Source organism: Entelurus aequoreus, linkage group LG10 (genome assembly GCF_033978785.1).
Source record: "Entelurus aequoreus isolate RoL-2023_Sb linkage group LG10, RoL_Eaeq_v1.1, whole genome shotgun sequence".
In the NCBI taxonomy this organism is placed as follows: domain Eukaryota; kingdom Metazoa; phylum Chordata; class Actinopteri; order Syngnathiformes; family Syngnathidae; genus Entelurus; species Entelurus aequoreus.
Window position 1 is genome coordinate 35,677,438 of NC_084740.1, and position 72,089 is coordinate 35,749,526.

The following is a 72,089-nucleotide window of genomic DNA, read 5'->3' on the forward strand; positions in this document are numbered from 1 at the left end:
CACTGCGCGCCCAGACAGGTGCGCAGTACTCAGCAGTTGAGTAGACCAGGGCAAGTGCTGCTGTTCGCAGAGTTCTTGCCCCGGCACCCCAACCGGACCCGACCAACCGTCTCAGCAGTGAGACGCGGGTGTTGAGTTTCTTGCGTGTTGCCAAGAGGTGTTTACGGAAAGTGAGCGACCTGTCCAGGGTGACCCCAAGGTATTTAGGGTCAGGGCGAGGGTCTTCAGGTGTAGGACGAGGCCGGCATAGGGTAAGGGAAGCCCCATCCGGCTTCCGCACCTCGAACCTGATCTCACGATCCGCTTCCCAATTGTATAGGTGGAAAGCTTGTGTCACCGTCTTGGATTCGCTGAGCTTCAATCTCCAGTTATGGAGGTAAGCCACTAAAGTCTCCATGTCCTGGCTTAGAGTTCCCTCCAAGGCCTGCCAGTCCCTGTCGGAGTGCAGCAGCGCGAGATCGTCTGCGTATGCGAACCTCCGTGAGACTGTGGCAGGCAGGTCGTATGTATAGATGTTATACAGGAGGGGAGCCAGGACAGATCCCTGGGGGACGCCATTTTTCAGGCGCCGCAACCTGCTTTTATCTCCGTTACTGGTGGTGAGAGTAAAGCTGCGGTTCCAGACAAGCTCCATGATCATTTTGACCATGTGCCTGTCTGGAAGCAGGCGGAGAAGTTTGCAGGTGAGGCCGCGGTGCCAGACTGTGTCATAGGCAGCAGTCAGGTCTATGAAGACGGCACCGGCCTTCTTTTTCGCCTCAAAGCAGTCCTCGATGTCCTGGGTAAGGAGGGCGACCTGATCCACCGTGGACTTCCCACGTCGAAAACCCGCCTGCTCCCGGGGGAGGTGGGGGTCTATGATGGGCTCGACACGGGCGTGAATCAGGCGCTCGAGGACTTTAAAGGGGACGCAGAGCAACGAGATTGGTCTGTAGCTCGTTACGTCATCCTTTGGCTTGTTCGGCTTGGGGATAGCGACAACAGTGGCCCTTCTCCAAATCCTGGGGATCCGGAGTTGGCGCAGGCAAGAAGACAGGAAAACTCTCAGCCAGGACTTCATTGCAGGGGCAGCGTGGAGCACGAGTTCTGGGCAGATGTTGTCAGGCCCAGCAGACTTGCCTGGTTTGGTATACTGGAGGGCAGCTGTGAACTCCTCCGGTGAAAACTCACCGGAGATGTTACACTCGCTAGATGTTGTTGTCCTCCAGAGGTCTGCAGTTTCCTGGCGCACCGCCCGGGAAAAATCTCGATTTATCCCGGTATATGCCCCGTTTTTCACAACCTGTGCTGCAATAGCATTTGCGGTAACGGGGCATGTTCGGGGTGCGCGCTCAGACCTACCAGTCAAGTTGTATGAACGCGATACGGCTAGTGTGCGAGAAGTCGATGGAGTGGACTGCCTCTTTCCAGCGCTGGTGCCTCTTCCTTCCAAGAGTGGAAAGAAGGGCAGTGGCTGAATTGTTAGCCTCCGGGCCATAGGGAGCCCGGAGGAAGGCGCTGTAGAGGGTCTCGCACTCGCCATCCCAGCATGGTTTGTAGTTCTTACGCCGGCCGCGTGGGATGGCTTTTTTGGCCGCAGATGTTAGTGCCCTACAGAAGTCCTGGTATGCCTCGTCCACGTTGGGTGTGTCTGGTGGTGGGAGACACCGTGTGGACTTGTTGGTATGGAGGCGATAGAGTTTCCAATTGGCCTTCCGGAAGTTCCATCGCTTCATCGGTCCGCTCGGAACTGTTGTCACGAGGTCGGGCACCGATATCAGCGACGGTCGGTGTTGCGACCTGGGGAACATTCCTAGAACACGTCTGTCGGGGAGCTGGGTGTCCACACCGACACTCACGAAAGCCAGGTCAGGGTTCGTGTCAGTGTTATGCCGAGCGGAGTGAAAGCTGGCTGGGCCCTTCGGGTTGTAGAGAAGGTTGAGCGAGTTGCGCTCTGCCCAGTCAGAAAGAGTTTCCCCGCTCGGTGAGGTGGTACTGTATCCCCACCGTGTATGCCGGCAGTTGAAATCACCAGCATATACACACGGTGGTTCAAGCACTGGCAGTGACACTGGCGTGAGTTGTGAGGGTGGTGGTTTGTAGACGTTGACAATTTTGATGTCGCCAACGTCCACTCGCAGCCACTCGATCTCGGAGTTGTCCGGTGATCGATCGGCGAGGGTCCAGCTCAGATCGTTGTGGACAAACGTGGCAAGGCCATGCTTCTTGCTCAGGATTGACCCAGCTAGCGTGAAGTTGGTGATCGCTAGCTTGTCCGCTGTTGGGCGGTGGGTTTCCTGAAGGAGGATGACCATGGCTTGGGTGGTGTGGGCCATGTGCTCGATGACGGATGTTTTGGCATCTGTGAGCCCTTCAACGTTCAGTTGCAGTATTCTTGGTTGGAGACCGGCAGCAGTATTGCTACCAGATCTCCGCCCAGACTGTCCCTGGACGCCAGAACGGGAGGGTACCCGAGTTGAAAGTTTTTTGTTTCGCCGCGTTGCCATGGAGTAGAGCAGCGCGGTTACTTGCAGGGATCATGGCGTGAACGTAAACTTTCTCGACCCCCGATAAACTCATAATTTTCGATAATCGAAAAGGAAACTTTTATTTTTGCTATTTTTTTTTTTTTAAGAATTACGGAGCTCACAAATTCGATTCGCATCCAAATGGAAAGTTTTTTTTATTCTGATTCTAAAAATCGAGTCATAATTTTTTAGACTTGATATTACAAAAGTAACTCTTTTTGGCCCAAAATAACTCTTTTTGGCCCAATTTAAATGTTGTTGTTTTTTTTAAATTATTATTAGGGTGCCCATAAAAATCGATTCACATCCAAATGGAAATTTGTATTTATTTCGATTCTAAATCGAGTCATAATTTTCGAGAATGGATTTTACGGAAAAAGTTTTTTATTAAATTTTTTTTTTTTTAAGATAGGGTGCTGACAAAAATCAGAATAAATATACATTTTAATTTGTATTCATTCTGATTTCAAATGAAGTCATACATTTTGAGAATCGATTTTTAAAAAGCCATTATTTTTGCTAAATGTTAATTGTTTTTTTAACAATAACACAAAGCTGCCATGCAGGCTGTTTTTTTTCTTTAAAACTGTCATTGCCCAAAAAATAATAATGAATCAAAATCAATGTTGTTATGCATTATTGACATATTGAATGTTACACTTTAAAATGTTTTTGGGGAAAATATTGCATATTTTGTGTTTGCTTTAAAAACACTACGTTTTATTTGACAAAAAGTGCATAAAATTAACAAACAAAAAAACCTTTAAAAAATGTAAAGATGTATAATCGACAGATAGATCTGAAGTTGATCTACATATTTAAGTGTTGAATAATAATAATAATGTATGACCTACTTTTAACATTTTTATGAGTGGGGCCCTTTGAATCCCTGAAAATGTGTTGATTTTTGTTTTTGCCTTAAAAACAGGATTTTCTTTAACAAAATGGCATCAAACATAAAATCAATCAAATCAATATATTGTGTTGGTTTTGAGAAAGTTTGGACAACCCGTAATTTAAACATTTCATCATTTCGTTGCTTCGGCCAAGAAAAGTTGTGTGTACATATTATTTACTTAATATTTGTTGTTGTTTTCTCAATAAAACTTGATGAAAGTGTACTTTTTGACCACATTCAGCCATAAAAATAACCGCGATATGACATTTTCATATCCTTGTTTTCAATAAGACGGTCTTGATGAGATGTTGGAGTCCATGTCAAAAATGTCATTTCAAATATAAACTATGACTTCTGCAAAACTTTCAGACACTTTAATGCCCCACGCCTCTAGAAAACCTGTTATCTCTTCTTTGACCCCCAACAAATATACTTTACAGCCGCCCCTCGTTCATCGCTGTAAATTGGTTCCGAACATGAGTGCGGTGAATGCATTTCGACGAGGTAGGAAACTTTAATAGTGATTAAAATATTTTCATAGCTAGAACATAAAATCATATTATAACCTTCTGAATCCCTTTTTCGACATTATTAGAGCCCTCTAAACATAAAAATGACACCCTTTATTTACCTTTACGCTCTTTTACTCCAATATTGTAACGCTGCCTGAGGCTGAGCCAATCAGTGGCCACGATACTGAACAGGTTGTCCTAATCCAGTGGCCAATACTACTGTAGTATTGATATTTTTCGTTCATTTAGGCTTTTTTTTTTTGCTTGAAAATGCTTGATTTAGGACCGAAAAACTGTAAAATAGGTTATGAAAAAAAAAAAATACCCACAAAAAATCGCGATGGGGCGAGGACCAAATGTAACGGTAGAATTATTCTCAAATTGAGCAAAAAATATATATTTTTTCGAGTACAAAATCCTACTGAAAACAGTATTTTTTATGTGGCACACACATCATAGAATTTTGTTGTGAAATATTTAGGGATTCTGATTGATCAGTATCAGCCAATTCCTGTGAAAAAGTATTCGATCCGCCAATGCTGTATCACGTAAAAGATAGAAACCCATCTCCTATGGTTAATACTTTATTTATTTAATACTTTATTTATTTCATTACATTGTGGAGACGCTCCACTAAACAAATAATCATTATTTCCATTGCAGCAAATAAACTGCATTTCTTACAAGTAGCATTATCACTGGAGGATGAGACTAAACATGTTACACACTGACTAAGAAAAAGTAGAAGCAGACAAGAAGGCGTACCAATCGCTAAGCTAGCTTGAAACAACACAAGGAATAACTCAAATATTAACACTGAATTAGTAATCTTACTCTTGATTTTAATCGTATTCAATAATTATATCCAACATACACGCAGTTTCACAGAATAAACCTTGTCCAATGATATGAAACGTGTGTTAATCACAAAGATTATTATCAAGGCTTAGGTCAGGCTGATTACAAAAATCAATACTCATCACATATACTGCAAAATAATTATGCAGTGCTAAAATAAATACATTACAACTCATTAATGATAAATATGTTTCTTAAATAAACTGTCAATAAAATTTAAGTGCCAATGAAAATACAAGCTTTATCACATTAGTCATATTTTTTGCGCTTAAGAAGTTTCTCTATGACTTCCAGACTTCTTCTGTTTGTTTGAGATTGTCATTACTGCCACAAGTGGTGGACAAGTGTATTACAACTGGGTACGCTCGCGGCCCAACAATGGTTAAGAAACACTGGTGTGCCGTGATCGATGTTAGAGTGATTTAATTTGGACATATTTGTTCATGTTTATATATTTTTATGTGTGTATAAATGTATCTATGCATAAGAGTACGTAGAGATGGGGGTGTTGTTATTTTTATTATAGTTGTCCCATTACTTGTCATTTTTTTTCCTCTTCACCTATTTTTTTAAATAATTATTGTTAATTTCTTTAAGGAAAACAAGGAGAAACATTAAAGGAAAATATATTGTATCATTTCATGAAACCATTGCAATAAAGTAATAGAAAATGGTAGTATCAAAATATATTTGATACTAGAGTAATTGGACTGATATTTTTCATTTTTGCAAAACCATTTTTTTTCTACCTATTTGTTAATGTTTACATATTTTCAAGGCACAAAATTATTTACATGAGTTTTGTTTAGTTAGACTTAGAGAATAATACAAATAATGTAATTTAAATATCGTGTCGCCGTCCTGTTTTATCCCCCTGATTTGAAGTGTGATTGGAATGTACTGTTTGGGATCGATATCGGCCAATCTCACTCATGGAGGATCCGTATCGGCACATAAAACCGGATCGGAACCCCCTCCTAGGAATATTTGGATCGTGTTGGGAGCTGATTGGTGGCTGCTGGCAGACGCTCAGAGGAGACAAAACCAAAACCAACAGAATTCTTCCCCCCGTCTTTGTTGACTCGGGGTCAGGCCGGGGTCGGGAGCCGAGGCGGCGGTGTGGTCTCTCAGCGCGAGCACGCCGCCGACGGCCGGCACCGAGGTGCCCTTTGAGGCTCTCAGTGTGGGGCAGCCATGTTTAGTCTGCGAGCGCCGTCGCACACCGCGTCCATTTGTTTCGACAAGACGCCACCAGCTGCTTATCCGACCAATTAGACCGCGTTGGCGGCCATCTAAATATTAACCCTCTATCTTCATTTTTATGGACGAGTGTTTGCTTCCAAATTTGTGGGAACACTTTGGGGAAAGCCTCTCTGTTCCCGGGAAGTCTCGGAAAAAATATTTTGGGGTGAATAAGTTATCGTCTTCTTCGTCTGTTTGTTGTATCGATACCAAAATGTATTCCGATACTTTTTAAAATAAAGGGGATAATTATTGGCTTTATTTTAACAAAAAATCTAATTATACATTTAACAAGTACCACCATAATGACCAACATTTAAAATACAGTAGCGTAGTATGCTTAAGTATTCGTTAAAAACAAGGCAGATGTTTTATTTAACAAGGATATTTAATATGTTGTCCATTGTAACATCACATACAGTTTGAACAGTAACACTTTGTTTGAATATTTGATTATTGATTCTTTGGCGTACCACCAGTGGTCCACGTACCACAGTTTGAGAATCTCTGAACTAGACAATGTCCCTTTTTTCGGGTTACAAAGGCTCCTATTTCGTCTGCCCACGTATGCAGTAACATATTGTTATTTCCTATTCCATTATTTTGTCAAAAATATGAGGGACAAACGGTAGAAAATGGAAAAAAAATGGGCCCTCCAAGTACCACCATAATGACCAACATTTAAAATATAGTGGCATAGTATGCTTAAGTATTCATTAAAAACATGGCAGATGTTTTATTGAACAAGGATATTTAATATTTTGACCATTGTAACATCACACACTGTTTTAACAGTAACACTGTGTTTGAATATTTGATTATTGATTCTTTGGCGTACCACTAGTGGTCCACGTACCACAGTTTGAGAATCTCTGAACTAGACAATGTCCCTTTTTTCGGGTTACAAAGGCTCCTAATTTGCCTGCCCACGTATGCAGTAACATATTGTTATTTCCTATTCTATTATTTTGTCAAAATTATGAGGGAAAAACGGTAGAAAATTTAAAAAATTGGGCCCTCCATACCACCATAATGACCAACATTTAAAATATAGTGGCATAGTATGCTTAAGTATTCATTAAAAACAAGGCAGATGTTTTATTTAACAAGGATATTTAATATGTTGACCATTGTAACATCACACACAGTTTGAACAGTAACACTGTGTTTGAATATTTGATTATTGATTCTTTGGCGTACCACTAGTGGTCCACGTACCACAGTTTGAGAATCTCTGAACTAGACAATGTCTCTTTTTTCGGGTTACAAAGGCTCCTAATTTGCCTGCCCACGTATGCAATAACATATTGTTATTTCCTATTCTATTATTTTGTCAAAAATATGAGGGACAAATGGTAGAAAATTTTAAAAAATGGGCCCTCCAAGTACCACCATAATGACCAACATTTAAAATATAGTAGCATAGTAGGCTTAAGTATTCATTAAAAACACGGCAGATGTTTTATTTAACAAGGATATTTAATATTTTGACCATTTTAACATCAACACAGTTTGAACAGTAACACTGTGTTTGAATATTTGATTATTGATTCTTTGGCATACCACTAGTGGTCCACGTACCACAGTTTGAGAATCTCTGAACTAGACAATGTCTCTTTTTTCGGGTTACAAAGGCTCCAAATTTGCCTGCCCACGTATGCAGTAACATATTGTTATTTCCTATTCTATTATTTTGTCAAAAATAAGACGGACAAACGGTAGAACATTTTTAAAAAATGGGCCCTCCAAGTACCTCCATAATGACCAACATTTAAAATATAGTAGCATAGAATGCTTAAGTATTCATTAAAAACAAGGCAGATGTTTTATTTAACAAGGATATTTAATATTTTGACCATTGTAACATCACACACAGTTTGAACAGTAACACTGTGTTTGAATATTTGATTATTGATTCTTTGGCGTACCACTAGTGGTCCACGTACCACAGTTTGAGAATCTCTGAACTAGACAATGTCCCTTTTTTTCGGGTTACAAAGGCTCCTAATTTGCCTGCCCACGTATGCAGTAACATATTGTTATTTCCTATTCTATTATTTTGTCAAAATTATGAGGGACAATAGGTAGAAAATGGAAAAAAATGGGCCCTCCAAGTTCCACCACAATGACCAACATTTAAAATATAGTAGCATAGTAGGCTTAAGTATTCATTAAAAACAAGGTAGATGTTTTATTGAACAAAGATATTTAATATTTTGGCCACTGTAACATCACACACAGTTTGAACAGTAACACTGTGTTTGAAAATTTGATTATTGATTCTTTGGTGTACCACTAGTGGTCCACGTACCACAGTTTGAGAATCTCTGAACTAGACAATGTCTCTTTTTTCGGGTTACAAAGGCTCCTAATTTGTCTGCCCACGTATGCAGTAACATATTGTTATTTCCTATTCTATTATTTTGTCAAAAATATGAGGGACAAACGGTAGAAATTTTTTAAAAAATGGGCCCTCCATGTACCACCATAATGACCAACATTTAAAATACAGTAGCATAGTATGCTTAAGTATTCATTAAAAACAAGGCAGATGTTTTATTTAACAAGGGTATTTAATATTTTGACCATTGTAACATCACACACAGTTTGAACAGTAACACTGTGTTTGAATATTTGATTATTGATTCTTTGGCGTACCACTAGTGGTCCGCGTACCACAGTTTGAGAATCTCTGAACTAGACAATGTCCCTTTTTTCGGGTTACAAAGGCTCCTAATTTGTCTGCCCACGTATGCAGTAACATATTGTTATTTCCTATTCTATTATTTTGTCAAAATTATGAGGGACAATAGGTAGAAAATGGAAAAAAAATGGGCCCTCCAAGTTCCACCACAATGACCAACATTTAAAATATAGTAGCATAGTAGGCTTAAGTATTCATTAAAAACAAGGTAGATGTTTTATTGAACAAGGATATTTAATATTTTGGCCACTGTAACATCACACACAGTTTGAACAGTAACACTGTGTTTGAATATTTGATTATTGATTCTTTGGCGTACCACTAGTGGTCCACGTACCACAGTTTGAGAATCTCTGAACTAGACAATGTCTCTTTTTTCGGGTTACAAAGGCTCCTAATTTGTCTGCCCACGTATGCAGTAACATATTGTTATTTCCTATTCTATTATTTTGTCAAAAATATGAGGGACAAACGGTAGAAAATTTTAAAAAATGGGCCCTCCAAGTACCACCATAATGACCAACATTTAAAATATAGTAGCATAGTAGGCTTAAGTATTCATTAAAAACACGGCAGATGTTTTATTTAACAAAGATATTTAATATTTTGACCATTATAACATCACACACAGTTTGAACAGTAACACTGTGTTTGAATATTTGATTATTGATTCTTTGGCGTACCACTAGTGGTCCACGTACCACAGTTGGAAAATCTCTGAACTAGACAATGTCACTTTTTTCGGGTTACAAAGGCTCCTAATTTGTCTGCCCACGTATGCAGTAACATATTGTTATTTCCTATTCTATTATTTTGTCAAAAATATGAGGGACAAACGGTAGAATTTTTTTTTAAAATGGGCCCTCCAAGTACCACCATAATGACCAACATTTAAAATACAGTAGCATAGTATGCTTAAGTATTCATTAAAAACAAGGCAGATGTTTTATTTAACAAGGATATTTAATATTTTGACCATTGTAGCAGCACACACAGTTTGAACAGTAACACTGTGTTTGAATATTTGATTATTGATTCTTTGGCGTACCACTAGTGGTCCACGTACCACAGTTTGAGAATCTCTGAACTAGACAATGTCTCTTTTTTCTGGTTACAAAGGCTCCTAATTTGCAGTAACATATTGTTATTTCCTATTCTATTATGACGGACAAACGGTAGAAAATGGAAAAAAATGGGCCCTCCAAGTTCCACCATAATGACCAACAGTTAAAATATAGTAGCATAGTATGCTTAAGTATTCATTTAAAAACATTATTTCCTATTCTATTATTTTGTCAATATTATGAGGGACAAACGGTAGAAAATGTATTATTAATCTACTTGTGCATTTACTGTTAATATCTGCTTACTTTATTTTGTAATGTGTTCTGTTCAAATCTAATAATCACTTATTCTTTTGTTTGATACTTTGCATACGTTTTGGTTGATACCACTAATTTTGATGTCAGTCCAATACCAAGTAGTTACAGGGTCATACATTGGTCATAACTCATTTCATGAGTTTACAAACAATAAAAAAAAAAAGACAAAATATTTTGGGATAATAAAAAATATCAATGTAGCATCGACTAGATACAACTTTTGTACTTGGTATCGTTACAGTCGATATTTGTTTACATTCTAGAGCACTAGCTTGCTGTTAGCGTTAGCTATTGTATCCTTCTACGGTGTGTAGCGAAGCATGTTGAGCGTATTTGTCGCCATGGAGGCGAAGATTAGTGACTTAGAAGTAGCTAAAACACTGCGGCGGGGCGTTAGCCGCTAGCTAGCCATGCTTTAAAAGCTTTATCATTAGTTTTGAAGCCAAAATGCGTCCATTCCCCCTTCCTTTGTCTCCACACTGCTTCCGCTTGTAAGTGCTGCGTGTGTGTATATTCACTCACATGCGCCTCTGCTCTTATTACCAGCAATGTCACCGCCATCATGAGCGTTAATAAAAAATAAAAAAGTACCGGTATTTTTCAAAGGCAGTATAGCACCTTTTTTACTTTGTGATATACTGCGGCAGGACTAACTCATTTTAGCTCAGGGGCCACATGGAGGAAAATCTGTGCAACACGCGGGCCGGACTATTAAAATCATGGCATTAAGAATAAAAAATAAAGACAACTTCAGATTGTTTTCTTTGTCTTACTTACAAAAAAAATACAACAAACCCATTCTGAAAATATTAAAATAAAAGTATAGACAAAAATACCGGCAGCGGTAAAGTTTAGATCCATGAAGGAAAGAAGAAAGTGAATGTAGAGATGTCCGATAATGGCTTTTTTGCCGATATTCCGATATTGTCCAACTCCTAATTACCGATTCCGATATCAACCGATACCGATATATACAGTCGTGGAATTAACACATTATTATGTCTAATTTTGTTGTGATGCCCCGCTGGATGCATTAAACAATGTAACAAGGTTTTCCAAAATAAATCAACTCAAGTTCTGGAAAAAAAAAATGCCAACATGGCACTGCCATATTTATTATTGAAGTCACAAAGTACATTATTTTTTTTAACATGCTTCAAAACAGAAGCTTGGAATTTGGGACATGCTCTCCCTGAGAGAGCATGAGGAGGTTGAGGGGGGGGGGTGTATATTGTAGCGTCCCGGAAGAGTTAGTGCTGCAAGGGGTTCTGGGTATTTGTTCTGTTGTGTTTATGTTGTGTTACGGTGCGGATGTTCTCCCGAAATGTGTTTGTCATTCTTGTTTGGTGTGGGTTCACAGTGTGGCGCATATTTGTAACAGTGTTAAAGTTGTTTATACGGTCACCCTCAGTGTGACCTGTATGGCTGTTGACCAAGTATGCCTTGCATTCACTTGTGCGTGTGAAAAGCCGTAGATATTATGTGACTGGGCCGGCACGCAAAGGCAGTGCCTTTAAGGTTTATTGGCACTCTGTTCTTCTCCCTACGTCCGTGTACACAGCGGAGTTTTAAAAAGTCATACATTTTACTTTTTTGAAACCGATACCGATAATTTCCGATTTTACATTTTAAAGCATTTATCGGCCGATAATATCGGCAGTCCGATATTATCGGACATCTCTATACATATGCATAAACATTTGTTTTCTTTTGTATTATTTTGTGTAATGAATTAAGTAACATTTATGACAACCTTTTTCCAAAACACAATATATAACGTGAGATATAACAGGATCATGCATACATTTATCATTTGTTTTCAAAACTGTTACAAAAAAGTGGGACCCCAAAAATTTACTCTGGGACCACATTTTTATGACGTGAGGGGACCCATTTAGAAATTTCCTAGCGCCAACACTGATGGAGTATTGGTGCGTGCAAAACAGCTGCAGGCGGCTGTGGCCTGCGGGCCGGTTCTAATACTCATCACATGTCATCCCGGGGGACGGCATAGCGAAGTTGGGAGAGTGGCCGTGTCAGCAATCTGAAGGTTACTGGTTCAATCCCCACCTTCTACCATCCTAGTCACGTCCGTTGTGTCCTTGAGCAAGACACTTCACCCTTGCTCCTGATGGGTCGTGGTTATGACCTTGCATGGCAGCTCCCGCCATCAGTGTGTGAGTGAGTGGGTGAATGTGGAAATAGTGTCAAAGCGCTTTGAGTTATTTAAAAAAAAGGTAGAAAAGCGCTATACAAGTATAACCCATTTATCCCGGGGGCCAAACTTTTTCCACTGAGGGCCACACACGGAAAAATTTAAGCATACGGGGGCCATTTTGATATTTTTCATTTTCAAACCATAACAAAATATATAGATTTTTTTTTTTTAACCTTTAGGGCTCCCGGGGACCAATCAAGGGTCTCAGTCATTAAAATATTAAAAAATAAGCCAAATTATTATTATTATTTTTTACAGTATATCTCTATATCAACTTCAGGTTGATATCAAGTAAAAAAAAACAACAGGTTTTATGCCTTTTCTGTCAAACACAACTTTGTTTTTAATAGTAAAACTGAAATATGCAGTATTTAGTAATTAGAGCCCTAAAAGATCAATAATGCAGGACACCATTGATTTTAATTATTTCATATTTTTGAGTAATCACAGTGAAAAGTTAAATAAAATCCCACTAAATATATTATGGATCCAAAAGGTCTCCCACTCATAAAGTGATACATTTTTATTAGTTTTTTTTTAAAAACTTTTCACACTTATATTACAAGATCAACTTCAGATATATCTGTCGATTTTACGTTTGAACTATTATTTTGTTTGTTTTATGCTCTTTTGTCAAATAAAACTTTGATGTTTTTATATGGCAACCACACAATATATGCAATATGTTTTCCACATAAAACATTTTAAAGTGACATTTTTTAAGTAATAATTCATTGTAACATAGATTTTTTTTTTTTTTTTTTTTCTCGAGCAATGGCAAAAAAAATAAAAATAAACAAAGACAAAAGAAAAAAAACAGCCCGCATGGCAGCTTTGTGTCTTCATTGCAACTTTTTCTCGTTAGATTTCACCTCATTCCACTGTTTTAAAATGTTTTTTTTAAATTTTTGCAATACTATCAATTTTGCAATTATAGATTTTTTGTCTTTTTTTTTTTTTTTTTCTCGAGCAATGGCAAAAAAAATAAAAATAAACAGAGACAAAAGGAAAAAAACAGCCTGCATGGCAGCTTTGTGTCTTCATTGCAACTTTTTCTCATTAGATTTCCCCTCATTCCACTGTTTTAAAATGTTTTTTTTTAATTTTTGCAATACTATCAATTTTGCAATTTTTGCAGAATGTGTGGGGGGGCCGGTAAACGATTAGCTGCGGGCCGCAAATGGCCCCCGGGCCGCACTTTGGACACCTCTGCCATAGATCATTCATTCACGGGCCTTGACTTTGACACCCCTGCTTTAAAGCTTAATCGTTAGTTTTGAAGCCAAAATGCTTCCATTCCCCCTTCCTTTGTCTCCACACTGTTTCCGCTTGTAAGTGCTGCGTGTGTGTGTGTGTGTGTGTGTGTGTGTGTGTGTGTGTGTGTGTGTGTGTGTGTGTGTGTGTGTGTGTGTGTGTGTGTGTGTGTGTGTGTGTGTGTGTGTGTGTGTGTGTGTGTTGACTCACATGCGCCTCGGCTCTTATTACCAGCAATGTCACCGCCATCATTTGGAAAAAATACAAAATAAATAAAAAAGTACCGGTGTTTTTCAAAAGTAGTATTGCACCTTTTTGACTTTGTGATGTACTGCACAGGAAGCACAACATGCAGCATTTCCCCCTTTTTGAACCTTTTTATTAGGAAAAGTCAAAGACGTAATCACATTGAAACCAACAAACAATATATCGGAAGGACACGCTGCGTTGTTTTTTTTTTTCTTGTTTTTTGTTTTTTTGGAAGTTTGAAAAGCGACCTAATAAACAAGACCCTCCTCTTCTGTCATGTGACCTGCAAGTCTTTATCGTCCCTCAGTTCATGGACAACTGATGGCGTTGGACAGAAGAAGGCACGTTCGGACCGCCTTGCGACACCTTTTGAGAGACCTCCGACGCTCTTTTTTTTTGTAACACCCGCACACTATCGGCCCACCGGTGGGAGCGCCATAGTGCAAAGTACCGTACGTAAATCTCCCCATAGTGCATCTCTCCTCTCGGCTTTATAGTAACGCGCTTGGTCCCGTGCAAAGCATTCACCTGTCCAGGTAACAACACGGCCGGTCTTTGGGGGTGGGGAGAACGCCCCCCCCCCCCCCCTCCCCCCCCCAAAGTGTGAGGTTGTAACATGAATGAAGCGGAAACTCTGGTGAAACTTGTAACTTGTCCACAAAGCAGAATATATGATATATTAAAATTTATTCCCTTTATAAATAAATGCAAATAAACCCCCCCAGGCCCCCCCTTTACACTCCCCCTCTAACCCCCCTCTAACCTCCCCCCCTCCTCCACGCGCGCACTCACATTGCTGCTATTTACATTTTGTACAAAGTCCATCTTCTTCATGGTCGTCAGGCTTGTGTGTGCGTGGTGTAACCAGAGAGTCTCCATGGGAAAAGAAAAACCTTCTTTGGTCCATCCAACATGGCGGCCGGTCTCTTCGCCGGACAGGAAGTCCATTAGGAGGCGTTGAGGACCGAGCGGCTGTACAGAGTCTGGTAGTAGGCACCGGAGTCCATGGCTGCTGGGCCGGGGCTGTCGTAGATCTGCTTGGCGGCCACGGGCGACCCGGCGGCGTAGTTGTTGTACGCCATCACCTGGTCCTGGTAGGACTTGAGGTCCATCTTCTGCTCGTTGGACATGAGGTTGGTGATGGAGAAGGGGTGGTTGAAGTTGTAGTGCGGGTCCAGGGACTTGAGGGCGTCGCTCTGCAGGTCCATGTGCTGGTGCATGGCGCCGGGCAGGAGGTGGGTGCCGCCCGCCAAGGACTGGGAGTGGAAGACGGGGTTCATGGCGGCGGTGGCGGAGAGGGACAAGGAGGACGGGGGGATGGAGGAGGAGGAGGTGGACGGTGGCTGGGACAGAGGCGGGCTGTGGAGGTGGGTGGAGAGCGGGGGACAGTCCAGTGGAACCAGCGAGTTCCTGGAAAGCGGCTGGTCGTCGGAAGAACCCGGGTGGGAGCTGTCCGAGTGGGCGGAGTCCGCTTCCTCCGAGCCCCCCGTGGGGCTTCTGTCCTCCAACATGGCGTCGCCGCCGTGGACCCCTTTGCCGCCGTCCTTGCTGGCCTTCTTGGCCATCCTGTCTTCGATCTTGAAGCGCTTCTGGCGCCGCAGGTAGCAGCCGTTCTCGAACATGTTCCCGGACTGCGGGTGCAGGGTCCAGTAGGAACCCTTGCCCGGCTTGTCGGGCGAGCGGGCCACCTTGACGAAGCAGTCGTTGAAGGACAGCGAGTGGCGGATGGAGTTCTGCCAGCGCTGCTGGTTCTCACGGTAGTACGGGAACAGGTCCATGATCCACTGGTAGATCTCATTGAGGGTGAGCATCTTGCTGCCGCTCTGCTGGATGGCCATGGTGATGAGCGAGATGTACGAGTACGGCGGCTTGGCGTGGGTCAGCGAGCGCCGGTACGGCTTCGGCGGGATCTCCTTGGGCCCCGCCCGGCTCAGGGAGGCGCCCGACGAGTATCCCAGCTGGCCCATGGACTGGCCGTGCATGTTCTGGTAGTGGGACAGCGAGCCCAGGGAGCCCGCAGTGGCCGGGCCCAGCTGGGTGAGCGAGCCTGAGCTGAGGGAGGGCGCCACCGGGGAGAGCGGCATGTGAGCCACCCCGGAGCCCATGGAGGCCAGCGGCGAGGTGCTGAGGCCCGAGCCGGGGTACGCCATGTTCATGCCCGCCGGGCCGGAGCCAGCCGGGTTGAGGTTGATGTAACTGTTGATGGTGCCCATGGGGCCCACAGAACCCAGAGCCGAGTTCATGCTGCTGGGAGAGGAATACATCTGCAACACACAAACACACACACACACGATAACTTTGACAAGAACACACACTATTACACACACAACCACTTTAGAAATAACACACTTTTACTTCATCAATAACACACTTTAACTTTAATAATAACACTCTTCAATTGTAATAACACACTTTAACTTCATTAAAAACACACTTTTATTGTTGTAATAACACACTTTAACTTGAATATTAACACATTTGAACTTTAATAGTAACAAACTTTAACTTTAATAACACACTTTAACTTCGTTAATAACACACTTTAACTTTAAAAACACACTTTCATCCATCCATCTATTTTCTACCGCTTATTCCCTTCGGGGTCGCGGGGGGCGCTGGAGCCTATTTCAGCTACAATCGGGCGGAAGGCGGTGTACACCCTGGACAAGTCGCCATCTCATCGCAGGGCCAACACAGATAGACAGACAACATTCACACTCACATTCACACACTAGGGCCAATTTAGTTTCAATAATAAAACACTTTAACTGTATTGGTAACAAACTTTAACTTTATTAGTAACAAACTTTAACTTTAATAACACATTTTAACTTCATTAATAACACACTTTAACTTCCATCCATCCATCCATTTTCCTACCGCTTGCCCCTTATAAAACACTTTAACTTTAATAATAACGCACCAACTTTAATAGTAACAAACTTCAATTTGAATAACACATTTCAACTCCAGAGGGGCAGCACGGTGGCAGAGGGGTTAGTGCGTCTGCCTCACAATACGAAGGTCCTGAGTAGTCGTGAGTTCAATCCCGGGCTCGGGATCTTTCTGTGTGGAGTTTGCATGTTCTCCTCGTGACTGCGTGGGTTCCCTCCGGGTACTCCGGCTTCCTCCCACCTCCAAAGACATGCACCTGGGGATAGGTTGATTGGCAACACTAAATTGGCTTTCGTGTGTGAATGTGAGTGTGAATGTTGTCTGTCTATCTGTGTTGGCCCTGCGATGAGATGGCGACTTGTCCAGGGTGTACCCCGCCTTCCGCCCGATTGTAGCTGAGATAGGCTCCAGTGCCCCCCGCGACCCCGAAGGGAATAAGCGGTAGAAAATGGACGGATGGATGGATTTCAACTCCATTAATAACACACTTTCATTGTTATAATAACACACTTTAACTTTAATATTAACACATTTTAACTTTAATAGTAACAAACTTTAACTTTAATAACACACTTTAACGTCATTAATAACACCAGGCCTGTCCAAAGTGCGGCCCGGGGGCCATTTGCGGCCCGTAGCTTGGTTTTTATTGGCCCGCGACACATTCTATAGACAAACTAAACAGGTCCCAAATTAGAAGAAAAAACTATGAAAAATTGAACGGACCAAATCCCCCAAAAATGGGACCTGAAAACCTGAGCGTCTTACTGTATGAGGTCGTTGATGATTTCCGTGTGTCCTGTCAAGATGAAAAAGTGTACACATTTCTTGGGAGACATGATATGTTTTTGATTTTAAGCCCTCAAGAGCGTTTCAGTTGACCATATAATAGCTATATTAGTAAATACAAGCTTACTTTCGAGCACAGTTAACATAAATACAAATAAAATCATTATTAAAATAATCATTCATTATTTTATTGCTATAATACAAAGCTAAGATGTAGAAGTTGTTTTTAAATGTCAGCATATGTTCACCTGCATTGTTTTGGTTGGAGTATTTTTCATATGCAAAATGTATAAAAGTGGCCCTCGCATACTTAATTTTTTCTCTATGTGGCCCTTGCAGGAAAATGTTTGGACACCTCTGAATAACACAATTTAACTTTAAAAACACACTTTCATTTTAATAATAAAACACTTTAACTGTATTGATAACAAACTTTAACTTTATTAGTAACAAACTTTAACTTTAATAACACATTTTAACCACTGGGGTGAGTTTTCCTTGCCCGTATGTGGGCTCTGTACCGAGGATGTCGTTGTGGCTTGTACAGCCCTTTGAGACACTTGTGATTTAGGGCTATATAAATAAACATTGATTGATTGATTGATTAACTTCATTAATAACACACATTAACTTCCATCCATCGATCCATTTTTCTACCGCTTGTCCCTTATAAAACACTTTAACTTTAATAATGACCCACCAACTTTAATAGCAACAAACTTCAATTTTAATAACACATTTTAACTCCATTAATAACACACTTTCATTTTAATAGTAACACATGTTAATATTAGCAAACTTTAACTTCAATAACACTTTTTAAATTCATTAATAACACACTTTGAATTTATTAATAGCAAACTTTAACTTCAATAACACACTTTAACTTTAATAATAACAAACTTTAACTTTAATAACACATTTTAAATTCATTAATAACACACTTTAATTTTAATAATAACAAACTTTAACTTTAATAACACATTTTAAATTCATTAATAACACACTTTGACTTTATTGATAACAAACTTTAACTTCAATAACACACTTTAACTTTAATAATAACAAACTTTAACTTTAATAACACATTTTAAATTCATGAATAACACACGTTGACTTTATTGATAGCAAACTTTAACTTCAATAACACACTTTAACTTTAATAATAACAAACTTTAACTTTAATAACACATTTTAAATTCATTAATAACACACTTTGACTTTATTAATAGCAAGCTTTAACTTCAATAACACACTTTAACTTGAATAATAACAAACTTTAACTTTAATAACACATTTTAACTTAATTAATACCACACTTTGCACTTTAACAATAACAAACTTGAACTCCAATAACACACTTTGACTTTAATAATAACACACTTAAACTTTAACAACACACTCTAACTTCATTAATAACACACTTTAGCTCCTTTACTTTTAATAAGACACATTTTGCGTGAACACACTCTAGCTTCTTTAGTAACACACTTAAACCTTCATAACCACACACTTTAATAATACCACACTTTCACCTAAAACTTTTTTTTTTTTTTTTTTTTTTTTAAACCTTCCCATTCATTCGCAGCAGCAACAAGTTGTTCTCCTGAGGTGCGCGGCGGTGCAAAAAGTGCGTGTCGGCGTGAAAGGAGGCTTCTGACTGACTTCTTATCAATGCACAATGAAGCTCTCAGTGCACGCGGATTTCACACTCACACGTGAACGTGGAAATGCGTAAAAAAAAAAAGAAGAAAAAAAGAAGCGCGTCACAGTCCTCGCTGGCCTCTCCGTGGAAAAACAACCAGCACTGAAAAAAAAAAATCTCCCCAAAAAACGTATTTAAACTGCACCGTGGGAATATTAAAACACGACGCCTAATTCCCCGAGGTGACGTGGAGGTGTGGATTATTGCCACGCGTTAATTGCATCAGATGCCTCATCAAACTGATCAAATTAACTGGAATTCAATTAGCAAGTGTCCTCACATTGAGCCCTTAATTCTGGGAATTCGTTCTTTTCAAGCAGCTGCAAAATTTGAATTATTTTATTTTTTGCATGATAAAACTTATTTTGTTGTTGTTGTTTTGTTATTCCTGAGAATAATAATAGCATATGGTCCACTTGGGCCTTTTGCTCTTGCATGAGGCCCTCTTCTGAACACGCATTTATCTAAATGACAAAGGGACAAGCGGTAGGAACATGGATGGATGGATGGATGGATGGATGGACAAACATATAAATTGTACTAATTCGTATTTATGCTTTGCTTATTATTATTTTTTTACAATATTTACAATTGTTTTGGTTTTTTTAGTGTTAAGTCCACATTTAAACAACCAATTAAAAGTGACTTAAAGAGGATTCAAACCAGAGGTGTCCAAACATTTTCCTGCAAGGGCCACATAGAGAAAAATGTAAGTATGCGAGGGCCACTTTTATACATTTTGCATATGAAAAATACTCCAACCCAAACAATGCAGGTGAACATATGCTGACATTTAAAAACAACTTCTACATCTTAGCTTTGTGTTATAGATAACAAAGCAATAAAATAATGAATGATTTTATTTGTATTTATGTTAACTGTGCTCGAAAGCAAGCTTGTATTTACTAATATTGCTATTATATGGTCAACTGAAACGCTCTTGAGGGCTTTAAAACAATCAAAAACATATCATGATATTTGTACACTTTTTCATCTTGACAGGACACACGGAAATCATCAACGACCTCATACAGTAAGACGCTCAGGTTTTCGGGTCCCATTTTTGGGGGATTTGGTCCGTTTAATTTTTCATAGTTTTTTCTTCTAATTTGGGACCTGTTTAAGTTTGTCTATAGAATGTGTGACGGGCCAATAAAAACCAAGCTGCGGGCCACAAATGGCCCACGGGCCGCACTTTGGACACCCCTGATTTAAACAATTATAAACAAAAATACATATTAATATTAGTTTGATGTAAACATGTAGGAATATTTAAGTTATTATTTTGTATTACCTCGCTGGCTTCGCTGTAGAAAGTATTCCACTCAGGTAGGTCGTGGGCTTCCATCTTCACAGAGTTCAACATCCCCAACAAATCACTTAAAAAAGTTAATTATCTACGCACTATACTTTCAAATATGAGATAATTCTTCTTAAAAAAATAAAATAAAAAAAAAGTTTTAAATCCTCTGGTAAAAAAAAAAGTTGGTCCTGAGTTGTGGAAAAAGTCACGCAATCTCAGTCCTCCATGTTTTCCAGAACCCGCTGGTTCTGACCGGACGATACGGTGCTGGAGGCTGCTGTGTGCCGGCATAGGACGCTCCGTGACAGGCGGGAAGAGAGAGCGTGGAGCCCGCAGACGGACGTCCTCTTATAAGGTAACCGGCGCAGGAGCTGCCCCGCCTCCGCTGCCGAACATTTGAATAGGATGAAGGCGCTCAGGAAGGTCCTGCAGAAAGGCCGATGTGGCCCCCTGGTGTGCTGTTTATTGGCCCGGCGGCGGCTGGCCCCCCCACCCTCAAACTTCAAAATAATTGTATTTACTTTTTTTGGGACTTTTAAATTATGTCTGCCTCTTGAAAAAAACTAAGATAACTATATTAATAATAAAAATAAAAAAAAGTGTTTATGGCCGGGGCCGCGAGAATGGCGCGTTTTTGTACACCCCCCAAAAATTGCGCATTTACCTGATAAAATGAAGACAAAAATATTTACTCGCACTCGGACTTTAATGCCTTTTTCTTTTTTTTTTAAATATAATATAATATTTTTTGCAGTTTTTTTGCACTTGAAAGCTCCTGCAGGTGCGCCGCCGGAATACACAAGACGGAGTGAGGCGTGTGCATGTCAATGGCGGCCCTAATGGCGGCTCAATGGTCATGTAATGACGCGCAGGCGGGAGGTCGTCGGGATTAAATCGTCACGAAATGACCACAAAAACAGGAAGGCGCGTGCGTGTGAGGGGAGGGAGGTCGCGGGGTTACGCGCACTGTGAGGAGGGCGGGATCACCTCTGTGTGTTTGTGATGATGCAATTAGGGGGGCAGGTAATCCACTTAGTGACGTCACGGCACCTGGATCATGCCACCCTGTGATTAAAAAGTGGATAATCATTAATAACTGCCAAGCGTTCATAAAGAGGGTGTGGTCCACTCCCTGGACACTTGATTAGGCACACCGTGTAATCAGATGCCATATAAAAAATACATAACTTTGCAAAAAAAAAATAATGATCATGTTCATGCATACTGCCTGTATTTATTTAATTGTTGCTTTATTTTGAAATTCGCCACACAACTAAACTAATGTTATGACAACAATATGTTTTTGTTTGATTGCCACATTATAGAGATATTTTTTTTCTAAAAAAGGGGAAAAATTAGGGATGTCCGATAATGGTTTTTTTGCCGATATCCGATATTCCGATATTGTCCAACTCTTAATTACCGATACCGATATCAACCGATACCGATATATACAGTCGTGGAATTAACACATTATTATGCCTAATTTGGACAACCAGGTATGGTGAAGATTAGAGATGTCCGATAATATAATATAATATAATATAATATAATATAATAATATAATAAAATGTAATATCGGAGATTATCGGTATCGTTTTTTTTATTATCGGTATCAGGGTTTTTTTTATTATTATTTTTAATTTTTTTATTAAATCAACATAAAAAACACAAGATACACTTACAATTAGTGCACCAACCCAAAAAAAACTCCCTCCCCCATTCACACTCATTCACACAAAAGGGTTGTTTCTTTCTGTTATTAATATTCTGGTTCCTACATTATATATCAATATATATCAATACAGTCTGCAAGGGATACAGTCCGTAAGCACACATGATTGTGCGTGCTGCTGGTCCACTAATAGTACTAACCTTTAACAGTTAATTTTACTCATTCATTACTAGTTTCTATGTAACTGTTTGTATATTGTTTTACTTTCTTTTTTATTCAAGAATTTTTTTTAAATTTATTTATTTTATTTAATTTTATTATTTTTTTTAAAAAAGGACCTTATCTTCACCATACCTGGTTGTCCAAATTAGGCATAATAATGTGTTAATTCCACGACTGTATGTATAGCGGTATCGGTTGATATCGGTATCGGTTGATATCGGTATCGGTAATTAAGAGTTGGACAATATCGGAATATCGGATATCGGCAAAAAGCCATTATCGGACATCCCTAGTGAAGATAAGGTCTTTTTTTTTTTTTTTAATTAATAAAATAAAATAAATAAATTAAAAACATTTTCTTGAATAAAAAAGAAAGTAAAACAATATAAAAACAGTTACATAGAAACTAGTAATTAATGAAAATGAGTAAAATTAACTGTTAAAGGTTAGTACTATTAGTGGACCAGCAGCACGCACAATCATGTGTGCTTACGGACTGTATTCCTTGCAGACTGTATTCATATATATTGATATATAATGTAGGAACCAGAATATTAATAACAGAAAGAAACAACCCTTTTGTGTGAATGAGTGTGAATGGGGGAGGGAGGTTTTTTGGGTTGGTGCACTAATTGTAAGTGTATCTTGTGCTTTTTATGTTGATTTACTTAAAAAAAACACACAAAAAAACCCCCGATACCATAATAAAAAACAAACGATACCGATAATTTCCGATATTACATTTTTAAAGCATTTATCGGCCGATAATATCGGCAGGCCGATATTATCGGACATCTCTAGGAAAAATAGAACAAAACAAGACCATATAAAGAGAAAACGCTGTAATAGCGATATATAATAACTAACAACACAAAGGACTGTACATGTATCCTTTTTACAAAATTACAATAATATATAAACATGCTCTTAAAATGTGCGTTCCTTGGTGAAAAAAGTTTTGACCACCCATAAAGTAAAATATAATATCGTCCCTGACCTTATAACAATACTTTCAGGTAATAATGTAACACTTCCAGTATTATTAAATACACGTGAGAATTATTATATTTTTTACACAATGAATTGTGTATGTAATAAAGTGAACACTTTTTTCTTATATTACAGGTCAAACAAGATGACTTATGATTAAAAGTGGATAGTCATTAATATCAGTCAATCATTCAAAAGGAGGGCATGATCCACTTCCTTGACACTTGATAAGGCACACCGTCATTATAAAAATATTTACCTTGCGATAATTTTTTTTTGTTGTTGCTTTATTTTGACATTTGCCATTCAAGTAAGCTAATATTACGACAATAAACCAGGGGAATTTGTGTATGTTTTTTGATTCATTGGCACATTATGAAAATAATATTTAAAAAAGGGATAGAGAAAAAAAAAAAAAAGAGAGAATATACAGAGAGAATGCTGTAATATTGAATTTTTTTCTTTGAATACATGTAACTTTTATCACAATGTATAAAAATGCTATCAAAATTGTACGTTTTGGCACCCCTGCTATAAAGTAAAATATAAAATCCTCCCTGACCTTATAACAATACTTTCAGGTGAGATTATAATACTACCAGTATTGTTAAATACAATTGGGAGCTATTATCCTTTTTATTGTATATTATTAAATTTAGTATGTATTAAAAAGTGAACACTTTTTCTTATATAACAAGTCAAACGAGATGATTTATGATTAAAAGTATATAGTCATTAATATCTGCAATTCATTCACAAGGAGGGCATGATCCACTTCCTGGACACTTGATTAGGCACACCATCGATATAAAAACCTATACCTTTACAAAAAAAAAAATAATGATCCTGTTTATCTACACTGCTTTTTTTAATGCTGTATTTTGAAATGTGCCACACAATTGAAGTAATGTTATGTCAATAATCCAGGGGAATTTGCGTTTTTTTGTTTGTTTTATTGGCACATTATAGGAATAAAATTTAAAAAATAAGGGAAAAATTGAGCAAAAAAGGACAGTATAAAGATACAGCGCTGTAACAGCGATACTGGTAATGACTAATAACACAAAAGGTGTGTCTTTGAATACAAATACACTTTTATCATTCTTACAAAATATATAAAACACTATTAAAAAGGTGCGTCCTTGATTGGTGAAAAAAGTTTTAACAGCCCATGAAGTAAAATATAAACCTGACCTTAATGCTTAGTGGGGAACTATTATATTGTGCATGTAATGAAGTCAACACTTGTTCTTACATTACAAGTCGAACGAGATGACTTTGGGACGCAGTGACGTCACCGACTGGCTGTGTGGTTCTGACCTGCTCCTTTAATACGCATCTTGTTTTGTGGAGTGCTGCAGCCTCCCCAGCTGGCCTCCCTGTGGGACCTTTTTTTTTTTTTTTGAATGCCAATGAGCCGGCATCGTCCATTAACACCTCTATAATTGGCTCAACAATGGCTGTAATGACTTGACACTAATGGAGGAAGCCACACATCCACCACCCCCCATTTTTTCCCCTCCAAATTAAAGTATTTACATCACTTTGCTCGCCAGGATTTCTCACCTGGCTGCAGCAACACCATCCACATCTTTAGTTTTAGGACAATTATCTACATGTGCAGCACCACTGCGCCCTCGTGTGGACAAATGCTTTTTCCCCCGTGTTTGCTTAATTAAGTCAGGCTCTAATCCGCACTTATAGTTTTTTTTTTACCAGTCTAGGAAATCTTTGCAGAACTGAATTGTTCCTCTTTGAGTGAAGTAGTCATTCTAAGGAACAAAAAGGAAGCAGGAGACGTGACAAGAGTATTCATCGTGTTTATTCCTGCTTGGCTGTTTGTACATGAAAGCTGCGGTCAAGAAACACAAAACAGGTTTGTCATCGCCACGGCGACACTTCTGCACAAGGCACTTGTGTTACACGGTGTTTGAAAGCACTTCCTGACGACTACAGAGTGGAACCTAGCAGATATAGAGTGATATAGATTCTGTACACAGATGGGCTTTAGCTTTGGTTGGTCTGTGAGGACATTCTTCTTCGTGATCGTGACTCGCTGCTCCTAAAACGACTTTCTTTACGAACAAAACAACAACAAAAAGGTTAGGAAACGACGCACATTCATTTCAATTAGAGCTTCTAAATGTTGCATAACATGACTGACCATTGCACGTGAACAAACCTGGTAGAAAACTACATTCACCCGGCCGCTCACGTGTGTGTGTGTGTGTGTCTTTAAAGTGTACATTTTATGGTCATTTTACGCTGCTATTCACCAAATAGTGTGTGTGGAGGTCCAATAGATGTCGGCGCTGGTTCTGGTGTGTCTGAACTAAGTGTGTCAAAGAGTGGGCCGGCCTGCCTTTGTCCAAGGTTGCCACGGAAACCGCCATCACGTCTCCCTCTCTTTCTTGACGGTGACGTCGCCGCCCTGGGCGCCGGCTCCGTTGGCGGCGCCGGGCCCGGATCCCGGGGGGGCCGCCGGCGGGGCCCCTGCTGCGCCCGCCCCGAGAATGGTGGACACCTCCCCCTGCATGAAGGCCCAGGGCGGGCTGTTGGCTGAATTGTCCAACGGACAGCGCTCGCCGCTGGGACAGTAGACCTCGCCATTGCCCCGGCGGCTCTGAATGTACACTCTGGTGCACGGGAAGCAGAACCTGCATAAGGACAACACTCAGGATCATCAATTTGTTTTAAAAAAAAAAAATGGTACAATGCACTCTTGTAATTCATACCCCTCAAGTACTGTACATTTTAGAGCATTGACTCTCAAACCTGGGGATAGGTTGATTGGCAACACTAAATTGGCCCTAGTGTGTGAATGTGAGTGTGAATGTTGTCTGTCTATCTGTGATGGCCCTGCGATGAGGTGGCGACTTGTCCAGGGTGTACCCCGCCTTCCGCCCGATTGTAGCTGAGATAGGCTCCAGCGCCCCCCGAGACCCCAAAGGGAATAAGCGGTAGAAAATGGATGGGATGGACTCTCAAACTCTAGTGGTCATTAAATATTCACTTAATCAAAATATTCAAACAGTGTTACTGTTCAAACTGAGTATGTAACAGTGGCTAAAAATATTACATATACTTGTCTTAGGCCTACTACGCTACTGTATTCTAGTGTTGGCCATTATGGAATATGTGAGGTGGTACTTGGTGAAAAAAGTTTGAGAACTGATGCACAAACCTGTGTCCTGGCACAGATGGACATTGGACAAAGTGTGTGTCCTCTAGCCTCTCATGACACAGCGTGCAGGACAGAGTGGTTCCAGTCAGGCTGCTGTTGGCCGGAGTGGAACCCAGCTCTGAGGCGCCACTGTGGGGTAGAGCTGCGGCAGTGGGGGCGGCCTCTGACGAGCTGCTGGACGCCAGAGGCTCTCCTCCGGACCTGGCGGCGAGGGGGCGTGGCTGCCTCGCCGGAGACGAAGCAGGCTTGGGGCTCGTCTGGCTCATCCCCCCGGCCATGGAGGACGACGAAGCCGGGAGGCCGGCGCTCTTGCTACCGGAGACCGAGCCGGCGTGACCTAGCGGCTTGGGCTGGGAGGAGCTCAGCTCCCGCTCCAGCTCCGGTGTGATGAAGGGGGCCATACCCATGCCGATGCCCAACTGTCTGCGGTTCATCTCAGCCAGCACCGGTGCCGGGAAGATCATCGGGCTGCTCATGGGGGCGGTCCTGGCGGTCAGACCCGCTGGCATGCCCGCCAGTAGCCCGTGTGGGATCCCTGCGATGCTTTGAGTCACTAAGTTCGGGGGAATCGCCGCTCCTATCATCGGTCTCCGATTTCCGCTTGGACTCTGACGGTTCACCTCTTGGGGCGGCTGGCCGTCACGGTGCAGCCCGTTGGGCGGCACGCGAGCAGCCGAAACGGTGTTTTCTCCTCGGCTGCCCCGCTCAAAGCGCTCGCCGTGCAGCCTTCCGCCGTCCGTAGCCGCCTCTCCCCGGCCCGACGAGGCGTGCTTGTTGGGAGAAGGACCGGGCGAGCGGACATTGCCGTCCTGCATCCCGTGTGTCCGTTTCAGCTGCCGGGCGCTAGCTATGAGGAACTCGATCTGATTAGCGCCCTCGTAGTTGACGCAGCCGCGGCACACCACCTCGCTGAAGTCCCACACCACCGTCCAGGGCATCTTGGGCAGGTCGCACAGGTAGCACCATTGGCGCCTGGAGGCGGAGGAAGGCGACGACATGATGGACGACTAGCCGGCTAGCTAGCGAGCACACGTTGGCTAACTTCACCTAATTATCTCGAACAAGTGTCTTTCTCATTTAACTCCCTCTAATATGTTTTATAACCACAATAGACATATTCTCGATACCAATGCCTCGATATTTGAACGATTATTTCTTCTGTTTCTCGTTTGTTTACCCTCATCGGCCTGCTCTTCACGGCTGTCAACCGCTCTCGAGGAGAACGCTGGAGCGTTACGTAACCCGGAGAGGTGCATTGTGGGTGATGCAGTTTCTTTATAACGGACTCCAACACCCACCGCCGTTTATTGGACTACTAACATGGCTGACACCGGAAGTGAGGCAATCTAAGCGCGTAGGCGATCGTGCTGTGCACACATGTGCGTGTTCTCCAACAAAACCGCACGTCCCTGCTCTAAAAGTGAACAGTTACAGCATTTGGCGATAGTTTGACTACAAAATAAAAATGCTCAGAGACGTGTCAGCCTCATCGAGTGAAGATGAATCTGACACATCGACAGAGGAAGTCCTGTTACCGCAAAAGGAGCTCGGTAAGTTAGCTAGAGACACTTATTGTCCTAAAGTAGGTAGCATAGCACCTAACTAGGAATTGTAATGATAACACTTAAATGTATTTATTGTTATGTTTTACAGAGACGAGGACGAGCAGGTACCAATGTCCTAATGACTTCGTGTCATTCAGACACAAAGCCTGCAGCAACACGCTAACAGACAGACTGGAGAAGAGCAAGAGTGAACTGTGGCTCATTAAAGCTCCTGCCAGCTTTAACCCAGACTGGTAATGCACACATTTAATAGTCTTTATTCCCAAAAACTACATTTGGCAACATGTTCGCCAACTGTGGCCACCAAAAAAGCTCTCCTAACTAAAGCAAGTCATTTGAACATGTTTGAGTGTCATGAAAGTGTAAAAATAAGTGAAGCAATGACAAATTACTGTATTCAAGAGTCTGTTAGTTGAACAGTGGAAAGTATGTTTCACAACCCACCAAATATCTGGCCACCCCTTTATTACTAAAAATTGACAAAATAACGACTGCTTTTCTCAACATGTCGTGTTTGTTGACATGTATTGTAAGTAGGGATCAGGGATGATGCTCGAAACCGATTTTGTTCGATAAAAAAAGAACCGAGTCCTCGGACTCTAATCCCTTTTTGAGAACCGGTACCCGTTATCGAGACCACTATAGTAAAGAAAAAGAGTTGGGCTTTATTCGAATCCCGTCCCGACAAGAAATGCCCCGTGTGACATCACAAGAAATGACGTCACGTAGCTCAGTCATTTGTCACGGTGGAGTGCAGCGTGCTGCGGTTCGTTCTCCCGGGACGCAAAACTGACGGCTCCGGACGAAAGCGTGCAGGTAGGAGATGAATTATTTCTCATTAATCATACACATTACAACAGACAGGAACAAAACAAAAGGAAAGTGTGCCGTTCGCACGAGAAGCTAAAGCAAAAACTTACTTAGCACAGGAATACTAGAAGCTAAGGCAAATTAGCACAGGAATCATGCGCTCGAAAACCAGAATGCCAACGTAACTGTTGCAATGAAGCCACGACGAGTGACCGGAAAAGGCAGGCTTAAATAGAGTCTCTAATGAGCAACAGGTGCGCGTACAAGGCAGGTAATAATCATAAGTAACCATGGTGACTAAAACAAACCCCCGAAGTGCACAAAACAACTAAGGAAGTCCAAAACTAACCGAACATAACTGAACAAAACATGATCCGACAAATATATACATAATTTACTGACCTTTTTATAATAAAATATCTGTGAATTAGTATATAAAACAGTTTTGTAATATGTAATTAATTAATTAATTCAGTCATTAATAATATACTGAGATGAAAAATATCTTATTTTCAATAAGGTTGAAAGTATTTCTCATAATTCTTCTTTGTACTTTGTAAGCGCTCTTCATTTGAACAACCTCTTAAAGTGGATCATATCAGTACAATGTTTAACTTATTTACTTTATCCATTACATCATTTAATTCCACATAATTTTAGCTGTTTGCAATTTTACCAAATCATCGAACTTTAATATTTTTGACTCAATAAATAAAGTGTTTGTATGTTCTCTATATCCAACATTATGTATCAGTCTAATTGATCTTTTTTGTAACGGTTAACGAATGTAGCGCACATTTGTAGTTATTTCCCCACATTTCTTAAATAACTCAGATATGGGAATACTATAGTAGCGAGCAGGAGAGAATGTGAAGTGATTTGTTAAACAAAATATTGTGTGTTTTTGTCCATATACAACAACCTATCTGGACTCGATAAGAGAATCGATAAGGAATCGGTTCGATAAGAGGATTCGATAATAGGCTCGAACTCGATAATTTCTTATCAAACATCATCCCTAGTAGGGATGTTACGATATCACGTGTACCGTGACCAAAATTATTGTGGTAGTGTTGAATGTGCTCAAAAAGCACTTGTACACCAGGCATGTGATTTTTCCATCTATAGTCGGAAATCCGTCTTTTATCTCTGTAAAAATATAAACATATATTTTCAGTTTTTCTTAGTTTTTTCCGACCTACAATGTGTGTTCAAATCTTGATCCGTCTTTTTGCCATACCTGCCAACAACTAAACAAGTAGCGATTTCCGTAGCTTGGCTATTTTTAGACCCTTGTAGTGGTTGGCTAAGCTACATGCTACATTAGAAGAGAGAGGAAGTAGAGAAAGAGAGAAGTGGACAAGTGTAACTCGACGGGCAGGGGACAAAATATACGGGGAAAATCAATGATAATTGGTTGGTTTAAGTGTAAGAAAATCCATGATTGGTTGGTTTACTATGATGAGTCACGATTGGTAAAGATAAGGGCAAAACATTACGTAGAGGCCAATCTAACGAATGGTCATCGAACCAGGAAGGGAAATCACAACAGACATGCCAAATGACGACGAGAGTGTTGGAAAAAAGAAGAGGGAATATTCAAGCGGGTGATTTATATATTAAAAAAAATAGTGGAAGATGGCAGAGGGATTCTCTTCCTTTAGATTTTTCTTTTAGCAATGTAGACAACGTCCAGGAAACCCACAATGCTTATACTTGGCCACATTTGGACAAATGTATGTGTCTGGATAAAACAATGCTCAAAACATTCATTTTAGTTGTTTACCATGTAAGCCCAAATCAAAACTGCTATTGACATGGAATACACATTTAAGAACACACATGATTGTGGCAGACATGTGATGACTTTTGCTACAGTATAGCCTGTCTAAATGCTAACTTTCATTTTCATTGGTGTTTTTGAACAAGACACTAGCTGACATTTTGTTCATTATTTCTACTGTTTGTATATTGACATTGAGTAGTTGAATCATTTTGAAACATAAACAACTACGGGTGTAACGGTACACAAACATTTCGGTTCGGTACGTACCTCGGTTTAGAGGTCACTGTTCGGTTCATTTTCGGTACAGTAAGAAAACAACAAAATATACATTTTTTGGTTATTTACCAAATTTGTAAACAATGGTTTTATCCTTTTAACGTTGGGAACACTATAATAATTCTGCCCAAAAATAGAAATAGCTTTGTGTGTGTTCCAATTCAATTATTTAGTGTCTCTGGATCTTGTTTAAATCTCAGCTCAGATAATACAGTTCTTGGAGAAAGGTTTTGGAGATAAAGCAGTGCAGTCCATGTGCTTTGATTGATTGATTGAAACTTTTATTAGTAGATTGCACAGTTCAGTACATATTCCGTACAATTGACCACTAAATGGTAACACCCGAATAAGTTTTTCAACTTGTTTAAGTCGGGGTCCACGTAATCAATTCATGCTGCGGTTAAGGGTGAAAATGTGTTGAGGGTTGGCTCGAGAGCCTCCTACCAGCACAGACAGAACAGGTGGTGAGGTCCTGGCTGGAATCTTCCAAAAAAGGATCCTTGGACTAGATGCTTTTTTTCATTAGCTCGCCATCATAAAGAGAAGCCTGGCCTGTGTGAGAACCAGGACCATCCTTATAAATCAATGTGTACACAAATCAAATATCTTCATTAAATAACACTAATTGCATTATAAAGTATTCAGAACAGGTTCCAGTTTTTTCCTCAATATTGTACAATATAAATCAACATACATGTCAGAATCACAATATGCAATAAAATGCTAAAATAACCATTAGCAGCATAAATATGACCTATACAATTCGGTCAGTGCACTAATTGTGCTTATTATCAAACACATTCAAAAGTACATTCAATACACAATAGTTATCATTGGTTCAAGTCATAGACCTTGAATGTGGACGATTGAGAAATATGCCATAAAGACTGTTTTAATGAAACAATGGAAGAAAGACTCACCAACTCCGCATCTACAGTCACACACAGCTTGATGACAAAAAATCCGGCGCTGGTAGTCGACTCTATAAAGTTAACAAATAGGCATTTAGTTTAGAATACTGTCAGCACAATATTTCGGGTGAAAACGAGAATAAAAACCTACCTCGAGCAGAAATACAATCTGTCTCCCCTCAAGTCCTGTCTACTGGCCACTTCCTGCTACCAGCTTATAAGCACAGCTGATTGGACCGCGGCGGTCACGTGACTAGGGAGAGCTGTGCTCTCTCCCTAGTCACGTGACAAAGAGTAATAAATAGCAAGAGCCTAATAGTCTCCGCAAAAGTATGTATTTGACTCCTGCGTTACACCAGCATGCCGTGTGTTGTGCCTCGGTGTGCATTGTTTACACAACGTGCGGTACGCTACTTATGTCCGTCTGTGCAGTGGGCTACTTAATATGTTCGTGTGGAAACTCGTTCGGTACACTTTCGAACCGAACCCCCCGTACCGAAACGGTTCAATACAAATACACGTACCGTTACACCCTTCTAAACATGACTGCAATATATTTATTTCATGCTATAAATCCCAAATGGCTATTCAGATAAAGGAAGTTAGCTAATAGAATAAACATTGTTTGTACTCTTCATGATTTTTGCATTTGGAGCAGTTAGAAGTGGAGAGGGAGTCAAGGAGACAGAAATTGGCTATAAAATCCAAGGCAGAATCCACTAAAGCAGAAACAAAAAGGAAAATGCATGCTGCTCAGAAATTTGCCATCAAAGCAAAAATGCCAAACTAATGTGTTAATGAACCAAATTAATGTGTATACAGTGCAAACTATCAGATGAACCATCTGTGGCTGTGAAGTGAACATTAGTAAGGTTGTAAATACTGTATAGAGTAGGCTAACCCATGTGGTTCCTGTGGATGTGAACACAAGTCGTAATTACTGTAGTGACTAAATAAACTGACTGTAACAGACATAGTGATTCATTTGGATGAATGGGGTATGTATTTATGTAAACAGTTGATAATTTTTCAATTCTTGAAACACTAAAACATCTTTAAATTGTGCTTTTTTTTGCTAATTTTTGCATATTCAATTGCTGACAAACCAGGAGCTTCGGGGGGTGGTTAACTGAAATAAATAGACACACAGTTAAAACAAGCACTATTTGGCATGTTTTGTGTTTCTTATTCTTGATTAATAGTGTTTAGTCTTAGTATTTTATCTATTTTAACTGATAAGCTTTTGTTGTTTTAGTGCTGTCAAATTATTTTTTTAAATCCGATTAATCATGATTAATAATCACGTCTTCCTTGAAATAAGACGTCGTACATGAAACATGTCATCGTGATCTTGCTTACATAATTTAAATCAACCTAAAAAAGGACTCCAATATTTTGACACATGCAATTTTATGATCAGAATGTCACACCAAACATTTTTCCAATGTTTTACTTGAATGTATGTCATTTATTTGTTAAATTTCGGTGAAAATATTATGTAAAATTCTGTCATGATTTATTTTGAAGCAAAGTTATGACTGCGTATACATTGACCTGATCATTGACCTTGCATTAACCCACGCCTGTCAGGTAACTATTCGCTGTTAAGGTAAAAGAGCTCAAAATGAACTAATGTAAGAAATAATTTTGAAAAAAATCAGAATAGAATGTCTAATTAATCTGCAAATATACTTGATTCATGCGATTTTTCTGATTAATCACGTGCGTAACAGCCCTAACAGAAATTATTTGAGAAGCACTGTCTAAGACGTAGACTAGTCAAACCTAGTTTTAGACTTAGATTGGTCAGATCTAGTCTTAGATATAGACTGGTCAGATCTAGTCTTAGATGTAGACTTGTCAGATCTAGTCTTAGATGTCGACTGGTCAGATCTAGTCTTAGATGTCAACTGGTCAGATCTAGTCTTAGATGTCGACTGGTCAGATCTAGTCTTAGATGTAGACTGGTCAGATCTAGTCTTATATTTGGTCAGATCTAGTCTTAGACTTAAATTTGGTCAAATCTAGTCTTAGACTGTTCAGATCTAGTCTTAAACTGTTCAGATTTAGTCGTAGACTTAGATTGATCAGATCTAGTTTTAGACTTAAATTTAATCAAATCTAGTCTTGGACTTAAATTTGGTCAGATCTAGTCTTAGACTGGTCAGATCTAGTCTAGCGGCTGGTGCCCAAACTCCAAATATTTACACTCCAAAACCAGGTGGGTGTGCCTGGGCAAGGGTGGTTTACCTACAATTACGTTGTGCTAAAATAAACACATTCTAACTAAATTAATAATAAATAATGATTCTTGAATAAACCTCATATATACTTAAACTGATGAAAGATGAATTTACAATTTATTAAAATGTATTACAATTCTTTACTACAATTTACAAACTGTTATGCTAAAATCAATTCTAAGTTAATATAAAATAACACTTATGTTTCTGAATTAAACTGTCAATAAAATGCAGATTAAAATACAGCCTCACCACTTAAGTCACATTTTTGACGCTTAAGAAACTTCTCTATGACTTATGGCGATCTGTATGGGGCGGTGTGGCCCGGTTGGTAGAGTGGCCGCGCCAGCAACTTGAGGGTTCCTTCGGCAAAACACCCTGCTCCCAGAAGATGTAGATCATGGCTTTCACTATGTAAAGCGCTCTGAGTTTCTAGAGAAAAGCGCTATATAAATATAATAGTATAATTATTATAAATATAATTCACTTCACACTTAAGCGCCAAACTTAATTTGGTTTGTGTGAAGTGTATTACATTTGAGTACCTTTTGTTTTCTGGCGTCTCAACAATGGCCCTATGGTTAAGAAACACTGCTGTAAACATTTTCAGTAAGACACTATAAATGTGAGACTTCTATCTTGGTCTGGCTCTGAGCAGGTATACACTGCTGCCCCCTATAGACCAACCTCTGAATCACATCTTTGTAAGTCGGCTTACAATATGTCACTTCCTTGACTTTCAAAGCATATTACGTGAAAAAAAAACAGGTTCCTCTTCTGGATGAATCCTACCTCGTCTTCCTCCTCGTTACAGCATGCGGGGCGTCCAGTTGAGCCTTTCAGGCCTTCAGACGCTGAAGCTTCCTGTGGACAAAGGCGAGAGTGGGCTGGGCCAACAGATGTACAACATCCTCGGCTCCTCCCTCGGCCCCTCCGAGCTCCACCTCCTCACGGGTGACAGTCGTACGTCGCAAGCGATGGTGATGGGTCCAGATTTCTCCGGCGTGTTGAGCGTGAGCGAGAGCTACGGCGGCGACCAGCGGCTCCCGCAGATCCTCCCCGCTACACCCGCGCCCGCCATCCCGCCCGGCCTCAAACAGCGGTTCCATCCCTTCGGCAGCAAGGCGCCCGCTCAGGGAGAGAGCGAGGTGGACGCCGCCCCCTCTGAGTTTGCAAGCCTCCACCTTCCAGGGGTCTCGCAGGCCAATGAAGAGGAGGGGAGAAAGAGGAAGAAAAAGAAGATGAAGAAAGAACGGACAGAGCGAGAGGATGAGGAGGTGACAGTCAAATCGGAAGTGGGCGTGGACATCTTCTTCCAGGAAGTCGGAGCGCCTGAGGAAAAGAGGAGGAAGAAGAAGAAGAAAAAGGACAGAGACGCAGAAGACGAGTCGCCGCCCGCCGCCACGGTGATGATCAAAGAGGAAGTGAAACTTGAACCAGTGGACGTTTTGTACAATTACCAAGTTGACGACTCGGCGAAGAAGAAGAAAAAGAAGAAGAAAAACAAAACTGATGACTAGTCTGACGCTTGCATCAATTCCCTGATGAACTTTTATTGTGAAAACTTCCTCTGGTGGTCAGGAAGTTGTCGCCTGTCCCTCTCAGGTGGACTCCATCGTCCGCCTTCTTGACGCCGAAGAGCTCGTCAGCGTGCAGCAGGAAGACCAGATGATAGAAAGATGGACGACTATCTGATGCACACACAAACAACGCAAACTTTGTAATAAAACTTTTTTTTGTCTTATTTTTGTCTGTTTTGTGTCTCTTCAGAGACAAAAAGCTAGTAGCGTGGGTCAATCAATATATTAGCGTGTATGGTGAAGAATTGATTTGAGTAACCAGAAGTGGATTTTATAACATAACATTTTATCACCAACCTGAATAAATACTTATTGCCTGAGTAGTCCTGAGTTCAATCCCGGGCTCTGGATTTTTGTGTGTGGAGTTTGCATGTTCTCCCTGTGACTGCATGGGTTCTACTCCGGCTTCCTCCAACCTCCAAAGACATGCACCTGGGGATAGGTTGATTGGCAACACTAAAATAGGCCCTAGTGTGTGAGTGTGAATGTTGTCTGTCTATCTGTGTTGGCCCTGTGATGAGGTGGCGACTTGTCCAGGGTGTACCCCGCCTTCTGCCCGAATGCAGCTGAGATAGGCTCCAGCATCCCCCGCGATCCCAAAAGGGACAAGCATTAGGAAATGGATGGATGGATGCATTATACTATTGAAGAATATCAGTTAGGCTTTTACTAATCATCATTTATTGAAATGGAGATGTATTGAAAACCCACAATGATCCAATTAAGTCTAGAAAAACAATAACAAATGAATTAATATGCACTTTTGTCTTTTTAACAAAACAAAACAAGTTTGCAACAAGTCAGCTCGTGTTAGAACACAAAGTAATTTCCGAGCACGTGATTGGATCATGTGACGTCTTCAGTCCCTTGTTTTTTAGCTTTAACATGGAGCTGAATGTTCTTTAGCCTTAGCACGTGGTAGCTCAATGTTCTTTAGCCTTAGCACATTGTAGCTGAATGTTCTTTAGTTTTAGCACGTGGTAGCTGAATGTTCTTTAGCTTTAACACGTTGTAGCTGAATTTTCTTTAGCTTTAGCACGTTGTAGCTGAATGTTCTTTAGCTTTAACATGTTGTAGCTGAATTTTCTTTAGCTTTAGCACATTGTAGCTGAATGTTCTTTAGCTTTAGCACGTTGTAGCTGAATGTTCTTTAGCTTTAGCACGTTTTAGCTGAACGTTCTTTAGCTTTAGCACATTGTAGCTGAATGTTTTTTAGCTTCAGCACGTTGTAGCTGAACATTCTTTAGCTTTAGCTTTTTGTAGCTGAATGTTCTTCAAGTCGAAGTGTTAGTGTTGCCACACATTTACTACACTTACAGTACATTCATAAACACCTCAGTGGAATATTAGTGTAAGTATTGTCTGAGGTGTGTATGCTGCAATGTCCAGCCTTGCTAAATAGTACACAGAAAATACTTTAATCTCTCCAAACCCATAACAATATGCTGTATTTTGTTCATGCTAAATATTGTTGGAACTGAACTGAAAAGTTTGCCCACCAAGGATTACCAGGAAGTGCCAAGAGCACGTGTTTGCAACCCTTGGTTATATTTGTGAACTGAGTTTATCCAGCAGGTGGCGGCACACTCCACTCTTTCCTCCCTTTTACACCGCAGCTTCATGCCAACTAACCCATCTAATGTCTTAGTTTCTCCTCCTCCTCCTTCTAGAATGTTCTCCTAGGCTCCAAAAAGTTACTTTTTTTTTTTCACGTGACATTTTCACACATTTCCTGTTTGCAGCAGCGGCGGCGCTTAAAGAGCAGCGCAGTCCGCCTCTTCATCACCTCGTCTCCTCCTCATCCTCCTCCGGGCGCTCCGCCGCACCGGAGCGTGGTCCTGACTCCTAATGAGGATATCTTGTGTAATGTACACTCATCAACATTTCCCTTTGAAATAAGACGTCGTTCATGAAACATGTCATCTTGATCTTGATTACAGAGGAAGAGTTGATGGTTCAACACCACTGCTGCATTCATGCAGGTATTATCATTTTACCAGCCCTCAACATGTCAAAATTAAATGAAACCATTATTAATCAAGTACAGAACATGCTACCTTTTTAGCTAACTTTACGTTTCTTTCTCTACCTAGACAGCCATACACCTTACAGTCATATAACTTGGTATGTGACACATGCTAACTGATAGCATGCTAAAATTAGCACGCTAACTTTTCGAGACAGTTTTGCAACCGTTTACCCCAGAGTCGTATAACTTGGTACGTGACACTTGTAAACTGTAAATTTACTTTTTTTCCCTCTAATTCCCCAACCATACACTTTATAACTTGGTATGTAACACAAGCTAACTATTATCATGCTCACGTTAGCTTGCTAGCATGCTTACATTTGCATGCCAAAATTAGCATGCTAACTTTTTTGAGTCATACAACTTGGTATATAAAACATGCTGACTGTTATCACGCTATGTTAGGCTGACCATATTCTGAAATCCCAAAAAGAGGACACATATATGCGTGCCAAGGCAGGCAGCACGCCAAGGCCGGGACTAGGTGAAAATTTGCCAATGATACTCGGAACTTGCTTTATAAATAATATATTTATTTAAATGAAGCATTTTTTCTCCTCTGTTGACAGCAGTGTTGGCGCTAGGAATTTTCAGAATGGTGTCCCAGGGACCCCATCAAGTCATAAAAATGGGGTGCCACAGTACATTTTTGGGGCCCCACTTTTTTGTAAGCGTTTTGAAAACAAATGATAAATGTATGCATTATCCTGTTATATCTCACATTCTATATTGTGTTTTGGAAAAAAGGTTAAACGTTACTTAATTCATTAAAAAAGATAATACAAAAGAAAACAAATGTGTATGCATATGTAAATGTATATAGTTATAAACATTCATTCACTTTCTTCTTTCCTTCATGGATCTAAACTTTACCACTGCTGTTAGTTTTTTCTATGTTTTTATTTAATAAGTTGTAGGTGTATTTATTTCAGTATAAAAGTGTAAAAAGTGTTTTGCTTCGGTCATGAAATGATGAGAATGGTGTGCCAGGGCATACATACATTTTATATTTAACGCTTAAATCCCTGGAGTCTACATCAACTTCAGATCTAGCCCTCATTTCAAAATGTTTTAGTTTTTTTATGTTGTTTTTTTGTTTGTTTGTTTTTTTGTTTGTTTGTTTTCCGCCCTTTTTTGTCAAACAAAACTATGTTTTTTATGGCAAACACACAAAATATGCAAAATCTTCCACCAAAAATATTTTTCAAAGTAGAATATTTGATGTGAAGTAATCGGAACCTTTGATAGGTCAATAATTCATAATAACATTGATTTTGATTCAATATTATGTTTTGAGCAATGACCGTTTGAAAGAAAAAAAAAACAGCTTTGTTTTATTAGTCAACATTGCAACTGTTTCTAAATTACATTTCACCTTTAAGCGTTTTTATTTCACTTTTGTTATGTTTTTGTTTATTTTAATAGTGTTTTTAGAATGTGCCGTGGGCCTTTAAAACATTAGCTTTGGGCCACAAATGGTAAAAAAAATAAATAATAATCTGTGTCCTTTCTGATTTCAATGCGTTAAAAAGACACAAAAAGTGTGTTTACGCCAACACTGGTTGACATTATAACAAAATAAGTCACACATATATTCTGTAACATTCACAGTTTTGGAAAAAAAGTGCAGAGGTAGAAATATTCAAAATAACCTCTTGTATATAATCTAAAAATAAATAATGCCTTAAAAACAAGTTAATTAAATTTAAACAAAAAACAGCAGACGAGCTCTCGCCCTGCACAGCTGTTTTGTGCTTTGTAGTGTCGATATGGGCTTGTAGATCGTTGGCCCCTTTATTTGCCACAGATATACGTTCCTGCTTTGCACACAGCAGAGGTGTGGACTCGAGTCACATGACTTGGACTCGAGTCATGAATTTGATGACTTTAGACTCGACTTGACAAAATGTAAAGAGACTTGCAACTCGACTTAGACTTTAACATCAATGACTTGTGACTTCACTTGGACTTGAGCCTTTTGACTTGACATGACTTGCTACTTTCCCCAAAACCTAAAGCTTAAAAAGTTATTTGGGAGCGCTCCGTAGCTTTCATTTTGTACGTGTCTGTCTATCAGCGTGTGTGCTGCGTGTCAGCGTGTGTGCTCTCAGTACAACAGCCAATCAAATTAGATCTACATTGTTTTCATCACACAGCATTGATCCAATCAAATTGCAGGACAACCAATGAACAAGAGTTGTCAAACAACGCGCCATTGAGAAAGATTTATACCAAAGTTGGTTTCGTTCGGATATAAAAACTACGACTTGGTCAACGAATTGCCGTATGCAAATCACGCAGTTCGAATATTACAGACGGAGACGCACAACTTCCAACTTCGTTCGACATTTGAAGTTGCACAAAGAAGGGTAAGTTTTGAATGTAAGATAACGTTTATTGGCTAAATAACATGACTTTTATTTGCTATGTAATTAAATCAGTGAGGCTGTAAACTCACTGCTAACGTCATAACCATAGACATCTTATAAGGGTGCACAGCATCGAGCGCTACTGCCTACTGGCGCAGACGAGACGCGGGGCCGCCATCTTGGAGTGGTGATCTGCTCCACTCAGTGCAATTCATTTGGCAGGAGCAATGAACTGCCAACGCATTTAATTCATTTTACCTCACTGAATACCACTCATTTTCACGCGCTTTTTTGTCATACGTGTAGCTATGATAACGGACACATGTTTTATTATTCATAGTTTGCTTAACAGTAATAGAATATTCTTATACGCTATAAGTGACCAGACGTCCGAGATTAAAACTGGGAATATAATCCCAGAGAAGGGGGGAAAAAACGGTCAGCTATTTTTAAATTGAAGAAACAATATGATTACGTTATATATACATGCTACATAAACAATGTATGAATACATTAGATATCTATATATCTTATAGACCGTATCTCTGTTGCTGCAGCAGCAGAGAGTTTATTCTGTCGTGACACTTTGTATTGATATTTTGTATTACATTCTTCCCTTAAATGATCATGTTTACAGTGATTGTTATATATGTATTTTTTATGTATGTCGCTTTGGATAAAAGCGTCTGCCAAATACTTAAACATATATAAACACCTGAAAGTCTTTATATCAGCTAAAACCACCAATCTGTTTCACTGGATTCAGAATAAAACCAAATTCTGTTTTACCCAACGATGTTAGTATTTGAATATTGTTACTTGAAGACTTATTCCTGGTTACAATTATACTGTTAAGAAAGTATTGTCTTATATTTTGCCTAAAATGAGAATGCATTATAATCAATGGCGGCTGGTGAATTTTGTTTTAGGTGGGGCAGAAAGTTTGTAAACCAAACCCCTGTAGGGGCGTCATCCTCCCCCAGAAGATTTATTTGTGATTTTCACATACAAATATTGAAGATCTTTGCTCCTTCTCAACTCTGTGGTAATGCTATTTTCATAAAATACAACCAATAGTACATTAATGTTAAATCTTACTTGTGAAAAGTAATCCCCCGATTCCTATTTTCAACAGTCCGCTCATTTGAGCAGGAAAACGCTGAACACCAGCCCGGCATCTTTGTTTTCTACCTGTCAACTGTCAGTTTAGGCTGCTCGCCGGCTCCTCATCACCACTTTAAGATGCAAATTGCTCGCGTCACAGCAACCAATATTGCGTCTACTTCTAAGATGTTTATGGTTATAACGTCATTTCAAACACGGCAATATGTTGCGTCCACTGCAGTTTGCTACCTTATTCATACTTTTTGTCAAGTGATTTTTTAAGCAGGGTTGCATGAGGTACCTAAACATAACGTTACGTTAGTCAATGTATCACACACAGTAACATAACGTTAGACGACGGTCAGCAGCACCGCGGATTTTAGCCACCTACAAAAAGACAAACATAGTCAAATAAAGGTCAGTTAAAATATATACTATATTAAGAATATGTGTACATATTGCATAGGGCCCTGACATCTAAAAAGTACAACTCTGTTCATTGTTATGTTCATGTATTTGTTATGTTTTTCATGTGTACGCACACATCAACACACATACAGTATGAGATGAGATCAATGAGATAAGGTAAGAACAGAATAGAAACTGCTGTGGAACTAGTTACAATGCAATATGCCATGGAAATACAAAGTTAACACTTTTGTACAAATAAGTACAGTTGCACTTGTTTTTGCAAATGTGTTTATTCTGTAAAGGAATGAGTTAAATGTTTAAAATTGTTTAAACTATTAAAATGACTGGTTAATAGTGCTATTATGAATTGCAAAGGGAGTACTATTTTCTTTCCTGCTATTTCAAATGCACTTGTTTTAATAAATAAATACAGCGGTTTAAAAGCATACACAATCTGTGTAAAAATATTAGTCTGTGGTCAAAAGGACTTGAAAGGACTCGAAACTCAAAATGCAGGACTTGTGACTTGACTTGAGACTTTCCAGTCTTGACTTTGGACTTGACTCTGGACTTGCCTGTCTTGACTCTGGACTTGACTTGAGACTTGAGGGCAAAGACTTGAGACTTACTTGTGACTTGCAAAGCAATGACTTGGTCCCACCTCTGGCACACAGTGCATTCTGCTTTCCATGTGTCACAGCCAAGACGAAAACACAGATACTTTTCCCGCAAATCATCCGTGAAGTTGCATTTACGTTTTGGCTTCTCTCATGTGTTCTGTCTGTCTATTGACTGTCTCGCTCTCTGTCTCTGCCCCTCCCTCACGAATGTTGCTGCATGCGCACACCTTCACAATTTGTTTTGTTTTAACCCCTTCTTAACCCTGGACGTACATGGAAAATACATGCAACCCTAACTCAAAATACCGGACATTTGAGGCATTTAAGAAACTCCGCCCGGACAGACCGGACAGCCCCGCAAAAGAGGACATGTCCGGGGAAAAGAGGACGTATGGTCAGTCTATGCCAGGGGTTGGTGATGCCAGGGGTCACCAACCTTTTTGAAACCAAGGGCTACTTCTTGGGTACTGATTAATGCGAAGGGCTACCAGTTAGATACACACTTAAATAAATTGCCAGAAGTAGCCAATTTGCTCAATTTACCTTTAACTCTGTTATTATTAATAATTAATGATATTTATCTTTGTGGAAACACTGATCATCTTAATGATTTCTCACAATAAATATATATAGAAACAGATAAATATCAATATGCAACACTTTATTTTTATATTTTCTCTAAGTGCACATTTTTCAAATTGAACATTTTCAAATGATCACTTCTAAGACAGTCTTGTGAAATCACAATATCCCATTTTAACTAGCTAGCCACTAACATTTTTTAACAAATCATGAATTACTTTGCACCATGTTTGTACAAATAATAACTCATGTAAAATACAAAAGTAAACTCTCAAATTTTTAAATCATGTCACACTTTGAACTGGACACCAAATCTGTTATCTGTTTCTTTGTCAGTTAGTGGGAAGCCTGGCATTGCATGCTGTTAACTAGTGTGTTGTACTCTGGTGTGTAACTTGACACTGCAACTCTGAGTGAGTCTTGCAGATGTGCATCAGTGAGGCGTGTTCTGTGTTTGTTCTTGATGAAGTTCATGTCAGAAAAGGCTGATTCACAAAGATAAGATTTTTCCTCATTGTTTGCGGAACCTTCTTAATCTTTTGGACATATTTTCACAGCAATCTGGCCTTAAGCTTAATTATGATAAATGTAAAATGTTAAGAATCGGAAATCTAAAGGGAACGTCCTTTCGAATGGAATGCAAAGTGCCTGTTTTGTGGACAGATGGACCAGTTAACATACTTGGTGTTGTTGTCCCAGAAAATCTGGAAGATCTAGGCTCAATAAATTATGATAATCGACTAAGAAAGCTGGACAAAATTATGCAATTATGGAAAGGGAAATCCCTAACCTTGTATGGTAAAATGTCGATTGCCAACTCGTTAATTATTCCTCAATTTATTTATTTGTTTTTGTCATTACCAGCTCCATCACAAAACTTTTTTAAGATTTATGAGCGGAGGGTCTTCGATTTTGTCTGGAACGGCAAACCAGAAAAGATTAAAAGAAAGGTTTTGTACAAAGAGTATGAATATGGGGGCCTGAAACTTCTCAAACTTGAAGCTATGTGTCTGTCTTTAAAAGCATCAATTGTTCCAAAGATGTATTTAAACATTAAGTGGTACACAAATGTCCTGTTGGACAAAAAACATGTACTGTATCAAAATAAATTGTATCCTTTTTTACAAGTGATCCCCTCCCAGAGAGTCTGCTGGGAAACATGGCGGGGTTCATAAAGGAAACAATCCACTCATAGTGGTGTTTTCAATTTTATGTGCCAGAAAAAAGAGACGATATTTTGCAGCAGTTAATATGGATGAACTCTAATATTGTAATAGATGGAAAGCCTTTCTTTTGGAAAAATATGTTTGAAAGAGGAATCATTTTTGTCAATGATATTATCAATGAGAATGGTAAAATTATGAAGTATGATGAATTTAGAGCTATGTATGGTGATGCTTGCTCAAGCTTTTCATGTTATCAACTAACTGGAGTAATTGGGAAAAGATGGAAACAAATAATTAATTATGGAACTACTAAATTATTAGTTTGTAAACCTCTAATAAGAAATTCTAGTTGGCAAAAAAGTACTAAAATAAATGGAAAAATATATAATTTGTATTTAATAAAGAAATCTTTGAAGGCTGCCTCATACAACACAAATGGAAAATGGGAGGACTTTTTTGACTGCCCGTTGCCATGGGATGCCATATTCAAACTAATCTATAAAACCACTATCGATGTGCAAAATCGTTATTTTCAAATTAAAATTATTTATTACTTCTTACCCACAGGGAAAATGTTAAAATTATGGAATATGACAGAGTCAGATGATTGACGATTTTGTTGTCAGGAGTCTGAATCCACCCTGCATTTGTTTTGGTATTGTCATATTGTGTCTTTGTTTTGGGTGGAAGTTGAAAAAATGTGTTTAAGGATTGGTTTGTTTATGAAGCCTAAAGGCCTACTGAAATGAATTTTTTTTATTTAAACGGGGATAGCAGATCTATTCTATGTGTCATACTTGATCATTTTGCGATATTGCCATATTTTTGCTGAAAGGATTCAGTATAGAACAACGACGATAAAGATTGCAACTTTTGGTATCTGATAAAAAAAAGGCTTGCCCCTACCGGAAGTAGCGTGACGTAGTCAGTTGAACATATACGCAAAGTTCCCTATTGTTTACAATGATGGCCGCATGAAGTGAGAGAGATTCGGACCGAGAAAGCGACAATTTCCCCATTAATTTGAGCGAGGATGAAAGATTTGTGGATGAGTAAAGTGCAAGTGAAGGACTAGTGGGGAGTTGAAGCTATTCAGATAGGGAAGATGCTGTGAGAGCCGGGGGTGACCTGATATTCAGCTGGGAATGACTACAACAGTAAATAAACACAAGACATATATATACTCCATTAGCCACAACACCACCAGGCTTATATTTAATATGCCACAAATTAATCCTGCATAAAAACACCTACGTGTTTGTTATGCTAGCTCCTAGCTCCTCTGCTAGCTCCTAGCTTCATAGAACACGCCAATACAATTCAAACACCTGATCAACACACACAATCACTCAGCCCAAAAGACCGTTCACCTAACCCAAGGTTCATAAAGCTTATATATTTTTAAAAAGTTACGTACGTGACGCGCACATACGGTCAAGCTATCAAATGTCTAGCAGCCAAGGCTGCATACTCACGGTACCTGATATTCAGCTGGGAATGACTACAACAGTAAATAAACACAAGACATAAATATACTCTATTAGCCACAACACAACCAGGCTTATATTTAATATGCCACAAATTAATCCTGCATAAAAACACCTGCGTGTTTGTTATGCTAGCTCCTAGCTCCTATGCTAGCTCCTAGCTCCATAGAACACGCCAATACAATTCAAACACCTGATCAACACACACAATCACTCAGCCCAAAAGACCGTTCACCTAACCCAAGGTTCATAAAGCTCATATATTTTTTAAAAGTTACGTACGTGACGCGCACGTACGGTCAAGCTATCAAATGTTTAGCAGCCAAGGCTGCATACTCACGGTACCTGGTATTCAGCTGGGAATGACTAAAACAGTAAATAAACACAAGACATATATTTACTCTATTAGCCACAACACAACCAGGCTTATATTTAATATGACACAAATTAATCCTGCATAAAAACACCTACGTCTTTGTTATGCTAACTCCTAGCTCCTATGCTAGCTCCTAGCTCCATAGAACACGCCAATACAATTCAAACACCTGATCAACACACACAATCACTCAGCCCAAAAGACCGTTCACCTAACCCAAGGTTCATAAAGCTTATATATTTTAAAAAAGTTACGTACATACGCAAAAAAAAGTTGCGCACATACGGTCAAGCGATCAAATGTTTAGAAGCCAAAGCTGCATACTCACAGTAGCACGTCTGCGTCTTTGTCATCCAAATCAAAGTAATCCTGGTAAGAGTCTGTGTTGTCCCAGTTCTCTACAGGCGTCTGTGTATCGAAGTCAAAAGTCCTCCTGGTTAGAGTCTCTGTTATCCGAGTTCTTCCATCTTGACTGCATCTTTCGGGAATGTAAACAAAGAAGCGCCGGCTGTGTACTGTTGTTGCTGACTACGTTCGAAAAATACGTCCATTTCGCACCGACAACTTTCTTCTTTGCTTGCTCAGCTTCTTTCTCCATAATGCAATGAACATAATTGCAACAGATTCACGAACACAGATGTCCAGAATACTGTGGAATTATGAAATGAAAACAGAGCTTTTTCGTATTGGCTTCAATGTGGAAGGCATACCCGTGTTCCCCGGGCTACGTCACGCGCATACGTCATCCTCAGAGGCGTTTCGAACCGGAAGTTTAGCGGCAAATTTAAAATGTCACTTTATAAGTTAACCCGGCCGTATTGGCATGTGTTATAATGTTAAGATTTCATCATTGATATATAAACTATCAGACTGCGTGGTCGGTAGTAGTGGGTTTCAGTAGGCCTTTAATGTGGTTTCTGTTATTTTAGGAGAGTTCATTGACAATCATGATTTAGTCAATTTAATTATAGTACTCGGTAAAATGTTTATTTTTAAGGCCAAAAACAGATATTCACTTAGTATTACTTTCTTTAAAACATTTATTCAGTATTTTCTAATTTTAGAAAGTTACATGGTTGAAAACGATAATGATGCCAAAAAACATTAAAAAAAAGATGAGAAGTCCTCAAAGGCTTATTTTGAAAGTATAATTATGTTTATAGATTATATGATATCTGTTGTTGTGTTCCCTAATTTGAGTGACCTGGACATAATCTGGACTGTACATAAATGCTTATTTTGAAAATGTAATTTTGTTTATAAATTATATGCAATCTGTTGTGTTCCCTAATTTTTTTCTGTGTACATGAATGAAGGTGTGTGTTGCTGAGTCCGACTTGGACATTATCTGGACTGGGCCTGGTTTAAAAAACCCTTTAAACAAATCTAATTTCATTGACAACCTGGTCTGTTGAAGATAAGGCCCTTTTTAAAAAAATAAAATAAAATAAGATAAATAAATAAAAAACATTTTCTTGGATAAAAAAGAAAGTAAAACAATATAAAAATAATTACATAAAAAATAGTAATTAATGAAAATGTTAGTGGACCAGCAGCCTATACAATCATGTGTGCTTCAGGGACTGTGTCCCTTGCAGATGTGTTGTCTATGTTGTGGGAACCAGAATATTGGTAGCAGAAAGAAATAACCCCTTTTGTGTGATTGGGTGTGGATGAGTGTGCATGGGGGAGGTTGTTTGGGTTGATGCACTGATTGAAAGTGTATCTTGTGTTTTTTCTATGTAGATTTAATTTAAAAAAAAATAAAAAAATTATTTTTTATTTTTTTAAATTGTTTTCTTTTTTTTTTTTTATAGAACAGGCCCGCGGGCGACTCATCTGGTCCTTACGGGCAACCTGGTGCCCGCGGGCACCGCGTTGGTGACCCCTGGTCTATGCTATGTGTTAGCATTTTTATGTAAACATGCTACTTATTTAGGCTAGCTCTGTGGCTATTTTTTTTCCTTTACACCTAAAACTTACGGATTCAGACACTCGGCACCATCTAATAAGTACGGCGGCTTCCGGCGACCCCCAGCCAGAGGTCCAGGGCACAGATAGTAGGCCCATCAAAATTTCCGTGGGAATCTTCTAGTTTGCTTTGCAGGTGTACATGACTTTTTTTGGACATTATGCATAGAGTGACATAATTTTAGAACAATCTATAATAAGGTTTTTAATAAAGGGTGTCAAACTCGTTTTCATTGAGGGCCACCGGAAACAGAATCATTTATGAATTTGTCTATATGCATTTGATTATTATATATATATATATTGTATGTACACTATACATTACAAAAATATTTGTAGATTTTACAGCAGGGGTGTCAAACTCATTTTAGATCGGGAGCCACATGGATAAAAATCTACTCCCAAGTGGGCTGGACTGGTAAAATCACGCCACGATAACTTAAAAATAAAGATAACTGCAGATGGTTTTCTGTGTTTAAAAATAGAACGAGCACATTCTGAAAATGTACAAATCATAATGTTTTTTTTTTTTTTTACACTTACATGTTGCCGTTAATAGCATTCTATCTTTATTTGTCGTTATTTATACTTTCTGAATAAATTATGTGATAATGTTCATCAGTCCACTCATTGGTGTTAATTTTCAATCTATGAAGATAAAAAAATTATGTCACAATCAAATTACAGTATGTTATTTATGTAGTTTCATCATTTTCCTTGATTGATGTACTAACATGTGGTTTATTTTGTACATATGTATCAACATCTACAAAGATACAAAGAATTGTTATTGCGACATCCAGTGGACACATTTAGAACAGCTGTTTCTTTCATTAAAAAATTTCAGGTTCGTTTTTATACTTAGCAAACTCATCACACGGGACGGTAAAACCTGTTGGCGGGCCTGATCCCGCCCTCAGGCCGTACGCTTGACACCCCTGTTTTACAGTTAAAAAAAAACAAACTGGCAAGGCAGTCACCAAATTTTCACTGTAAAATATACAGTGTTTTTGACGACATTACAATTAATGAAAAACCTATACCACCGTATTTTTTAACAGGGAAAAAATGTCAGCTTAGTCATCAGAATTGTACTGTAAAATTCCTGGTGGTTTTTACAACATATTGCTGAAAATTGAAAAAGACTGCCACTTTGTTTTTTAATTCTGGCAACTGAGCTGTCAGTTTTTTTATCGTCCAAAAAATGTGGCCCCGTTTTTCCATTTTTAGTCCTGCACCATAGAAATAACAACCGAAGATTTTACAGTCAAAAAACTGGTAGTTCAGTCGTCAGAATTTTACTGTAAAATATACAGTGTTTTTGACGACATTACGATTCATGGAAAAACTATGCAGTTATTTTTTACGGGAAACATTTTTTAGCTTAGTCGTCAGAATTTTACTGTGCAACTCCTAGTAGTTTTTATAACATATTACTGAAAATGTAAAAACAGTGCCACTTTTTTTTTTTTGGCAACTGAGCTGCAAGTTTTTTAATCATCAAAAAAATGTGCCGTTTTTCCATTTTCAGTACAGCACCGTAAAAATAACAACCGTAGCAAACTTGCAGTTCAGTCGACATAATTTTTCCATTAAAAACAGTAGTAATTTTTTTTTAAATTTACAGTAATATCCTGGAAAAAAACACCATACATTTTACAGTAAAATCTGTTGTCATTTTTACAGTGTACTACTTGCTTTGAAATCATAAGTCAAGCAGATTTTCAGGTAACTATTTTTATTTTTACAAAATAAAATGTTTGGAAAGTGTGATAATATATTAGTACTTGCAATATTGAAGAATATTAAAGTAAAATGTATGCAATTTCATGCAGAACATACATATATATTTGATGTCAAAGTTGAAAAAAGGACTGCATTTAGTAAGAAAAGATAATTAATGACACATATTATAGCCAAGCGTTCGAGGGCCACATAAAAATGATGTGGCGGGCCATATCTGGACCCCGCCCCCTCAGGGCCTTGAGTTTGACACCTGTTCTGTATAGTATGTTTTTATCTAAGATATGATGTAAATATGTCAAACTATATCACAGAGGTGCCCAAACTTTTTAACTTTGGGGCCGCATTGGGCAAAAAAAGTTACCCTTGTATATATATGTTTGTGTGTGTGTGTATATATATATATATATATGTATATGTGTACATATATATATATATATATATATATATATATATATATATATATATATATATATATATATATATATATATATATATATATATATATATATATATATATATATATGTATGTATATGTGTATATATATATATATTAGAGATGCGCGGGTTGCGGACACACCCGCGGTGTCCGCGGGTAGTCCGCGGGTCGGGCGGATGAATGACGAAAAATATGGATTTTAAATAGATTCGGGCGGATGGCGGTTGAACCAATTCGGAAATATATATACATAGTAGGGCTGCAACTAACGATTAATTTGATAATCGATTAATCTGTCGATTATTGCTTTGATTAATCGATTAATAATCGGATAAAAGAGACAAACTACATTTCTATCCTTTCCAGTATTTTATTGAAAAAAAACAGCATACTGGCACCATACTTATTTTGATTATTGTTCCTCAGCTGTTTGTACATGTTGCAGTTTATAAATAAAGGTTTATTTAAAAAAAAAAAAGGTTTTTTTTTTTTTTTTTTTTTAAAAAAGCCTCTGCGCATAGATCCAACGAATCGATGACTAAATTAATCGGCAAATATTTTTATAATCGATTTTAATCGATTTAATCGATTAGTTGTTGCAGCCCTAATACATAGTTAAATGTATAAAGAGAATCCTTCCTATGTGTCCCAGCAACAAGTGCCGCAAGTGAGCGCTCCTTCAGCGCAGCAGGGGCATTTTAGAGAGCGCGCATTTTAAAAGGCCAGGCGCTCTCGCCTGAATCCTGGCACTGTAGATGCCATTTTATTCCTGCATAGTGCTAACAAAAAAAAGTAAGTAGACATACGGTTGGATATGTTAAACTAATTAGTCTACGTTACCTAGGCTATACCAAATAAGCCCATGTCTAACCTATATTGAGTTCGGTCAGCTGAATAATTTTGATGGTTACGTGTTGTTTGCGCGCACTACAATGCAAAGGAATTAAGGCAATTGCGTTGTTTATTGTGTTTTTTTTTCTATTGGAGATATACTACTGTGTGTTAATTATTTGGCCTCGCTTTCAAGTGAAGCGCATCTCAGATTGGCTACATTGTAAGGCCATTTAGCCTGCTTTGTTTGTCCCGACCGTCTATTTTCATTATAATTCAATTATTATTATTTATTTAATTTATTTTTATTTAAATAGGGATGACATACATATGTTGTTGTATAATTTAAGTTTGTGCGCGTGATTGACAGCCTAAGGCTTTAGGCACATTTTTTATTTATTTTTTTATTTCAACTTAAAAACATATGAGCCTATGCCTATGCCTACAACATAGGCTATGTGTTCATCTTTATTTTCCTGCCTGTCGTTGACAATGGAGATTGTCTGATATTTTGTCATGGCTGCAGATCAATCAATAAAGGTTCATCTTTGTTGCATAATTGTTCACTGTTTCACGTTAAGTTAATATTCATTGAAATAAATTCAGAATTTTTTTTTTTACCTAACGAAAATGTAGGCCTAGTCTTTCTAAAGAAACATTTTTTTAACTTCTTAAAAGCAGCGTTCTGCTTGCTGCAACTGCGCACACAAAGTGTTAGGAACGCACTCCTGGCAACAATAGTCAACACTTTCTTAATGGAAATGACAATAATATTATAATAATGATAAATACCACCCGGGTGGCGGGCAGTTGTGGTTTTGATAAAATGTTGGTTCGGGTGGATGACGACTTTCGTGATGCGGTTGCGGATGAAATAATTGCCTATCCGCGCATCTCTAATATATATATATATGTATATGTGTGTATATATATATATGTATATATATATACATATACATATACATACATACATATACTGTATATATATATATATATATATATATATATATATATATATATATATATATATATATATATATATATATATATATATATATATATATATATATATATATATATATATATACAGTATATGTATGTATGTGTGTGTGTATATGTATATATATATATATATATATATATATGTGTATGTATGTATGTATGTATATATGTATTTATGTATATCTATGTATTTATGTGTATATATGTATTTATATATATATATACAGTGTATGTATGTATGTATTTATATATATATATTTTTATATATATATATATATATGTGTATGTATGTATTTATGTATATATATGTATTTATGTATATATGTGTTTATATATGTATATTTATTTATGTATATATATGTATGTATGTATTTATATATATATATATATATATATATATATATATATATATTTATATAAGTTGTGTGTATTTATATGGTCTAAACATAAATGTGTACATATTATATTAATATAATGGAGGAATAATGAGTATATGAAAGCATAGACTCTTACCACCGCCACCTTAAAGTTTTGTAATCAATCAGAAATATCAGGCAGCTAAAATGCGCCAAACATGGATAAGTGTGGAGAGAGTCTTTTGCATTTTCCCCATCATGCATTCTAATGGATTTAAATGGGTTTAATTTTTAAAGTTTTTATGTTGTTTGGATGTTTTTTTAATAGTATCCACAATGTTCAGTGAGCAGGTTGTTATGAATGACCATGTGTGTTGACTTTTTGTGTTGGTTGCATTTTTCTTGTGCCATGACTCGGGAAGGTTGTTTGGATTGGGTCATATAATTAATGCTGTGCTGAAAGTACTTCAACATATAGTACATGGGCATTGAGCTGAATTGCTCACTTTGTCTGTGGTAACAATTTTGCAACAATCTGATTGACAGATAATTAATATTAATTTGACAACACCCCGCATGCCCAAATTCTTATTAAACTCCTGACGTGTCGCGGGCCAAAAAAAAACATGCTGGTGGGCCCTGGTGTATCAGTTCTTGAGACTCATTATGTACAACGTGGCTTAATATGAAATCTTGCCTGAAATATGTCCCTCTATATACAATGTCCTAAAACATCTTGCAAAACGCACAAACGCTACCAATATGCTTTTAAATGCTGCGGGGGTTGCAACCGGCATTTTGAAAATAAAATATGTTAGGTGTCATTGTTTATAACAGGGGTTCTCAACCTTTTTAATCTCGGGGCCCAACTTTGCCACAGCATAGGGGCCCGTGGCCCACTCAAATATTAACAGTAATTAATAGCATTTTTATTCCTGATTTTATTCGTATTCTAACCTACCGTATTTTTCGGACTATAAGTCGCAGTTTTTTTCATAGTTTGGCCGGGATTGCGACTTATACTCAGGAGCGACTTATGTGTGAAATTATTAACACATTACCGTAAAATATCAAATAATATTATTTAGCTCATTCACGTAAGAGACTAGACGTATAAGATTTCATGGGATTTAGCGATTAGGAGTGACAGATTGTTTGGTAAACGTATAGCATGTTCTATATGTTATAGTTATTTGAATGACTCTTACCATAATATGTTACGTTAACATACCAGGCACGTTCTCTGTTGGTCATTTATGCGTCATATAACGTACACTTATTCAGCCTGTTGTTCACTATTCTTTATTTATTTTAATTTGCCTTTCAAATGTCTATTCTTGGTGTTGGGTTTTATCAAATACATTTCCCCAAAAAATGCGACTTATATACTGTATGTTTTTTTCCTTCTTTATTATGCATTTTCAGCCGGTGTGACTTATACTCCGGAGCGACTTATACTCCGAAAAATACTGTACTTAAAGTTTACAACCTTGTTAAATGATATGAAAGCATTTGTTAATCACAAATAATATTATCAAGGCTTAGGTCAGGCTGATTACAAAATAAATACTAATCAAGGCACTCGTAAAAAATTATGAAAAATACATTTACGTAAATTACGCTGTGCTAAAATAAATACATTATAACTAAGTTGATAATAAGTAATAGTAATATATATTTATTAATAAAACTGTCAATAAAATTAAAGTGCAAATAAAAATACAGCTTCACCACTTTTACGCTTCGGAATCGTTTCGATGACTAGCTCCAGACTTCTTCTGTTTGTTGGATATTGTCATACTGCCACACGTGGTGGAAAATTGTCTTACAACTGAGTACTGCTGCGGCCATACGGACCACAGCTGAGAAACAGATATTTAAAAAATCTTTATATATCTAAAATGGGTGGTCCTAAAGAGGTAGGCATTTTTCGGAGGTGTCAAGAAGGTAACAAATACAAGAGTGTGTGTGTGTGTGTGTGTGTGTGTGTGTGTGTGTGTGTGTGTGTGTGTGTGTGTGTGTGTGTGTGTGTGTGTGTGTGTGTGTGTGTGTGTGTGTGTGTGTGTGTGTGTGTGTGTGTGTGTGTGTGTGTGTGTGAGTGTGTGTGAGTGTGTGTGTGAGAGAGAAGATGGAGGCAGAATAATAAAAGCAGCATGAAGTTTGTCTGCGACGTGTTCAGACTGCTGAGCGCCACTGAGGCCTTGACTGGGCTCAGCTGATGCTTGTGATGGGATGCTGGCGGGGGGGCTGTTATAGAGGTAATGAATTGAGGAGCCTCCCCCCACCTTACCACCACCCCCACCTCCTACCCTCTTTCGCCCCTCCTCCCTCTCACGTTCCTTTTTTTTTTTTTTTATGTTTCCAAACAGCACACAACCCTCCAGCCAGCCTGCGGCAAAGGGAGCGTTGCCATGGCAACGTGGAGCTGCCATGGACCAGTGTGTTGGTAAGTGCGGGGGTGGGGGTGCTACTCATGAATGTCTTGCACCCCCTTACCAAAAATACTCTTGTGTACAATAGATCCATAACACAAAGTGTGTGTGTGCGCGTGTGTTTTTAATGTGTGTGTGTTTTTATGTGTGTGTTTTATTCGTGTCTTTGTGTGTGTGTAATTGTGCGTGTGTGTGTTTGTGTGTGGTTGTGTGTGTGTGTGTGTTTTATACGTGTCTTTGTGTGTGTTTGTGTGTTTTTTATGTGTTTTTTATGTGTTTGTGCGTGCGTGTGTTTGTGCATGGTTGTGTGTTTTTAATGTGTGTGTGTGTGTGTTTTATACGTGTCTTTGTGTGTGTTTGTGTTTTTTTTTTAATGTGTGTGTGTGTTTGTGCGTGGCTGTGTGTGAGTGTGTGTTTGTGCTTGCGTGTGTTTGTGTGTGGTTGTGTGTGTATGTTTGTGTGTTTTCAATGTGTGTGTGTTTTATACGTGTCTTTGTGTGAGTGTTTGTGTGTTTTTTATGTGTGTTTGTTTGTGCGTGGTTGTGTGTGTGTGTGTTTGTGCGGGCGTGTGTTTGTGCGTGGTTGTGTGTGTGTATGTTTGTGTGTGTGTTTTTAATGTGTGTGTGTGTTTTTATGTGTGTGTGTTTTATACGTGTCTTTGTGTTTTTTTATGCGTGTGTGTGTGTAATTGTGTGTTTGTGCGTGGTTGTGTGTGTGTTTGTGCGTGCGTGCGTGTGTTTGTGCGTGTTTGTGTGTATGTGTGCGTGTGTGTAATTGTGCATGGTTGTGTGTGTGGTTGTGTGTGTGTGTTTTTAATGTGTGTCTGTGTGTGTTTTTGTGTTTGTGTTTTATACGTGTCTTTGTGTGTGTGTGTGTGTGTGTTTGTGTGTGTGTGTGTGTTTGTGCGTAGTCGTGCGTGTGCATGCGTGTGTGTGTGTGTTTGCGTGTGTGTGTGTTTGTGTGTGTGTGCGCGAGACTGCAGCCGCCATTAGTAGACAATCCTTGCTGCTGCAGCAACTTGATGGCCAACGAATGTTGTCAATCCCCCCTGCGCCCCCCTGCCCCACCCGTAATTCTTGCCCCACCATCGACCTGCCTCTGACCACCAGTGGACCCCCACCCCACATTTGATGCTTTAAATGAGCCTAAAAACTAGATGATCTAACCTGGATTGATTGAAGTTTTTAAAGGGGAACTGATTTTTTGTCGTTTTACTTTTGCCTTTTATTGACAATCCCAATGCAAGACAAGGACACGTTTTTCTTTTTTTTTTATGCATTCTAATTCCTAAATACATGCCAGCAAAAGTCAGCTAACAATGTAGCCAATGAGAGGACTTTATTGTGCCCAATAGGCCTCTAAAAATGTGCAAAAAGCGGCAACAATTCTCCATTTACTTGTCGTGACCTGAATATTGTTGGAGTATTAGCAATATTGTTATTATAAGCGCTAACGCCAAGGAACTACATTTAGTGGCGCCGTGATCACAGAGAGCTAACTAGCTTAGAGGGGGGGGGGGGGGGTTACCCACATATGCGGTCCTCTCCAAGGTTTCTCATAGTCATTCACCGACGTCCCACTGGGGTGAGTTTTTCCTTGCCCGTATGTGGGCTCTGTACCGAGGATGTCGTTGTGGCTTGTACAGCCCTTTGAGACACTTGTGATTTAGGGCAATATAAATAACAAATAAAAAAAATAAATAAAAAAAGCTTGTGCGGCTATATTAACATATTGAGCTGCTGCATCGCCTCAGAGTTGGTAAAAGTTCATTCTAGATTATAAATCATGCCTGTCACCTGGATAGTAGAACGTCGTGGACATAAACCTAGAAGTCGGTCAAATTTGACATCCAACTTAGACCCGGAGATGGTGAGAAAGGCACGAAAAGACGCTCGTTTGTGGTCATCTTTTTTTTTTTCAATTACCGGCATGAGGATGATTATGATGAATTCTTCTCTCAAACAGGAAAGATATCGGTCAGCATCCCAATGAGAGCAGACATTGTACAGTAAGAGATTGTTCTATTATGTTTATAGTTTGTATTTCTTGTTTAGTACTTAGCAATACCGCTACTTTCTGGATCTGCTTATCACTCAGCATGTAAAACTTGTAGTTCATCCTTGTTATATTCAGGCTCAAAAATAGAAGGTTCTGGATCATCACTTGTCCAAAAGTAGTCTTTGTTGTCGCTCATGAAGTCTGTCATGATTAGTGGTGTTGCTGTTGTCAAAGGAAAAGCGTCTGTAAAATGAATAAGCATTATGAATGTTACTACATTATATACAGTATATACTTACAGCGTGTGTAATGAATGTTGATGGAGGTTTTTTAGAATGCTTTATAGGCGGAATAGAGCAAATGTCAATTACCTCCATTGTTAGCTGACTATTGCTAGCGCTTATTTACGAATTAGAATACATAAAAAAGAAAGAAAAACATGTGTTGCTGTCTCACATAAGGATTGTGAATTATAGACACAATTCCCCAAAAAGTGCAGTTGCCCTTTAACATGTGTAGTGAAGCCTGCTTGTACCTGGCAACAATGGCGGTAGTAGTTGTACCAGTTAAGAACCTCCCCTGTTGGTAGGCGGTAGTAATTACACTAATTCAAGGTTGTGGTTTTTATACTTAAAACATCTTACAAATTGTAAGTTAATCCAAGCCTGGTCTTAATGCCGCTTCAGACAGGAAGTGAGCGACGCTGTGCTGCCTACACACACACACACACACACACACACACACACACACACACACACACACACACACACACACACACACACACACACACACACACACACACACACACACACACACACACACACACACACACATACACACAACGTGTTGCCAGGCTGTGTGTGAAGGCAGCACACTCGCTGACATATGTTCTCAAAGCAGCCCTCTTAGCAGCTTGCAGCAGTTGCCATAGAAACCACTCTCTCCCCCATTGTTTGGGACCGCCTCCTCCTTGCATTGACATTCTTGTGTGTGTGTGTGTGTGTGTGTGTGTGTGTGTGTGTGTGTGTGTGTGTGTGTGTGTGTGTGTGTGTGTGTGTGTGTGTGTGTGTGTGTGTGTGTGTGTGTGTACACTGACACAAAACACAATCCTTCATGTGACTTCCCAGCAGATGTTCCCATTACCCCCTCAGGTGGGTTTAAATTCAAGGTGATGGTGGTTTTTGTATTATGTACACAATGTACACGACGTACACATCATACACAATGTAAACAATGTACACAACGTACATGATGTACAAAATACACAACGTACATTATGTACACAACGTACACTATGTATACAGCGTACACAATGTACATGACATACACGGGGTGCACAACGTACATGATGTACACAAAGTACCCGATGTACACAACATACACGATGTACATGATGTACACGATATACACAAGGTGCACAACACACATAATGTACACAACGTACATGATGTGGACAATGTTCACGATATACACAATGTGCACAACATACATGATGTACACAATGTACATGATGTACATTACATGATATTCACAACGTACATAATGTAGACAATGTGCACAACATACATGATGTACACAATATACACAATGTGCACCACATGCAGTCGTGGTCAAAAGTTTGCATACACTTGTAAAGAACATAATGTCATGGCTGTCTTGAGTTTCCAATCATTTCTACAACTCCTATTTTTTTGTGATAGAGTGATTGGAGCACATACTTGTTGGTCACAAAAAAACATTCATGAAGTTTGGTTCTTTTATGTATTTATTATGGGTCTACCAAAAATGTGACCAAATCTGCTGGGTCAAAAGTATACATACAGCAACATACTTTATACATTTTGGTGATGTAGAAAAGGTGCAATCAAATCAAATGAGGTTCATGGCATGGCCTCTTAACTTCATGTGAGTGATTATGATTGACAGCCCATTAAAACAGGGCTCATGTGATGCAGTCATTAGACTCGGTTACAAACGCGACAATGGGAAAGTCAAAGTTAAAAGTTTAAAATTAAAGTACCAATGATTGTCACACACACACACTAGGTGTGGTGAAATTTGTCCTCTGCATTTGACCCATCCCCTTGTTCACCCCCTGGGAGGTGAGGGTAGCAGTGGTGGCCGCGCCCGGGAATCATTTTTGGTGATTTAACCCCCATTTCCAACCCTTGATGCTGAGTGCCAAGCAGGGATGAGTCCCATTTTTATAGTCTTTGGTATGACTCGGCCGGGGTTTGAACTCACGATCTACCGATCTCAGGGCGGACACTCTAACCACAAGGCCAGTGGTTCTCAACTTTTTTTCAGTGATGTACCCCCTGTGAATTTTTTTTTAATTCGAGTACCCCCTAATCAGAGCAAAGCATTTTTGGTTGAAAAAAAGAGATAAAGAAGTAAAATACAGCACTATGTCATCAGTTTCTGATTTATTAAATTGTATAACAGTGCAAAATATTGCTCATTTGTTGTGGTCTTTCTTGAACTATTTGGAAAAAAAGATATAAAAATAACTAAAAACTTGTTGAAAAATAAACAAGTGATTCAATTATAAATAAAGATGTCTACACATAGAAGTAATCATCAAATTAAAGTGCCCTATTTGGGGATTGCAATAGAGATCCATCTGGATTCATGAACTTAACTCTAAACATTTCTTCACAAAAAAAGAAATCTTTAACATCAATATTTATGGAACATGTCCACAAAAAATCTAGCTGTCAACACTGAATATTGCATTGTTGCATTTGTTTTCACAGTTCTTTTTGACAGACATTTAAAAAAATCTCACGTACCCCTTGGCATACCTTCAAGTACCCCCAGGGGTACGCGTACCCCCATTTGAGAACCACTGCACTAGGCCACTGAGTAGGTTGTGGAACGAACTCAGCACAGATCTGAAAAAACGAATCATTGACTTGAACAAGTCAGGAAAGTCACTTGGAGCCATTTCAAAGCAGCTTAAGGTCCCAATAGCAACTGTGCAGACAAGGTATGAAGTGCATGGCACAGTTTTGTCACTGCCACGATCCGGAAGAAAACGCACCTGGTTCTGAGAGAAAATTGGTCAGGATGATCAAGAGTCAAGCGAGAACCACCAAAAAGCAGGTCTGCAATGAATTAGAAGCTGCTGGAACACAGGTGTCAGTGTCCACAGTCAAGCGTGTTTTGCATCGCCATGGACTGAGAGGCTACCATGCAAGAAGGAAGCCTTTGCTTCAGAAGCCACACCTTAAGGCTCGTCTAAAGTTTGCTGCTGATCACATTGACAAAGATAAGACCTTCTGGAGGAAAGTTCTGTGGTCAGATGAAACCAAAATTGAGCTGTTTGGCCACAATACCCAGCAATATGTTTGGAGGAGAAAAGGTGAGGCCTTTAATCCCAGGAACACAATGCCTACCGTCAAGCATGGTGGTGGTAGTATTATGCTCTGGACCTGTTTTTCTGCCAATGGAACTGGTGCTTTACAGAGAGTAAATGGGACAATGAAAAAGGAGGATTACCTCCAACCTAAAATCATCAGCCCGGAGGTTGGGTCCTGGGCGCAGTTGGGTGTTCCAACAGGACAATGACCCCAAACACACGTCAAAAGTGGTAAAGGAATGGCTAAATCAGGCTAGAATAAGGTTTTAGAATGGCCTTCCCAAAGTCCTGACTTAATTGTGTGGACAATGCTGAAGAAACAAGTCCATGTCAGAAAACCAACACATTTTAGCTGAACTGCACCAATTTTGTCAAGAGGAGTGGTCAAAAATTCAACCAGAAGCTTGTGGATGGCTACCAAAAGCGCCTTATTGCAGTGAAACTTGCCAAGGGACATGTAAGCAAATATTAACATTGCTGTATGTATACTTTTGACCCAGCAGATTTGCTCATATTTTCAGTAGACTCTTAATAAATTCATAAAAGAACCAACCTTCATGAATGTTTTTTTGTGACCAACAAGTATGTGCTCCAGTCACTCTATCACAAAAAAATAAGAGTTGTACAAATTATTGGAAACTCAAGACAGCCATGACATTATGTTCTTTACAAGTGTATGTAAACTTTTGACCACGACTGTACATGATGTACAACATGATGTACACAATGCACACAATAAATGATGTACAACATGATGTACAACTCATGATGATTCTTAAGAGAGAAAAAGAACTTGTGAGTGTGAAGTCTTTCAGCAAAGCACCAAAGGGGGCGCCATAATCAAAGCTTGAAGGCGGTCGGTGGGCGTGGCTTACCTTCCTCCAGTGCTCCCGTTTGCTCGTTGTTGGCCCCGCCCCCATGAAGCACGACAACAGGTGTCAACATCTTTTTATTCCAACAAAACAACAAACATTTGAGCCCCAAATAAAAAACCAAACCGTCACAGTGAACTTTTGCGATGCTGTAAAACATTTGAGACACTTGAAGTACGCTTGATTGGAATCACCTGGTGTGACGTAGAGCTGCCAAAAGTCTTACAGAGGTGGTTTCCTCTCACATGTTGTTGGCTCCTTCAGTTTAATATAAACTATATTGCTTTTTTTTAAAAACCTCATTTCTTAAAATACATTCAGACTTTTTATGTGTGGCAAAAAACAAGTAAAGTGCTTTCTTTGCTCGTTAAGTCAGCTAGCTTGCGTTGCCTAGCAACATATGTTGTGTGCGTGCGTGTGAGCATGACTTACAAGCTACATGCTAGTTGGCTTCATCAGAACACGTCTGATTGACCGGAGACAATTTATCCGCACTTCTGGGAATTCCGGCGGGAAACCCGCGGCGTCTATTCTTAGCCCGGCATCTCGTCCGCGGCGGCCGATCAATGCGCGTCCTAACGGCGCTCGCAGCTGCCGGGCGTGCGCTGACAAAGACGGATAAGCCGGAGCGGCGTAAAGCGCTGGACTTGTCGAGAGGACGCAGTAAGTCGGTCGCGGCTAAAGATAGAAGCTTCCTGCAGCTGTGGAATGAAACCCCAGCGGCCCGCTTTTCTTCGACGAAGGACGCTTCTAGGTGTAGGTCGTCACCGCGCGGGTACAAAGCGGACAAAAAGCATTTAAAAACAATCTAAAAATAGCATCTTGATCTCCTGCTAACAATGGCGTCATATAAACTTCAGTAACTGTGCAGCAAAACTCTCGCTTCAGTTTAATCACACTTGATGTCGCTTGTGTGGCCCCTGACCTTCGGGTGTGGCCCCTGACCGTAACTGTGGCGTGCGAGTCCCAGAAAAGTGAGGTCCAAACCACAATCAGTAGTGTAAAAAAAAAAAGTACCGTATTTTTCGGACTACAAGTCGCACCGGCCGAAAATGCATAATAAAGAAGGAAAAAAACATATATAAGTCGCATTTTTTGGGGAAATGTATTTGATAAAAGCCAACACTAAGAATAGACATTTGAAAGGCAATTTAAAATAAATAAAGAATAGTGAACAACAGGCTGAATAAGTGTACGTTATATGACGCATAAATAACCAACTGAGAACGTGCCTGGTATGTTAACGTAACATATTATGGTAAGAGTCATTCAAATAACTATAACATGTACAAACCCCGTTTCCATATAAGTTGGGAAATTGTGTTAGATGTAAATATAAACAGAATACAATGATTTGCAAATCCTTTTCAACCCATATTCAATTGAATGCACTACCACAGAACACTTTTCCACTTTGTATCAGTCCATCTTAGATGAGCTCAGGCCCAGCGAAGCCGACGGTGTTTCTGGGTGTTGTTGACAAACGGTTTTCGCCTTGCATAGGAGAGTTTTAACTTGCACTTACAGATGTAGCGACCAACTGTAGTTACTGACAGTGGGTTTCTGAAGTGTTCCTGGGCTCATGTGGTGATATCCTTTACACACTGATGTCGCTTGTTGATGCAGTACAGCCTGAGGGATCGAAGGTCACGGGCTTAGCTGCTTACGTGCAGTGATTTCTCCAGATTGTCTGAACCCTTTGATGATATTACAGACCGTAGATGGTGAAATCCCTAAATTCCTTGCAATAGCTGGTTGAGAAAGGTTTTTCTTAAACTGTTCAACAATTTGCTCACGCATTTGTTGACAAAGTGGTGACCCTCGCCCCATCCTTGTTTGTGAATGACTGAGCATTTCATGGCATGCACCTGTTCCCAATTTGCCTGTTCACCTGTGGGATGTTCCAAATAAGTGTCTGATGAGCATTCCTCAACTTTATCAGTATTTATTGCCACCTTTCCCAACTTCTTTGTCACGTGTTGCTGGCATCAAATTCTAAAGTTAATGATTATTTGCACAAAAATAAAAGTTTATCAGTTTGAATGTCAAATATGTTGTCTTTGTAGCATATTAAACTGAATATGGGTTGAAAATGATTTGCAAATCATTGTATTCCGTTTATATTTACATCTAACACCATTTCCCAACTCATATGGAAACGGGGTTTGTATATATATTTTTCACCAAAGAAGGGTTCGGTGAATGCGCATATGAAACTGGTGGGGTTCGGTACCTCCAGTAAGGTTAAGAACCACTGCTCTAGTCTCTTACATGAATGAGCTAAATAATATTATTTGATATTTTACGGTAATGTGTTAATAATTTCACACATAAGTCGCTCCTAAATAAGTCGCACCTCCGGCCAAACTATGAAAAAAACTGCGACTTATAGTCCAAAAAATACGGTGTTAGCTTGTAGCTAAGCGCTACAAACGCGCTACATCAGGGGTGTCCAAAGTGCGGCCATGTCTTTTTTTATTGGCCGGCGACACATTCTGAAAACAAAATAAACACATCCCAGATTACAACATTACAGGAAAAAATGCCAAACTTAAATGCTAATGTTAGCAGGCTAACTGTTAGAATGTGTCAAGTCATAAAACTATGAAGCAGATGCATGTAAAATTAGCTTAAAAAGTTAGCATGCTAAGAGTTAGTGTGCGTACAAATAAAAGTTATATGACTCTGAGGTGTTCGGCTGCAAAATTGGCTTAAAAAAGTTAGCATGCTAGAATGCTAATGATAGCATGCTGACAGGTAGCTTGTGTCAAGTACAAAGTTGTATAAGAGGGTCGTTCGGCTTCAAAATTGGCTAAAAAACTTTGCATGCTAACAGTTAGCGTGTTATATGACTCTAAGGTGTTCGGCTGCAAAATTGGCTAAAGAAGTTAGCATGTTAGAACACTAATGTTTGCATGCTAACAGTTAGTACGTGTCAAGTACCAAGTTATATCACTCTGAGTTGTTCGGCTGCAAAATTGACTAAAAAAGTTAGCATCTTGAAATGCAAACGTTAGCATGGTAACAGTCAGCATGTGTCAACTACAAAGTTATACAACTCTGAGGTGTTCAGCTGCAAAATTGGCCAAAAAAGTTAGCACGCTAATGTTAGCATATTAATGTTAGCATCCTAACAGAATGTGTCAAGTACAAAGTCATATATCTATGAAGTGTAGGCATGTAAAATTTGCTTAAAAAGTTAGCATGCTAACAGTTAGCGTGTTTTAAGTACAATGGTATATGATTCTGAGGTGTTCAGCTGCAAAATTGGCTAAAAAAAGTTAGCATACTAAAAATACTGCAAAATTATACAACTGAGGTGATCGGCTGTAGAATTGGCAAATACTGTAGCATGTTAAAATGTTAACGTTAGCATCCTAACACTCAGCATGTGTCAACTACAAAGTTATACAACTCTGAGGTGTTCGGCTGCAAAAGTAGCTAAAAAGTTGGCATGCTAATGTTAGCATGTTATAATGTTAATCTTAGCATCCTAACAGAATGCGTCAAGTACCAAGTCATAACGATGAACCATATGTATGTAAAATTATCTTAACAAGTTAGCATGCTAGCAGTTAGTGTGTGTACAAAAACAGTTATATGACTATATGAGGTGTTCAGCTGTAAAATTGGCTAAAAATCGTTAGCATGCTAACAGTTAGCATATGTCAAGTGCCAAGTCATATGACGGCTGTAAAATTGGCTAAAAAAAAGTTAGCACATTAATGTTAGTATGCTAACAGTTAGCATGTGTCAACTACAAAGTTATATAACTCTGAGGCATTCGGCTGCAAAATTGGCTAAAAAAGCTAGCATGCGAGAATGCTAACATTAGCATGCTAAGAGTCAGCATGTGTCAAGTACAAACTTCTATGACTAAGGTGTTTGACTGCAAAATTAGTTAAAAATAGCTTGCCAATGTTTGCATGTTAGAATGCCAACGTTAGCATGCTAACAATTAGCATGTGTCAAGTACCAAGTTATATGACTCTGAGGTGTTGGGCTGTAAAATTGGCTAAAAAAAGGTTAACATGCTAATGTTAACATCCTAATAGTTAGCATGTGTCAAGTACCAGGTTATATGTTTCTGAGGTGATCAGCTGTAAAATTGGCTAAAAAAATGTTAGCATGCTAACAGTTAGCATGTATCAAGTAACAAGTCATATGACGGCTGCAAAATTGGCTAAAAAAAAGTTAGCACATTAATGGTAGTATGTGTCAACTACAAAGTTATACAACTCTCAGGCGTTTGGCTCCAAAATTGGCTAAAAAAGTTAGCATGCTAATGTTAGTAATGCTGCCTGAGGCTGAGCCAATCAGTGGCCACGGTACTGAACAGCGTGTGGTCTGATTGTTTTGGTCTGGTCTAGTGGCCAATGCTACTGTAGTTTTGTCATTTCTAGTTCATTTAGCCATTTTTATGCTTGAAAATGCTTAATTTAGGGCAACATTTCGTACAATTTGCTTTGTTAACGATAACACGAAGCTAAGATAGATGTGCACCAAGTTATATGACTCTGAGGTGTTGGGCTGCAAAATTGGCAAAAAAACAAAACGTTAGCATACTAATAACGTGTCAACTACAAAGTTATACAACTCTGAGGTGTTTGGCTGCAAAATTCGCTAAAAAAAGGTTAGCATGCTAATGTTAGTAATGCTGCCTGAGGCTGAGCCAATCAGTGGCCACAGTACTGAACAGCGTGTGGTCTGATTGTTTTGGTCTGGTCTAGTGGCCAATGCTACTGTAGTTTTGTCATTTCTAGTTCATTTAGCCATTTTTATGCTTGAAAATGCTTAATTTAGGGCAAAATTTCATACAATTTGCTTTGTTAACTATAACACGAAGCTAAGATAGATGTGTACCAAGTTATATGACTCTGAGGTGTTGGGCTGTAAAATTGGCAAAAAAAACGTTAGCATTTTAACAGTTAGCATGTATCAAGTACCAGGTTATATGATTCTGAGGTGATCAGCTGTAAAATTGGCTAAAAAAAAACGTTAGCATGCTAACAGTTAGCATGTATCAAGTACCAAGTCATATGACGGCTGCAAAATTGGCTAAAAAAAAGTTAGCACATTAATGGTAGTATGTGTCAACTACAAAGTTGTACAACTCTCAGGCGTTGGGCTCCAAAATTGGCTAAAAAAGTTAGCATGCTAATGTTAGTAATGCTGCCAATCAGTGGCCACGGTACTGAACAGCGTGTGGTCTGATTGTTTTGGTCTGGTGTAGTGGCCAATGTTACTGTAGTTTTGTAATTTTTCATTTAGCCATTTTTATGCTTGAAAATGCTTAATTTAGGGCAAAATTTCATACAATTTGCTTTGTTAACGATAACACGAAGCTCAGATAGATGTGTTCAGACAGTTTAGCATGTATCGATTGACCTAAATTGTATTGGTTTTAGTATCTTTAATGTACAACATGTCTCAAAGTGGCCCCCGCACCCTTCAACTTTTATTTGCGCGACCCTCGCTGGAACAGATTTGGACACCCCTGGTCTACACGGTGGCGACTTTGTTGGCGTCAGCTGGAGGAACTTCTTTATCAGGCGGATGGAGGAGGAAGGATAGTGTGAGGAGAGTGAAGGAGGTTGGTCGACCATGCTGTGAATGAGGACTCCGCTCCCGCTGGAAAAGCCGCCGGGCCGATGGCATGGAGGGGGTTGCGGGGGTGGGGGGGGCGGCGCCCACCGGAACCTGGCGTGTGGAGTCATGGCGGATGCAGGCTGATATCATGGCGCTGGTGGTGCACAGGAGGATTGTGGGTAGATGAAAATGTCAGAGGACTAAGCCCCCGCCCCTTCTGGTCTGTGATGTGTGACAGGTGGATCAAGTCAGTGTGGAGCCTCCCCGCCCCACACCCCACCAGCCATGTTGGATGGACTTACCTCTCGCCACGTCACATGACCTGCAGACTCGAGATGCTGCGTTGCTTCAATGGTTTATTGGACCGGTACAAATCAAAGTTTACAGCTTTGCGTGGTCACACATGGAGCATTCATTGGTCCGCCGCGCCACAAAGAGTACCTTCCATTCCGACAAACCGTAAAAGTCCCATGCAATGATTGGACACAGACAGAAGAAGCGCTCGCTCCCTTCTAGAACATTCTTTCAAACAGCGTTGTTGGTCTCGTTTAGGTTGTAAACATTAGTCAGTATCGTCTCTCTCGTTTTTAGACTGATGCCCGGGCGGGCCAGTCTTTGATGAACAGCGGGGGGGGTCTGAGGGTGGAATGGTCTTGGGGCGGAGTCGGGAGGACACGCTAACCTACGACACCCTGAGAAGCATCATCATCATCATCGGGCCTTCCTCCTAGCCTCTATCGCCGCCTCTAGGGAACGCTGGGCGCCTGTTGCCGTGCAACTGGCTGCGCTCTAGTTGCCATGGAGACAGGTTAAGGTGGACCTCGGAAAGAAGTATATACACCAGGATGAAGGCTAGCATGGTCTGCAGCTCTGGGGAGGACCACATGGACCCTGACACCTTTCCACCAAGTGCTCCAAGACGCCAACAATATTTTCCTCTAAGTCCGTTTAGCATAGCCTCGTTAGCTATCCTACAACTGCGCTCGGGACCCCGACCAAACGGTGGCACATTGCTTGTTTTGTCCGTGCAATCATTTTCCGACACTTTTCTATTCTAAGTGGGCCGAGACCACTTGAAGAGGTGGTCTCAGTCCATTTGCCAAGGACCGGACATGTAACAACCAAAACCCTCCATGGACCTACCACTCACAGGGGGCCTACTGTGACGGGAACAAGGCAGTCTTTAGTTGCCAAATGGGGTTGTTGCACCATGGAGGGTTTTGGTACCAAGTGACCATTGTCTAACACAACTCAGTTAGCTACCCTACAACTATGCTCGGACCCCAACCCAAGGGGGGCGCACAGTTTGTTCTGCCGACACCAAGTGGACTTACTTGAAGATGTGGTCTAGGTCCAATTAAAAAGTAACGTGAATGTTGAAGGGAAAAAAGACACCAACTTTACGTGGACGCGTCACCCACAGGGGGCTTGCTGTGTTGGGAGCTGGGCGGTTTTATTTTGCCAAATGGAGTTGTTGGACCACGGATGGTTTTGGTATCAACATTGCACAAGCGACTGTAGTTTAGCGCAGCCCCGTTTGCCACCTTACAACTATGCTTGGGACCCCAACTAAAGGGGGCAGCAATGCGTGTCTATTCAATTATTTGCAGACATTAAGTGACACGTGTGTTGCAGAGACCAAAGACACGAACCAGCTAACTCTATGTGGACCCACCATCCACAGGGGGCCTGCTGCGATGAGAACTAGACAGTTTTTGGTTGCCAAACATGGTTGTTTGATCACGGACGGTTTTGGTATCCACATTGCGGAAGTGACTGTTGTCTAGCGCAGCCCTGTTTGCCAATCTACAACTATGCTTGGGACCCCAACCAAAGGGGGCCGTAATGCTTGTTCTTTTTATGCAATTTTTTGCAGACATTAGACCAATTGGCTTAGACCACTTGGCATGTAATCCAAAGAGGTTCATTAGGTCTTCAAAAAATAAAGGAATTTGTTATTCTTATAGCCAGACCTGTTGTTTATTTCCGTACCTGACAGTTTTGGCTACAACTTTTGCCTTCCTCAGAAGTTGTCACGTGTCACAGTTGTAGCCAAAACCGTCAGGTATGGAAGCAAACAACAGGTCTGGCTATAAGGATAACAAATTGCACTTGGCATGTGTTGTAGAGACCAAAGACATGAACCAGCCAACCCTCTGTGGACCCACCACCCAAAAGGAGCCTGCTGCAATGAGAACTAGACGTTTTTTGTTTGCCAAACATGGTTGTTGGATCATGCATGGTTTTGGTGCCAACATTACAGAAGTGACTGTTGTCTAGCGCAGCCCCATAGCTACCCTATAAGACTATGCTCGGGACTCCAATCAAAGGGGGCCGTGATGCTTGTTCTGTTTATGCAATTTTCTGCAGACATTAGGTGGGCTTAAACCACTTGGCATGTAATCCACAGAGGTTCATTAGGTCTTCAAAAAATTATTCAATTCGTTATTCTTATAGCCAGACCTGTTGTTTGCTTCCGTACCTGACGGTTTTGGCTACAACTGTTGCCGAGGACGACACATGACAACCTCTGAGGAAGGTGACAGTTGTAGCCAAAACCATCAGGTACGGGAGCAAATGGTCTGGCTATAGGGATAACAAATTGCACTTGGCATGAGTGTTGCAGAGACCAAGGGCATGAACCAGCCAACCCTCCGTGGACCCACCACTCAAAAGGGGCCTGCTGCGATGAGAACTAGACGTTTTTTGGTTGCCAAACATGGTTGTTGGATCACGGATGGTTTTGGTACAAACATTACGGAAGTGACTGTTGTGTAGCGCAGCCCCGTAGCTACCCTACACGACTATCCTCGGGACCCCAACCAAAGGGGGGCGCAATGCCTGTTCCGTCTATGCAATTATTTTCCGACAGTAAGTGGGCTTAGACGCCTTCAAAAGGTGGTCTTGGTCAACGTTTAAGTGAAGTGAGTGTTGCAGGGACCAAAGACACCCACAGAGGGCCATTTTCTAACGGGAGCTGGTTGTTGGGACCATGGATGGTTTTGGTACTAACATTATGGAAGTGACTGTTGTCTAGTGCAACCCCGTTAGCTACCCTACACAACTATGCTCGAGACCCCAACCAATGGGGGGGCGCAATGCTTGTTCCGTCTATGCAATTATTTTCCGACAGTGAGTGGGCTTAGACGCCCTCAAGAGGTGGTCTTGGTCAACGTTTAAGTGAAGTGAGCGTTGCAGAGACCAAAGACACCCACAGGGGGCCCTTTTCTAATGGGAGCTGGTTGTTGGGACCATGGATGGTTTTGGTATTGGTACATTCCGGAGCTAAAAGGTGCTGCTTGGTGGAAAGGACGCCTTGAGAGACGTTTACTTGGGAACCGGAGAGAACCCCCCAGGCCTGCAGACAAGGTGACAGTAGTAGTAGTCATGTTATCGATGGAGAACATCACATGGTGTGCAGCAGAGGAAGAGGCAGCAGTGGGGAGGACAGTGATTGGTTGATTTGGTTTGGTCAGGTGACTGAGAGGTGGTGCGGTGGGTGGTTGGTGGGTGGGGTTATGGACAGTCGAGCTGAGTCAGATCACATGATGAGGGTTTGCAGCTATAACGTCAGGAGGTTCCATGAGAAGCTATGGAAGCCTGACTGGTTTTAGCTTGTTGGTGGACACTGGACACGACACCCCTCCCCCACCACCACCCAGACCCCACCCGCCCTCTCTCACACACACACGCACACACACTGGCCTTCCCCCACCCCGGATGTGTTACTGTGATGATGCAGAGTGTGGTGGAAGGTGAAGAATAAGACAACAGAAGACAGGTGATGCTAAAATGAACATTTATAATGGCTGCTGTTGCCGTGGCAAAATAAGAATCTTAGAAAATGACCTCATAGATATTGTTAGAACTAGATGGCCCACTTCACTGGTAATCCACAAGTCAACAAACACAACTCACTAGTTTCTTTACAAACACAATGCTACAGTGACATTAAATATTCAATACTCTTTACGTCAGGTAATGAATGTTGTTAAAAAGCAACTACTAATACTAACAAAAGAAAAACAATATTCACCTTTTTTTACCCCCAAGTCTTTCCCTGTTTTTTTTTTGTATCTCTTCTTCTTGCCGTTATTTCGTGAGTCATGATAATAATAATAATAAATAGCTCATGTGTGGGAAATGGGGCGGGCAGCATAAAACAGGGGGGGTTGAGCTTAGAGCCATGCGGTGAAGAAATGACACGTTCCTAATCTCACGTGTTGTAATACTTGGAGATATGTGCTGACCTTGCATGTAAACCAGACTGTATTGCACAAAGGTTAGCTCCGCCTCCGGACGCGCACACCTGAGCCGGGCGAGTGATATGTCTGACAGTGGCGCCACCCGCTGGTCGATGACTGGCAATGACTCCTATTATTATTATTATTACTACTACTACAGCGAGCTAAATGGGAATACAGCAGCTACAAGCTAACAAGCGTCTTTATGCTGCCGCCCCCCAACAAAAATATTTACAACGAGAGAACAAAAACGTGAGGAAACAGTTTAGTGTTTTTTTTCTGCATCTTTTTGTCCAAATGTTTTGTTTTTTTAAGTCATCCTCGATGATGAGCGACAAAGCAAGAGTTGAAATCACATCAGCGAGCATTGCACAGTATTTTTTTTTTGTTTGGTTTTTTTTCCGGAGGGGGCGGGCATATGGAATGAAGAGTTACTGTCCCAAACAGCTGGATGGACACGGGGGGGGGGGGGGGGGGGGGGGGGTAAAGTTCATGAGCGGGGGGAGGGGTGAAAGTTCAAACAGTTCAAGAGGAGGACAGAGGATGGCGCCAACACTCGGCATGGCGTCGCCACAAACAAACGAGGGGAGAAAAAAGAATTGTCGTTAGAAAAATGAATCTTTCCCATCCAGGAAAAATGATGGAGGGGTGGACAAAGAGGGGGGAGTGGGGGTGAGAGGTGCCCCCAACACTATGGCACACGATCAATGAGGTCCCACGGCTGAAGAAGATGACAGAGTTAGGAAAGCAGCTGGCATGAGCGGCGGTTGCTTTGGAGGCGCTGACAGGTGCCACCTGACGGGGGGGTGGGGGGGGGGGGGGTGGTGTGTGGGGGGGGTGAGTTAATCCTGGTGGAGGTGTGTGTAGGGGGGGGTGGTGGGGGTGAGGAGGAGGAGGTGCTGTTGGTCGGCGGTGTCATGAGCGACATCATGTTATGAGGGGGCGGAGCATGCTGGCTTCATGGGTGCCTCGCTAAGACGCCTTTTCAGTGTCCTTGGAGTTTGGCACTGGAGGAGGGGGAGGGGGAGGGGGGGGCAGTGAAAGTGCAAATAAGTGTGTGTGTGTGTGTGTATGGGGGGCGGGGGGGGGGATAAACAGGCTACACACACAAAAATGGCATCTGGTCGTTAGTCATCCAGCAGCAAAATAAAGGAGAAGAAACAGTGACGTGACAAATGCTCTACTTGCTGGTGTTCGTTAGACCCGCCCCCCCCCCTTCAGGTGTGGGGTCGGGGGGCGTTCACACACACACACACACACACACAAAAAAAAGGGGGTCCCCTCGTGGCGGGGGCTGCGGAAGAGACGCGCCGAGTTCGGTTTGCCGCGCGTCTTTGATCTGGGGGGTT

At 39.9% G+C, this 72,089-nt stretch overlaps 4 protein-coding genes across 8 annotated transcripts in view; 1 reads left to right on the plus strand and 3 right to left on the minus strand.

The window, feature by feature from the left end:
- Positions 1-14,600: 14,600 nt before the first annotated feature.
- foxa3 (forkhead box A3) lies at positions 14,601-21,282 on the minus strand. Its single transcript, XM_062062125.1, has 2 exons — positions 20,508-21,282; positions 14,601-16,088 (listed from the first exon to the last, which is right to left on the minus strand). The coding sequence occupies exons 1-2, from the start codon at positions 20,577-20,579 to the stop codon at positions 14,772-14,774; spliced, it is 1,389 nt and encodes a 462-aa protein (XP_061918109.1). The 5' UTR covers positions 20,580-21,282; the 3' UTR covers positions 14,601-14,771.
- Positions 21,283-25,206: 3,924 nt separating this feature from the next.
- Positions 25,207-27,849, minus strand: irf2bp1 (interferon regulatory factor 2 binding protein 1). 2 transcript variants are annotated; one of them, XM_062060637.1, is made up of 3 exons: positions 26,588-27,849; positions 25,766-26,060; positions 25,207-25,478 (listed from the first exon to the last, which is right to left on the minus strand). In XM_062060637.1, exons 1-2 carry the CDS (start codon positions 27,583-27,585, stop codon positions 25,796-25,798), a joined length of 1,263 nt encoding a protein of 420 aa, XP_061916621.1. In that variant the 5' UTR covers positions 27,586-27,849; the 3' UTR covers positions 25,207-25,478; positions 25,766-25,795. The 2 variants fall into 2 exon arrangements, with proteins under 2 accessions (XP_061916621.1, XP_061916620.1); XM_062060636.1 differs by having other exon boundaries at positions 25,207-26,060.
- A 26-nt stretch (positions 27,850-27,875) lies between these two features.
- Positions 27,876-35,922, plus strand: polr1g (RNA polymerase I subunit G). Its single transcript, XM_062060638.1, has 3 exons — positions 27,876-28,137; positions 28,241-28,385; positions 34,993-35,922. The coding sequence occupies exons 1-3, from the start codon at positions 28,053-28,055 to the stop codon at positions 35,696-35,698; spliced, it is 936 nt and encodes a 311-aa protein (XP_061916622.1). The 5' UTR covers positions 27,876-28,052; the 3' UTR covers positions 35,699-35,922.
- A 34,355-nt stretch (positions 35,923-70,277) lies between these two features.
- The window catches only part of LOC133658517 (RNA-binding protein Nova-1-like), a 123,166-nt gene continuing 121,354 nt past the window's right edge, over positions 70,278-72,089 (minus strand). For all 4 annotated transcript variants that reach the window (XM_062060641.1, XM_062060642.1, XM_062060640.1 and 1 more), the window contains one exon: positions 70,278-72,089. This exon is cut by the window's right edge and continues 3,793 nt beyond it. The gene's annotated coding sequence lies outside the window, so the exon portion shown is untranslated.

Coding starts and splice junctions, on each gene's coding strand:
- irf2bp1 (XM_062060637.1), bottom strand. CDS start 27,585: ATGTCGTCGCCTTCCTCCGCCTCCAGGCGCCAATGGTGCTACCTGTGC. Junction 26,061..26,587: donor CCATCTGTGCCAGGACACAG/GTTTGTGCATCA, acceptor GTCCTTATGCAG/GTTCTGCTTCCCGTGCACCA.
- foxa3 (XM_062062125.1), bottom strand. CDS start 20,579: ATGTTGAACTCTGTGAAGATGGAAGCCCACGACCTACCTGAGTGGAAT. Junction 16,089..20,507: donor TCTACAGCGAAGCCAGCGAG/GTAATACAAAAT, acceptor TGTGTGTTGCAG/ATGTATTCCTCTCCCAGCAG.
- polr1g (XM_062060638.1), top strand. CDS start 28,053: ATGCTCAGAGACGTGTCAGCCTCATCGAGTGAAGATGAATCTGACACA. Junction 28,138..28,240: donor GTTACCGCAAAAGGAGCTCG/GTAAGTTAGCTA, acceptor TATGTTTTACAG/AGACGAGGACGAGCAGGTAC. Junction 28,386..34,992: donor GCCAGCTTTAACCCAGACTG/GTAATGCACACA, acceptor TCCTCGTTACAG/CATGCGGGGCGTCCAGTTGA.